Raw genomic sequence first — 69,843 nt, 5'->3', positions numbered from 1 at the left:
TGTGTCTCTGTGTTCTGTTTCTGTGTCTCTGTATGTCTCTGTGTTCTGTATGTCTCTTTTTGTGTCTCTGTTCTGTATGTCTCTGTTTTCTCTGTCTATGTGTTCTGTGTCTCTGTTTTCTGTATGTCTCTTTTTGTGTCTCTGTGTTCTGTGTCTCTGTGTTCTGTGTCTCTTTTTGTGTCTCTGTGTTCTCTCTGTCTCTATTTTCTGTGTGTCTCTGTGTTCCATGTGCATTTCTGTGTTTTGTATGCAATGTCTCCATGTTCCATGTACATTTCTGTATTCCGTATGTAGCTCTGTGTGTCTCTGTGTTCCGTATCCTTCCACTTGCAGCCATGACAGTCTTCACTCTTTTAGGATCGCCTTTCCCACAAGAATTCGGAGTGTGTCTGTGGGATTTTTTTCTGTCGTGTTTGCAGGGCTTTCAGAAAACAGCTTTGAACTTTTTCTTTGATCTGACCTCAGACATTCCTCGAGCGGTTCTCCAGCCCATGTGTGCGGCAGTTAAACTTCGACTGTGCTGCACTGCGCTGAGTGTGAGTGTGTGTGAGTGAGTGTGTGAGTGAGTGTGTGAGTGTGTGTGTGAGTGTGTGTGTAATTGTGTGTGAGTGTGTGTGTGTGAGTGTGTGTGTGTGTGTGTGTGTTATTCTGCACACTGGCGAGGTTGTAATAATGATTTTGTTTTTACTGGATCTGTGAGCCAGATGACAGAACCTTGGCAGGGTGTAGAAACTGTTGTCTAATTCAATCTGGCTGAGCAAACGTTGCACTGCTGAAGGTCGAGCAGGCTTTACTTTCACTTCTTATGGTAATTTTCTCATAGCAGGAACATGTTAGCACAACACCGTGTGTTTGAGGGAGGGACGGTGGGACGGGGTCACTTCACGCTGCCTCTGTGATATCCCCCGTTTTTGTGCAGTGCCTCGATCAGCCAGCAGAGGTCGTAACTGCAGCATCCCATATAAAGTGATTTCAAAGTTTTGGGATGTGTCCATATCCCTCATGTCGAGGTGAACAGACCCGTCTCTCTGTCTGTCTGTCTGTCGTTCTCTCATCTGTCCCGTCTCTCTGTGTTCTGTCTGTAGGAATCCGATCGTGGGACGTGGACCTGTCCTCCTGTAACCTGGACCAGCAGCTCAAACTCTTCCTCTCCAGACACTCCGCCTTCTCCGAGGAGCTCAAAGGTACCGTGGTGTGTGTGTATGTGTGTGTGTGTGTATGTGTGTGTGTGTGTCTGTGCGTCTCTGTGTGTGTGTGTGTGTCTGTGCGTCTCTGTGTGTGTGTGTGTGTGTGTGTGTGTGTGTGTGTTGTAGCAGAAACAAGCTGCTCATGAAAACGATGCTTAAAAAATCAAGTTTTTATAATCATTTGTATATAATCTGTGCTGCTTAATTGGGGGATAAAGGAGTGACGCCTGCACAGCAAAAGTAAAACCGCATGTGCTGCTCTGTTTTGTGTGTGTCTGTGTTTTGCGTGTATCATCTCTATGTTTCATGTGCATTTCTGTGTTCCATATGCTTTGTCTCTGTGTTCTGTTTACATTTCTGTGTTCCACCTGCTTTTTCTCTGTGTTCTATATGCGTCAACTCCGTCCTCCGTGTGCATTTCTTTTTTTTATAAGCATCATCTCTGTTTTCCTTGTGTATCTGTGTTCTTTATGCAACACATTTGTGTTCTGCATGCATTGTCTCTGTGTTCTGTGTGCATCATCTCTGTGTTCAATGTTTATCTGTTTTTTGATGCATTATCTCTGTGTTCTGTGTGCACCTCTGTGTTCTCTGTGCATCTCTGTGTTTTGTATGCAACATATATCTGTTCTGTGTACAGAATGCAAAGTCTCTGTCTTCTGTATGCAACAGCTCTATGTTCCATGTGCATCTCTGTGTTCCGTGTGCATCTTTGTGTTCTGCACGCAACATCTGTGTTCCATATGCAACATCTCTGTGTTCCGTGTGCATCTCTGTGTTCTGTATGCAACATCTCTGTGTTCCATATGGATCACCCCTGTGTTTTGTGTACATCTCTGTGCTCTGTATGCTTTGCACACGTTTGTGTTTGCGTCTCTGTACCATACTGCGTATTCCACTATGTGAATCCTCCACTACCCGTGTCGGTGCCTCGACCAGACAGCAGGGGGCGCTTTACCAGCAGCAAATAGTAGCATCCAAAGCTTTATATTTAATACTTAGTGACTCAGATGCACATGAGGTGTAAAACGAGCACATCGTGGAACTCCTTGATTTGCCTCGATTAGTAACGGTTATAATGCCAAACCAGTAGGAATGTGGGAGAGCTGCTGGTAACCTGAACCATGACTGTGCTGGTGGTGGAAACAAACAGCTCAGTAGTTTCTCTAGACCGAACACAGGAGGTGAGAACACAGGACATGAGAACACCGGGTGAACATGCTGCCTCATGCTCTGTGCCGTGAAGGATGTGGGTCACACGGACTGTTTGTGAAGGAAGAGGAAGTGGGAAGGGTTAATGGGAGAACTGGTTTGGAACGAGAGGGGAGAGGAAACGGAGAGATGAGCAGCCGATGATGCAGCTGTTCTTCTGCAGCCTTAAATCACCCACTAATGCAGGAATGCGACAAACACATGGCACACAGAGGCGCAAATCCTCCGCCATGCTGCTCCCACAACTCCACCTGCTCTTAAGTTAAAACTTAAATTAGCGAACTATACATTTATTAAAACGGAGGAAATATCCACTCTTTATTCATAAGTATGTGGACGCCCATTTAAATTTTTTAATTTAGGTGGTTCAGCCAAAGCATTTCTAACACGAGTATAAAATCTGTTATTAAAACTATGTTTCATGCTTCTAACCTTGTTGACAACAGTAAAAAGAACGACTGTGCCTTAATTCATAAGGACGCGCTTAATGAATTCGGTAGGATTGAACTTTAGTGGCCTGTGCGTAGACCTAACTTTAAGTCCAGCGAATGTTTGAGGTGAATTGGAATGCTGATTGTGAGCTGGGGCTATTCGTTTACCATCAGAGATGGCACAGATCCCCACTGTCACATTCCAAAATCTTGTTTCCGGTATCGTGTCCCAATGCGTTTGCTCTTATAGCATACAGAGGTACCGTGTAACTTCCCCTAAAATCTTTAAAACTCGACACCCTTCCCTTAAACTAGACATGTGTGTGACTGTCTCTTTGTTCAGCGTTCGGCTTGAGCGGTAAAGCCTCATCAGCGTGTGAATCTGAGCTGAATCTGCATCAGTGTGGAATAAGCGTCAGATCCAGGGTTACAGCTCCACATGTATCTGTGTTTATCTGGATTCTCCTCCCTGTTTCACTTTTAAACTTGTGTTACAGCTCCAGCTTCTGAGAAATGGTGAGAATCAGAATCAGCTTCTCCCAGAGTCTAAAACGCTTCTGGTTGAAAATAAAGCTTAACGTGGTTTAATGTAGTAAAAGAAGGAGACAGGAGCACTAAACTTCTCTTCATTATTACTGCTCATAAGTTCCTCCACTAATCACATTCCTCACTCGCTGTTTTACTACAATAAGTCACGCTAAGTTTTGTGCACCGCCGTCACACTTCATAGGAAATAACGGCACAGCAGCGCAGAAGCAGGTTTGTCACTTCTCATGTGAATGCGCCGGTGCTGAAGGGAATACGGTATTCCAACATCAAGCATCTCCACCATTAAGAAGCGTCAGGAAACAATAAAGAAGTAAAACTAAAGTGCAGCTTTTATTGTATTTTTATTGATGTGTAACTGTTAGTAATTGTATTTCAGTGTGTTTATATTATATTTGTGTTATTTTCAGTGTTTAAGTGTCAAAAACAACCTCATTATTTTACATGAGACTAAAATATCTGCAGCTCCATGGAACCATGGAGGCATTAACATGTTCCCCAAACATCCTTATGGGATAAAAAACCTTAAAACTCAACGTCTTTAAAACTCGATGCCATACCGCGGTATTCTTTATGTGATAATCTTTATTTGAAGCGTTAGCGTGATCTGTTTGCCCGGCGGCTCTGTTAGCCGACGCTGGGATGATTCGCCTCTGATGATGAACACAACGGTGTGTTATTCTGTTCTGTTTGAACATGGGGGGTGTACGCGGAGGGACGGGCGATTCCAGACTGAACCTTTTACTGCTGTTCACGTTCGGTTTTGTGTTTCCGTTTGATGTGGTGAAGGACTTTAATGTCGGTGTTTGATCAGACTGTGTTTACGTTACCGTTTATTGTCATGAGGGCTACGCAGCGTCTTTTCACCGCGTATTGTTCCTTATTTATTATCCTAAGGTTGGTCTTTGGATAGAGCAACATATGGGCATTGTTTTGTTAGAGGACCACCAAAGGACCACCCCTTAGAATATACACTACACGACCAAAAGTATTTGGACGCATGAGCTTGTCAGACGTCCTGTTTAAAAACAAATGGTATTAAAATAGAGTGACCTCTGTGTGACCTTTTCAGCTGGAACAACAGCCTCTCTACGGAGTAGTGTGTCTGTGTATGGGAATTTGTGCCCATTCAGTAGTACAAAAGATGACAGCATTTGAATGGCTGCGCTGATGTTCCAGAGCGGTTTAGCATGTCTTTACAGAGCTCGCTTTGTGCACAGGACAGGAACGAGCCCTCCCTAAACTGTTGCTGCAAAGTCAGAAGCATGTAATTTAATTTACATTTACATATTCAGCATTTAGGAGACACTTTTATCCTAAGCGACTTCCAGTGCTGTGACAGTATACAGTCTAAGCAATTGAGGGTTAAGGGCCTTGCTCAAGAGCCCAACAGTGGCAACCAGGCCTGTACCTTAACCACTAGGCTACAGCTTCCATTTATATGATTGATTTATTACACCTGTTAGCGAATGCTCTGGCTGAAACACATGAAGTCAGTGATTAGAAGGGGTGTGTGTGTGTACCACGTGTTTCGGGGAGGTGTAGTGTGACACTGGTCCTGGTAAGAGCTTCCTGTGCTGACAGCCGTGTATGTGCTGGTTAACTGTGTTTGAATCCCTTATATCCTGACGGAGGATCTGGTGAGTGATGGTGGAGCGGAGCTGTGAGGGATTTGATAAACAACCTCTCGTGTTTGGCTTTAATGCAAACCACATTCTTCTGTACTGAGTATGGAAGGTCAGTACGGGCCGGGCGTGTCATGGTACTCTGATGAGCGCTAGAGATTTGGCTCTACTGCGGTCGGTAATACTAGATTATTTAAAACATCAGTTCCTCTTCCTCTGCTGGAGACCCTGATGGCATCTGAGGAGGGTATATATGCCTGACCCAAGCTCCTTCTGACCCTTGCACGGTCCACTGACCCCCTCTTATTCGCCCGTACTTCGGTGGATCCCCACGCTCCTCCACTTCTGTACAGGCGCCTCGAGCTGCTAACCAAGGGTCCTTACACAGGGTTAAAGACCCCATTCACTTTTTAGTCCCGTCTTTTTCCACCCAGCAGACTAGTGGCTGATTTTGTCCGCTGCACCGTCTGCGCTGCCGATTGTGCCTGCTAGGGGGCGCCAGCCAGCGACACCCACGCCAATGTGACTTTTCTAAACGTACCGATTTGTTTTATACTTCATCAGATCTGCATTTTTTTTAAATGATGTGATTGGGTCGCCACCTTCGACAAATCAGTTGTGGCCAATTGGAGTTTATTTCTCTCTCTTGTCGCTGCTGCCACCCTCACCCCCTGATCAAGGTGCCAAGACTATCATGTGCACATCTAATCGCTTTACACAGAGACCCACGCACTGCTATCCGTGATTAGCCGCCCCCTGCGCAAGGCTGCACTTACACCAGAGACAACGAACCCTGTTTCAGCCGTTGTCCCTCCCCCCTGCAGACACACAGCCAGTCACGTGTCTGTGTAGGCACCCTGGCCGGCTGATAGCAGAGCTGAAAGTCAGATTTGAGTGCTCGAGATCTCGGTGCTGGTGTAACGATGATTGATTTTGGTCGCACCAGCAGCTCTGTGGATTTTATGAGTTTAAACCACTTAAACTTGTCAGCATGTGGTTGGCATTACCGTTTTACCCTTCAGTGCCACCGAAAACAAGGTAATCATGCACGGAGCTGTTTCTCATCACCGACTGTTTACTTCTTCTCTGATTGCGTTTTTAAAAAGTAGCTGTGGAAGTTCTGAAGAAAATGGCAGAACCATGTGAGGCTGCAGTCGTTCATCAGAGCTTTATTTAGATCTCGGGGTTGTTGTGCTCGTTCCTGAGGTAGCGCTGCAATATAAACAAAACAGGCTTTATTTATTAACTGCTCTTCAGAAGGATGAGACTCGCAGCAGTGGTAATGTTCAGCAGTCCTGGTCGTCTGGTATTTCTACCATGAACTGATTTATTTTTTCCTGTGCTGGAGTCTTGGACACAAGGCGGGTGTGGACACGCCCTGGACCGAGTGCCACTTTATACAGGGCAACATTCGAAAAGCCACCTTCATGTTTCAGAAGTGAAAAAACTTTAAGCACCTGAAAGTTCAAATCTCAGGCAGCTGCACAGACATGATTGGCTGTGTCTAAGGGATGGCTGGTCAGTCAGATTGATTATTCATTGCGGCTACAGTTGCAGCCTCTGCTGGCTGGACGAGGTGCTGCACAGAGACGGTGAATAATGGAGAGCAGTGCGTGATACTGATCCCTGTGTGAACCAGCCTCGTGTAGGTAAAAAGAAGCGGTCAGCTACTGCACATGTGTCCTCGGTCAGGGTCTAAGTCTGCAACAGTAGAGGAGATAGAGCTGGGGAACTGGGTATGACTCGATTCAGAAAAAAAAGTGAAAAAGGCAGAAATAGAATTACAATCTGGCTCCGACTTCATTTAATTAAGTAAAATTTACGTTTTATTTTTAACACCAGATTTTCCCCAACTCAGATATTCCCACCAACATCAGGGTTTTATTTTCTAGAACCACCTGCCAGTATTAATTTCAACAACTACACAATTATTTTATTAAATTCACTTTCAATTTGCACTTACTGAAACAATTAAATGCACTCTGGTGGTGCAGCAGTAAATCTGTCAGTCAGGCATCCACATACAGACATGATTGGCTGTGTCTGAGGTGAGGGGCAGGATGGACGGAGCCATCTGATGGATTAGCACCCTGTGATTCCTTGGATGCTGGACCCTTCGTGACCATGACCGTGATACAGGGGTGGTAAAACATGAATGAATGAATGAATGAAGTGGTCACTCTGGTAAGCTTTGACACCCATGAATATGGTGCAATCATAAAGCCAAGCAGCTGTTTGTTGGACCCTTGAGCATGGACCATTTGTTCACAGAGTCTTTGCTCTCAGTCCTCTTGGTTGCTGGTTTAGAACTTCAACCAATGGAGTTCCCAGGGTCCATTCTATCTAATGTTTGATCCTTCTGTTTTTTTAATCTAGGCCAGAAGACACTGCAACACACTGGAGATGTTCTGGAGACCCAGGTGGTGGTGAACCCATCCCACGCTTTAGTCTGCTCAGAGGTGAGGAGAAAAATCTGCTATAATTGAAGAGACTCGATCACTGTGGGTCATGTGACTGGAGGTGTCCCAGTACTTTTGTCCACATAGTATATTTATTGATCATATTTTGCTTTGAAAGGTCCGGCGACTTATTACTGATGCATCGCAGCACAAGCTGCTGATTCTGGCCGGACAGTGTGTGGAAGAATCTGGTGATTTGGTTTTACAGACCGGCTCCTTCTCTGTTAACGACTTCATCCAGATATTTGCAGATAAAGAAGTACGTAGGACCTGAATCCATTTATATAAACACATCTGTTGTTATTTTATCCTAAAAATCTTTTTTTTTTTTTTTATATTAAAGCAGATTGGTGAGATGCTAGATTCTCCAGACGCTACACAGAAAGCAAGCCTCACCCTGAGTTGTCCCACGTCTGGAAATTGGATCAATTCCCGGCTGGAAAATCATAACCTGTCAGACGTTATTGAAATTAAGACCAACCCTCCTTCGGTTTTGCCGGAGATGGAGGGTCTGCAGGAGTTTACGGAGTATCTCTCCGAGTCTCTCGAACCTCGCTCGCCGTTTGAAATCCTCGAGCCGCCGAGTACCGTCGGATTTTTAAAACTGTCCCGTCCTTGCTGCTACGTGTTTCCCGGCGGGAGAGGCGACTCCGCCTTTTTTGCCGTCAACGGTTTTAACGTCTTGGTCAACGGTGGCTCAGATCCGCGCTCCTGTTTCTGGAAACTGATCAGACACTTGGACCGAGTGGACTCAGTGTTGCTCACGCACATGGGTGTGGATAACCTGCCCGGGGTGAACAGTTTCCTCCGCAGGAAGGTTGCCGAGCAAGAGGAGAAGGAGTCGGCCGGCGCCCAGAGCAGTGAAGACTGGCAGAGGAACCTGATATCTCCAGAAGTTGGAGTTGTATTTCTTAATGCTCCGGAACGACTCAAAATGCTTCAGGGTGATCCCAAGGTCTTACGCGGTTGTGATCAGGTTGCACTTACACTACAGCATCTAGAAAGGTTAGCAATCTCTCCAGAACCCCTCAGTCGGCCGAACACGTCTGTTATTGAACCCGTAATCCTCTTTCAGAAGATGGGTGTTGGGCGTCTTGAGCTGTACGTTCTGAATCCTGTGAAAGGTAGTAAAGAGCTCGAGACGATGATGCAGGCGTGGCCGAGTGCCTCCGGAGCAAAAGGATCAGAGATCTCTTTACCCTCGCTTGTTTCAATCTGTGCCCTGCTGCTGTGGCATCCTGCTAGCCCTCAGGAGAAAATCATTCGTGTTCTTTTCCCTGGAGCTACACCGCAGGCTAGGATTTTTGAAGGACTGGAAAGACTGAAACATCTAGAGTTCCTCAAGCACCCGGTGGTAAGCCTGAAGGACCTCGAGTCGATGAAATCTGATAAGCCACCAAAGCGCACCGAAAGCAAGGAGAGTCTGAAGTCGAGCACCGCCTCGCTCCTCAGGGAGAAGCTGACCAAAGTCGATCCAAAGAAGCAAGACACTAAGGTCAAACCCAAATCTGTTAATGAAACCATCCAGAAAGAGTCCAAAGAAGTGGATGACAAAGCAAAGCCAAAAGATGACACGTTAAACACGCTAAAACAAAGACTTCCCAAGCTTGAAAAGCAAGTGGTTAAAAAGGAGCCTGTTAAGGAAGAAAAGAAGGAAGTTAAAAAGAAAGAGGACAGACCGCCAACTAGTCTCCCTAAGAAAGAGGAAAATGTTGATAAAAAGAAAGAAGCTTTGAGGAAAGATCTGAGCCTTAAGCCCAGAAAAGACGTCAAACCTGAAATCAAAAAGGATCCCAAAAAGGAGGTGAAACCAGAAGACAAGAAAGCGACAACTAAGCCTGTGGTTAAGGAGGTAAAGAAAGTTCCCGGAAGTGCGTCGGCACTCGCAGATGCCAGAAAGTCCATTGGGAAGAACGGGTCCTTAAAAAGGGACTCGACCTCAATCCCTAAAAGAGGAGTAAAGACAAAACCAGAGGACAGTCGATCAAAGATGTCCACACCAGAGGATATGACCGCAGACTTTGAGAAGTTAAAGTTGGAAAACGAGCAAGGATTGGATGAGCAGGGTAATAGTTTAGGTTCTGGTACTAATACCACGGTGCAAGCTGCCAAAAATCTAAGTACGCTGAGTGAATCAGAAAGTCCAGAGAGATTTCGTTCCTCAGAGAATCCGTCTGCCTTAACCTCCGCTCTGGGGTCTCCTTCACCTCTCGCCAAGATGTCGAAGAACGAAAAGAGTGTAAATTTTCATCTCACTCCGGTCGAGATGGTCTCCTCGACTAATGGTACAGGACACAAACCATTCCACGGCTCTCCTGGAGATAATTCCGCCGAAGACGGTTCTCCACGCTCCACAGAAGGTTCCTTCGAGCACGGACTTTCAGCAGAAGAGAGGGTCCACCCCAATGGAAATTTGGGAAAACCAAACACTACAGCACACATGTCTTTACCCTTGAGGATGTCGCATAATTGTGACCACAGCAGTAACGGGTGTGAAAAGCATCCCTCCGGCCTGCAGGGTGTTTTCCCTGATGTTCCCCTTCATGATGTCGATTTGTGTTTGGTGTCACCGTGTGAATTTGAGCATCACAAACATCCAGAAAAGCAGATGGGCGTACCGAGTCCGGATAACCACAATTCCTCTCCCGTGAGTGACCCCTCACAAGGCCAGGAAACGACGTCCACCTCTGTAAGTGACTCCCTTCCTACAGTCTCAGACTCTGACGTCCCACCAGCTACCAACGAGTGTCCTTCTATCAGCGAAGAACTGGATTCTGAGGATGAGTCCGCTGACCTCTTCCCGCCACACAATCCACACCCGAGTAGTCACGCCTTCCACAGGGACTCGTCACATTCCTACGAAGATCCTCCGCCAGCTCCGATAAAGGACTTGCCCCCGCTGCCGCCTCAGCCTGGCGCCTGCATGACCGACCCTGAAGCAGAAGCCCAAGGCAAATCTACAAAGAATGCGACAGCGAAAGGTAAGAAGGCAACGTCCGCCGGCGCACAAAAAACGGCCGCTGCGAACAGTTCAGCGCAGAGTAGCAAGACGAAGACAGGTACGAGTGGAACAAGTCGCCCCGCGTCGAGTCTGGAGACAAAGTCGACCTCGAGGAGTAGCATCAGTAGCGTCAGCAGCACGAGGCCAACGTCTGCAACAAGTACCAAGCCATCATCAGGTGTGTCCTCACTCTCTTACTCAAACAGTGTTGATCCGGTTCTAAAATGTTAATGATCTACAAAAATAATAAAGCCATCAGCTGTCTGACTGTCATTTCTTCCCTCTCTAGGTTCATTGGGTAGCAAATCGAACACTGCATCCGTTTATCTAGACCTGGCATACCTACCCTCGGGTTTTGCAGCAACTACAGTCGATGTGGAGTTTTTCCGACGTGTTCGTGCCTCCTCCTATATAATAAGTGGAGAAGAATCCTACAAAGAGTCGGTTATAAGGCCCATCCTTGCCTCTCTATTGGAAGGCAAGGTGGCCTGGCCGGACATACAGGTTAGTTATTACCCAACCTGCAAGTGGTTAGTGACAACTGACGAGGGGTCTTCCATGTCCCGCAACAAGATCCTTAGCAATGATGGCTCCAAGCAGTCTTTAAATTCTTGCCAACCCTGGGTCTAGTCTTCCTTCTGAATGAAGCCAACCCTGGGTCTAGTCTTCCTTCTGAATGAAGCCAACCCTGGGTCTAGTCTTCCTTCTGAATGAAGCCAACCCTGGGTCTAGTCTTCCTTCTGAATGAAGCCAACCTTGGGTCTAGTCATAAACTAACTTTAGCCTTTTGTTAGGCTAGCAAGTCATTTGACCAGTAACCTTTCTTTGGTGGTTTAGCCAGTCTCCTTAATCAAGTTTTTGACTCTAGATGGTTAAAATCTAGCCAGTCATTACAAGACTATTGTAATCGTTGGTCTCTGACTTTTTTATGCCAGTTTTATGGCTAGCTAAACAAGCTGAAATGTTACCATGGCTTTCCATAGACCCTAAGAAGCCACATTAACCTTCACTGTTTCAGATTAGTGACCACTTTGTAGTGAGAGGACGCATCTATTGACTGGGAACTGGCTTGTTTACGTCTTTTGGAAGTGATGCTTTAACCTTCTTTCTTCTTCAGGTCACAATGATTCCCACCTTTGATTCGGTGGCGATGCACGACTGGTACCAAGAGACTCACGAACGTCAGAAGGAGCTCGCCATAACGGTGTTGGGCAGCAACAGCACGGTGGCCATGCAGGACGAGACCTTCCCCGCCTGCAAAGTGGAGTTTTAAACGTCCTACACGTTCACCAAGAGCACTTACATCCGTCAGTACAACAGCGGCTAGGATAGGAAACGGTTCTTCCACCATTTTTAGCATAGTAGCTCAGCTATGCTTCGATTAGCCTACGGTTTTGAAAAGGTAGTCGTAAACTACAAACAAGCAAGCTGTAAATCTCGGTTGATGAAGACTCGCAGTAGCTAGATAGTCCTGTTATGGTAAGCAAACCGTGTTGCCTTGCGTTTCGTTTTTCGAAACAATATTTTATCTTTTCCTGCGTTCACTCAGTCGTCTGTACTTTATCGCTAAATATCAGCAGAGGAAGGGCGGGGCTGATTATAACTGGCGTTTCCCTCCCAAAATTACTACGTTGTGTCGTTTTGCATGGTTGCACAGTTTGGTTTTCTGCACACACAGAAGAACAGTCAATAATGGACGTTTAGATAAACACAGCCAGACTAGAAATAAACGTTTTACACTCAACACGATGTTTATTTTGTCACTTTTTCCGTCACCCTGATGATTGATTTCATTGTGAAAACACAGATATTTCTGGATAACATGATTGCATGTTGGATTGTCAGTATTTGAATCGTTTTCACTGGTTGAGGAGTATATTTCTGCACCACACAAGGTCCGATATTTGGGACCTACTTGCTTGCTGTGGCGAATGTCAAAAAATTCTGGATAAACGAGTCCTGGATGAACGTTTTCTGTTGGAGAATAATTTAATTCAATTATTTATATAGTGATTTTATTAATCACACATCAGCAGTTTAGCAAAGGCAGTCTGTACCTAGTAAAATGTTTTGGGGTGCTTGGTTGGAACAGCGGTCTAATGTGAGGTGCTGTTGACCTAGCCAGGCCCAGCAGACTGTCAGGTTTACTTTGAGGAAGGAGGGTTGGGGATTCAATGGGTTTCTCACAAGTGACTTCAACTGTGCCTGAGTCGAAGTGGGGATGGTGATAGTCTGCGGTTCTCCTCAGCCAGTTCAGGCTTGATACAAGCAGCAAAAGATTTGCAATGAATAGATTGTTGAGTGAAATATGGTGGAAATGCATGAAACACATAAATAAAGGATTTGGAAGGTGGAAGGAAACTCACATGGACTCCAGAATCACAATCACTAATGGTGTGGCTCTCCTCCAGGTCCCAGGGAATGCAGGTAATGTACTTGGTAAAAGAACCATAAGAACTGCAGGTTTGTATGCAGGACTCATGTTATAAGAAAAAAACCCAAAACGTCTGATCTTGTTAGACACTCACTAATTCTGATCAGGGACATGTTTGGTTTAATGCCATTTAAAAACACTGGGGCAAATACACTCCAGACGTGGCACCAGTCCATCACAGGGTACCACCCATTCACATATATTTTATGGAAGAAACAAGCACTGTTTGTTAAAGACTTGCAGAAGAATAAAACACGTTCAAAGATTTCAGCCTGGTGTAAGATTGTGTTTTTACTTGCACATTAAAATGTGATGATTGCATTTTAGTTCTCATATAATCAGCATCTAGATATCTTAAATCAGTAGTTTAAACTTTTAACTGACTTTCAAGCAGTGGATCTGGATTTATTGTGTTGTTTAGGAGTCTTACTATGGCCATCAATTTGTGAGGCATCGGAGCAATGGAGGAAGGTCGACCGGTCCGACATCCTGTTGTCTCCAAGATCGCTTGGATGGCCGGACACGTGTGCATTGTTTACATTACATTTTTAGCATATGCTCTTATCCAGAGCGACGTACAGAGGCGCTTCCATAGTGAACATTACCTTACTCTAGTTTAAGTAGACACCAGTCCAAAAACACAAATCTGCTAAAACCCTGTTAGAACTAGTGTTTTTTTTTGTTTTTTTTGTTTTTTATGCAAGAAATGAATTAATATTAGTGAGTGTTAGTAAGTAAGTACAAGTCAGCGTAAGTGCTTAGTAAAGAGGTGAGTTTTTAATCGTTTATTAAAGACAGCAAGAGACTCAGAAGTTTGGACAGACAGAGGAAGTTCGTTCCACCATTTGGGTGCCAGTAGAGAGAAGATCCTTGATGCTCGTCTTCCACGAGTCCTGGGTTTACCTGAGGAAGAGATGTGCAAGGTACAGAAGTTGAAGGACCTGCTAGTAACCTTGGTACCAAATAACACAGAAGTCTCTTAGATGTCTTGTGGAGTCCATGTGTGAGTGGTTGAGAGCGGTTTTGAATTAAATACACAATATAAATAACATGAATATACAATAAAAATTTAATTAAAAGTGCTTACGAGCTAGGTAAATCCTACCACCTCACTACCAGGAAAAAATTTCTTTTTCCATTGATGACCAAACCTATTGATGAAATTATTGCCAAAATCAAATTTTTAAGTTTTTAAAAATGAATTGGTATGTAAAACTTATGTTTTACTAAAAGCATTCATTCATTGTGCATTCCACTATTTGTATACATAATAAGAACATACAGAGGTGTTTGTTTGTTTATTAGGATTTTAACGTGATGTTTTACACTTTGGTCACATTCATGACAGGAACGGTAGTTACTCATTACACAAGATTCATCAGTTCACAAGTTTATATCGAACACAGTCATGGACAATTTAGTGTCTCCAGTTCACCTCACTTGCATGTCTTTGGACTGTGGGAGGAAACTGGAGCACCCGTAGGAAACCCACGCGGACACTGGGAGAACATGCAGAACATCCACACAGGAAGGACCCGGACCGCCCCACCTGGGGCTTGAACCCAAGACCTTCTTGCTGTGAGGCGACAGTGCTACCCACTTAGCCACCGCGCCACCCACATACAGAGGTGTAAAATAGTTATTGCCCCCTTTCCGATATAATTTACTACTGCTTATTTGTCACACCAAATGATTTCAACTCTGACAACTCACAATATGTACGTTTTGTCAAGCAGTGGCATTTATTTTATGGACAGACATTTAACACCTGTATCACCGTTGTGAAAAAATAGACCTCTGTTTAAGAGAGATTTGTTTAATAATCAGCAATCACCCATCGTGGCAAATACTGTATGTACTTACAGACAGGAGAGAGGACAATTGTGTATACAATACTGTAGATGAAACATTTAAATGATCAAATCTTTGTTTATGGTGACTAAAGGGCTTCTTCAGCAAGACTTACTAGAGTCTCCAGCTTGGATCAGTAGTGCTCTTATTTTAATGGTTTGGTTTGTGCTGTTGGTTGGATCACGTGTGGAAGAAAACAGATTTGCATTAAAACTGACAGTCTGCACTTTAATGTGTGGACATTTGTCTCCAGTGGGGTCTTCAGTAGAGAGAAAACATCTTCCAGCAGCTTCCATCCTGATCCAGAGCAGAATAAACTGATCAGTGGTCATAACTGGTTTTACTGTCGCTGCATTTCACGATGTTTGATTTTTAAGACACATAAATACACCTTATAAAGAACCTGATCGATGGTCTAATGGGCCAGTCAGCTGTTCATGTGACAGCAGTGCAGAGCATCAAATCTTCAGTTCATGTCAACCAACAAACTGGTAAATCCCCAGAACCCTGGTGCCCACACGACCTACTGCTACTGCACCACTCCAAAAGATTGAAGTGCATTTGATTCTTGGCTAATGCATGTAGCGTCCCCTGCTGGATAAATCTGAATGTTCAGACCAAAGTCTGATACCATTTTAATTTGGGCAGCCTGATAAACTTACAGTCAAGTACAGTCAAGCATGTAGACATGTGATTTCCATAGTCAAACTAACACTGTCGATATAATGTGGTATACAAGAGCCCAGTTACTTTCAGGATACTTGCTCCCCTACTGAATAAAGAAGAAGACTTAATTCAGGTTTTCACCCTGAAACACTGATCTGTTGCTGGTTTTGTGGTTTGCTGATTACCAGTCGAACACAGATCCAGTAAAATTGCTAATCAGTCAGGACCTTTCAGACAAACCGTCATCTTATGTTGCGCCATTTCCTTTAAATGCTGCATCAAAAACTATACTGTATGTTTCAGGATTTCTCATGCTTAATATATTACAGTAGATCCTTGGTTGTATTGGTGTAGCAGGTGCAGCAATGTTGAAAATTGATGCTGGGAGAAGAATAGAACTCCAACCAAAAAATCTAAAGCCACCAGAATCCTGTGATCAAAGAGAGTTTACTGATGAAACACACATTATGTTTCTAATTGATCACCTACAACCAACGCTAACCCCAACAATATTGCTGCACCTGCTACACCCATATGTTATTACCATGTTGGGGACATTGCAGAGCGGAGAATGATCCATCGCCCAGTCCCAGACATAAACCGGTCAGTGCATGGGTTTATCGGGGTCTGTTTTAATTGATAAATGGTGTAGGGGTGACAAAGTGTACAGAGCAACAGATGGGCTACAGTCAGTAATTGTATAATTGCAAAACACATCTTTGTTTAGTGTTTTAAAAATAGTGAATGTGCGTACCAGATACGTGTTCCTAATACATTTACATTTTTAGCATTTAGGAGACACCTTTATCCAAAGCGACTTAAAGTATTGTGACAGTATACAGTCTGAGCAATTGAGGGTTAAGGGCCTTGCTCAAGGGCCCAACGGCATCAATCTGGTAGTGGTAATGTTAGATGAAACATTAGTTTTATCTAAAGTGAGTTACAGTATACAATCTGAGCAATTGAGGTTAAGGGCCTTGCTCAAGGGCCCAACAGCAGCAACCTGGTAGTGGTGGGGCTTGAACCAGTGACCTTCTGATTACTAATCCAGTACCTTAACCACTAGGCTACAACTGCCCTCATATGAACATAATCATTTATATATTTGGCATTTAGCAGATGCTTTTATCCAAAGCGACTTACAGTATACAGTCTAAGCAGGTGAGGGTTAAGGGCCTTGCTCAAGGGCCCAACAGTGTCAACCTGGCAGCGGTGGGGTTTGAACCAGCAACCTTTTAATTACTGGACCAATACCATAACCACTAGGCTAGGCTAATAAATTGGCTAGGCTAATTAAGTGCTCAGTGAGTGTATTCACAGAAACAAACAAAGTAGTCGGGTGAAAGTTGAATTTTCTGTCTTTGTGTTGTTTTTATTTAAAATTAAATCGGAATGATGTTTGTTTTTCTTACTGTAACACCTTTTATTTGGAATTAGGCGAGACTAGGCGAGGCTAACCCACTGATTTGGGACACAGCCCTGCACCGCCCTCACTAACTTTCAGTTTCTATTCTGAGTAAAACATCAGTTTTGTTTCTGCATCAGTGTTCACTGGAGCTTCACTAAAGGTAATTTATCTGCTTTTAAAATCAATTATTTATTGTTATATGACCATATTACAATATATTTATATATAAAAAAATCAGCTTAATATTATATAAACTATGTAGAATTCACCAGCCAGCTTATTTATCACGTTTTCAGAAAAGTTGGGACAGTAAGCAGTACAACAAATAATCTGTTATTTCTCTTAAACATTATTTTAACTGATAAAAGCAGTTTTCACCGGTCAACTTTATTGTATTCTGTAAATAGAAACACATTTAGAGCTTGACGTCTGCAACACGTTTTAAAAAAAAGTTGGGACAGAGGTGTTACCCCATGTGTTCCACCAGCTTTCTTATTAATGAGACTTTTTAATGGTTTGGGAACTGAAGACACTAATTGCTGCAGTTCTGCAAGTGGAATTTCTGCCTTTTATGTTTATATTTATTAAATACAATCCAGTTAGTGAGTTAAATCATTACTTTATGTTTTGATTGAATTTTACAAAATGTCCCAAATATTTGTATTTATTTATTATTCATTAGGACTTTAACGTCATATTTTACACACTTTGGTTACCTTAATGACAGGAACTGTAGTTACTCATTACACAAGATTCATCAGTTCACAAGTCTGGACAATTTTGCATCTCCAGTTCACCTCTTTCACTTTCACGTCTTTGGACTGTGTGAGGAAACCAGAGCTCCCGGAGAAATGTTACAGACATATAGTCTACATGTACATTTACAATGGCCTCGTTTTACTATAAATGTCAAGTCAAGTCAAGTCAACTTTATTTATATAGCGCTTTTTACAATAGACATTGTCTCAAAGCAACTTTACAAAATCCAGGACCAACAGATACAAAAACCCCTGTTGAGCAAGCCGAGGGCGACTGTGGCAAGGAAAAACTCCCTGAAAATTACAGGAAGAAACCTTGAGAGGAACCAGACTCAGCAGGGCCCATCCTTCATGGGTGGCCTGGAGGATACTTTAAATAAATACACGATTTACACAAATCATACAAACACAGAATTAAATGATCTAAAAGTCATAACTGGTAATAAATAGATAAATAAACAATTAAATAATAATAGAGTTGTTATCCGCTCTAGTCTTCAATAAAGTCTGTAGTGATTTCTTGTCGTTGCAATTACTCCAGACCCGTCACATCTGACAGGAGCAGCATCGTTGTCCCGGCAGTCTCGACTTCAATCCTTAACCTCGGCGGGTGAACAGGTTTCCATCAGAATGCCCTCGGGGTAAAACAACAGAGAATGTAGTCAATAATGTACAATGCTGGTTGACTAACAGTTTTACAGAGAGTTTTAGACTCCGGCAGCCCTAATTATTACAGCATAACTAAAAGGGAGAGCGAGCAGGTAACTAGGTCATGAAGGCTTTCACAGGACATCAGCGCCCATCTCCCCACCGTCACCAAACCTGAGTGATCGGACAAGAGAGGCAGAACGACAGAGTTCCATTTAAAATGTTCCAGTTTTCAGATGTTAAACAGACAAAAGTATGTAGACGCCCATACTTACTGCTAAAGGTTACATGGAAATAACACAGCAATCATACAAGCTTCAAACATGGTGTAATGTATGAGATAACATACAAATGCCGGGGTAATAAAGTTAAGTTATCTCATGCCTGATCCTGTTTTTTGGTCCTGTTTTCTCTGGTGTTTTACAGATAAATGCATCAGTTACCAGTGTGAAGTGGTTTAAGGAAATGAATGATGGATTTAAACCTCTTGTTTGCGTTTATTAGCTGTACTATTTCTTGCTGTGCAGGTCCTTATATTTCTAGACGAGTAAGAGTTCATCATGGCAAACAACTCACCATTCACAATTACAGCGTTTGGATCCGTAAAAGGTACTAACTATATTTCCAGACGTCTTCCATTAAAAATGTGTAAACAATATGAAGTACAGAATACGACAGTTGAGATCCCCACAGCAGCAGAAGTGTTTTGTCAAGAATGGAAAAATATTCCACATTCACAACTACAGCAGTTGTTGTCTTCAGTTTTCACATTACAGAACGTTTTTTTAAAAAAGGTCCAACTTTTTCGGGGCACACCCAGATCCTCCACCATATTTCAAAGTGGACTTTAGGTTCTGTTCTGTACCAATTGGCACCAAAACAATTCCCAAAACTTTGTTCCACCCTCATCTTAGCATGAACAACGTTTTTCTCAAATCTAAATTACAGATTATTATCTAAATATAGTGTGTTTGTCTAGTAGTTCAGATAGTTTGTAGATTTGGAATCTTGGGGACCCCAAAATGCTTTCCATCCTCTGAAAATCCCTAATTTATTAATCCACTGTTATATATATATATATTTTGCATCAATTTTGTTGTGTCTAATTATTCATGTGAAAATACTATTATAATCTTACCAAGCCTGTAATCACAATATACCCCCCCCAATATTCAGGTATGCTCAAAATCATCCCCCAGTATACAGTAAAAATATAAATTAACACATTCCACGTACTAGCTTTGCATAATATTAGAATCCTGATATAAGTCTTTAAGTCTTTAAATCAGCTCTGATTTGCTGATTAATTGAAATGTTAACGTCACAACATTGTTTTGTGCTGGAACTGTAATTGTGGAAATAAATAACATTTCACTTAAAGTGTCAGTGATTGTATAAAGTAGAAACAAACATTTTTGGTGAAAACGGGCTGATTTGCCAGTGCTAATCAATCAACCAGCACTAGTTAGCCTTACGTTCACACAGCCAATGACAACAGTCATGGGCGTGTGCAGCTAACGTTAATGTCTTTATGTTATATTTATTAGAAAACCAATTAAAGTGTCAATCATTGTAGCTCTGCATGTGTAATAATGTAGAATAACACCCCACCCCACCTCACCCATGTTCAGTTCATGGCTGCAGCCTTTCTTTGCTCACGTTTCTTCATGTTTTTAAATGTATTAGCAGCGGATGCTTTTGGAACTAAGAAAGAATCCAATGAGCCGCTCCAGACCTCCATTCCTCGTTTCACTTTGGGATCAGGATTTACAGTCCCAGCCGACAAAAGTCCTGAGTCAGAACGCGGCAGCCCAGAAGTGGTATCTCAAGGTAAAAAGGAAAATAAAGGTATGTGTCTCAAGTTATATAGAAAAGTTTTGGCACCCCAGGACACACGTCATGTTAAAGTAACCATAACCTGTACATTAAAGTATTGGGACACTGGACCATGAGCTTGTCTGGCATCCCATTTCAAAAAACAAACTGTATTATAACAGAGAGACGTCTGTGTGATCGTTTCAGCTAGAACTTTTCAGCTCACAAGACTTTGAAGTGTGTCTGTGTATTAGAATTTGTGACCGCATAGTTAAAAGATGATGTGTTTTTATGGCTGGGCACTGATGTCGATGTTCTGGTTCATTCCGAAGCTGTTGATTGGTCAGATTTTATTTGATATCGAATTGTTGTTTTTTAAACACTTTTAGATACGAGCCAGTAAATTACGCTGCACTACCATGGTGTTTGCTTTATTTTTGGTTAGAGTTGGTTAATTAATGGCGACCAAACGCACACAGGCGATGACGCTTCCGGTGTGAACACTACTATGAGCGGTCAGAGATTCGGGCGACAAGAGGTGAAAAATCGCTGCCGGCCTAAACATCCTATGGAATCAATGGATCACGTTCTGAGAAACATCTCTAGCACGTTTACTATTGTATTGTATATACGTTAGCTGTGCATTACATTTGAAATTTATAAATGCTAGTTTAAATATTGTTTGCTGCAGAGATTGTGTTCACTTCTTTTTACTCCAAAACCAACAAATCATGCCCAAAATGTTGCATTTAACTCTAACTCATGAATCTGGTTCATTATAGTTCATTTTCACCATGCATGTGTGTATAACCGGTGATACAGTGGCGCTCACATGATCACTTTATGTGTTTGGCAGTTCTGTGGGGTCTGAAACTGCTGGGTAGCCCGTGGAGGGCGGGGACCTGGACTCCAGCGTAAGTTTTCCAGCAGCTCGGTTACTCGTGTGTATACAGTTGGTTCACATATCTGTACATGATGTACAACATGGTGTGAATTCTGCCCACAGTGCCAAAGAGGAACTGATGGAGAGGATTAAATCGTACAAACCGGCCTGTGACGGCGTAACCGAGGCCAGAGTGCTGCTGCTGGGTCCGGTCGGGGCCGGAAAGTCCAGCTTCATCAGTTCGGTGCAGTCGGCCTTTTCTGGACGCGTCCTGAACCGAGCCATGGTGGGCTCGTCCACTTCCTCAAGCTTTACAAAGAAGGTAAAGAGCAACATTGAGGAAATAAAATGTAAAGTTTCATTATTTTTTTTTTGTAAATATTGTTGTTTGCAGCATGTAGTAGAAAAAAGGTCATTAGTATTTGTAGCAGCAGCATGTGGCTATAATTAATCTACCCTCATAGAAAATAGTAAATTATGAGTAAATAAATCATTTTTATACATTTCTTTATGATAAATGTTTTTTTTATTATGAAAGTCTTTCAAGTTTTAAAATATCCAGATAAACAACACACCATTTACTGTAATAATAATAATTTTATGAAGTAATCGTAAAATGGAACTGGACAGCCGGATCACCACGCGCCCCCTCTGACACGTGTCCGATCCGCTGCAACTTCTCATCACCTGCTGGTGTTGCGTGCCCACACAGACCCATATCTTGTACGGAGAGCCACACTAAGCTTCATGTGACCCCCCCCCTCACTCGCGCAGGCGCCTAAACCAGTCCTCAGTGAGACACGGCCGACTGTGTTTGTGTGGATGCCTAGCCGTTAGCGTTAAATTTTAAGTTTTAGACTTAGAGCTTTCCTGTTAATGCTAAAAGAAAAAAATACAAATGGTTTCTGAAATTAAACAAAAAAAAAAAAATACCTGGGTGTAAATACAGAAGTTACAGATCAGTCAATGAAGAAATTTCATCCAAACTTGAAATTTGTGAGGCGAATTTTTTTTTACACCCCCATGTGTGTGTATGATAAGATTATTAATAATCTGCATGATATGTTATATAAATACTTTATTAATGTCTCTTTTGCTGCAGCTGCAGTCGTTCACTATCAGGTCGAGCGCTGAGGGATCAGACTGCACCTCTCTGGTTCTGTGTGACACCATGGGTATCGGACAGGGCAACGCTACAGGACTGAGCATTTATGACGCCCTGTGTGTTATTAAAGGACACGTCCCGGAGGGTCATCAGGTAAATTTTTACACCAGGTATAGAACATTTCACAGGAGCTAAGAAAAGTTGTTGATGTAAATGAGTCTGCAAAATGTTTTAAAGCCAAGCCAGATCTAAGACTTTAGGACTACATCAAACCATAGCGAGAGCCATGCTTTGTTGTGCCAGGATCTGCACGACTTGCCATTTACCTCCAAGGCGCCAAAATAATAAAATCAGAATCTAAAAACTGCTTTCTGCAATGCGACTGCTTTAAAGAATACCCTTAGACGTAGCTTTTTCCCACAGTTCTGTGCAGAGGAGCCGGTCAGATCTGAAACTGTGGGCTTCATAAGGAAACCAAGCCTGAAGGACAAGATTCACTGCGTGGTGTTTGTGGTGGATGCAAACAAGATCCACTCGTACCCTCACACACTGAGCTCTACGTTCCAGCAGCTCCGAGAGCACATCAGCAAACTGGGTGAGTTTGGGCCTTGTGCCTATCAAGAGCTGGGAGAGGCTCCAGCACCCCCCTGTGACCCTGATTAGGATAAGTGGGTTTAGAAAGTGAGTGAGTGAGTGTATTCTGGTCATGGTCACTGTACAGACCCCAGAAACAAAAACACTTACACCTAGGGGTGATTTAGAACACCAAGTCAGCCAACTGGAATGTTTTAAATTCAATTCAGCTTTATTGTCATTATACAATACAGGGTGTACAGTTTACCAAAACACTGTCAGGCTACACCTCCGGTGCAGACATAAAAGACAATAGACACACAAAAAGGTGATAGCAGACCAAAGACAAAGGTGCATAGACAAGGTCTAAGGTAGTGTAACAGCTTAGGTGTTTGGTGTGCATTGACTGAGGTGTGTCACAGTTACAGGTACACGAGTTCACAGCTTAAGTTCAAGTCAGTAACGGATGCAGCTCAGATATTCCAGTTAATGTGCAGTGTGCAGTGAGGAAGTACAGTCCCATGAGCTGGTGGAGCTTAGATTGTGATGTACATAGAAACTGGAGTACCTGGGTTCAGGGTATGTAGGACCGAATTAGAAATGGACCATGGGAACTGACTTTTACCTGTACTACTGGTGATTTCAGGTGTGCATCAGGTGGCTTTGCTGACTCACGTGGACGAAGTGTGTTCTGAGACGAGCCGAGACGTCAGCAACGTGTACAGGAGCCCCAACATTCTGCAACTGGTACAATAACAATCATAACGTTCAGTCAGCTACAGAATTATTGGCACCACCGGGAAAATGGGTCAAAAAATCAAATCATATAAACGTTTATGTTTAGATACTGCAGCTCAGTGTTATTCAGAATATGACAGATATTTAAGTACATTAATTCTAACATAAGTAGAGATCTGTGACTTCTAAACCTTGGCCCTAAAACTCATGACAGTTATGCCCACGTGGGTCTGTAGACAGATATTATTGTAGGATATTATTGTAGCTGGCACAGTGGGTGGAACTTGTCATAAAGTAAGCGATAACAAATGTCTCCCATTTAAAGGGATGATATGATTGGTCACGTTCACATTCATTCAGAGAATATGCTAAATAACTACACAGATATTTTTTTACCCATCTATACGGTTGCCACTACCAACTTTGACTACCAAATTTGATGATTTTTCTACTGTACCTGGACGTTTTGTGATGATGTGTGTAGATGACAAAGGCCGGGACGCTGCTGGGCATGGCGACTTCCTACATCGTACCGGTGAGGAACTACTCGTCTCAGTTGGAGCTGAACGAGAACATGGACATCTTACTGCTCGGTGCCGTCGATCACATCCTCCAGTACGTCAACCTGCACTTCCAGGACAGCGCTGCTGAAAATAAAGCCGCCTAAAGTGGTTCAGAAGTAAACAAGGGTGACAATTTCAAGAAAAACCAAGAAGAGCTGCGCGGATTTGCGATGATTCTCAAGCTGTAATACCAGCACCATTAGTGGCATATAAAACACCCCCAGAGGGTTTGCCAAACAAGAGTGGGAAATGTGCTGCATGCATGAAAAAGAATACATTAAATATATAAGATGTCACTTATAAAATCTTTATAAAAATATATAGACTAAGAGGTAGAGTTTGTTGGTTTTGCTCTAATCAGGTGATACTTGGTCCATCATTCAGTGATACTTGAAGTTCATCATTCAGCACCGTAACGTTCTCTTAGTGTGTGCAAACACACATACAACCAAAAACATGAAACATGAGCCAGTGACCAAAGCGCCTGTAATTTGTTCCCCAATTATGAAAATTCGTTTTTGCTCTTTATAAAATGACTGTCACTTGCCAGCTTGATCCATAGTCATGGTCAACTGACGTCAATTGATAAAATTTATTGTTATTATTATTATTAATATTATTATTATGCAAAACAACTTGACCAGAAGCATCTGTCCTTGTTATGTTTCTCCACTTCTTGGTTCAGGTTTTACTTTAATTTGTTAATGTCTTATTAAAAATTAGCATTAATTTTTTATATGAATCTTTATTAATTTTGAGGTGTTCTCTACAGTGTGTTTTTTTCTATACCATGTGCTAACCTTTAACATCAGCATGGTCTAATTATGCATTTGTAAACTGCATTAGCCCACTACTGCTGGGATCAAGGTTTTGAATCCTTAGCAGTGCAATCAACCGGCTGGCAGGCCGGTGTTTACATACAGAGCCAGAATTGTTTACAGTTAAATAAGGACAAAACAGAGTTTGTGGTGTTTGGCAGCAAAGAAAAGAGGTCTAGTGTCAGTGAGCGCCTCAGTTCCCGGGCTCTAAAAACCAAAGACCAAGTCCGAAATCTTGGCGTTCTAATAGACTCAGATCTTACATTCACCAGCCATATTAAAACCATCACCAAAACAGCCTTCTACCATCTTCGAAATATAGCCAAAATCAAGGGTCTAGTGTGCCAACAAGACCTAGAGAAGCTGATCCATGCTTTTATCTCCAGTAGGGTGGACTATTGTAATGGTCTCTTAACTGGACTTCCCAAAAAGACCATTAAACAGTTACAGCTCATTCAGAACGCTGCTGCTAGAGTTTTAACTAAGACGAAGAGAACTGAGCACATCACTCCAGTTCTAAAATCTCTACACTGGCTTCCGGTTAGTTACAGAATAGAATTTAAAGTGCTGCTACTGGTCTATAAATCACTGAATGGGTTCGGCCCGGAATACATCTCAGATATGTTTAGAGAATATAAACCTAGTAGATCTCTTAGATCCATGGACTCAGGTCAGCTAGTTGAGCTCAGAGTCCAAACTAAACATGGTGAAGCAGCATTTAGCTGTTGGGCTGCATATAACTGGAACAGACTGCAGGAGATATTATATGTTCCGCAAATGTAGAAATGTTTAAATCCAGGTTAAAAACTTTTCTTTTTTCTTGTGCCTATGATTGAGCTCGAAATTTTTGCTATTACCATATTTCTTTTAGTTTTTCATGCTTTTAATAATTATTTTTATATATTTGTAGGGTATATTTTACAATATTTTCTTTTAATTTTTCATGTTCTTAATTTTTATCTCTCTTGTTTGAATTTCATGTTGTCTTAATTGTAACTAAATGTTTGCAAGAAGTCTTTCTGAGGTTCTAGATCTCAGGAATGTTTTAATGCTTTTAATTTTTCCTTATGTAAAGCACTTTGAATTGCCACTGTGTATGAAAGGTGCTATACAAATAAACTTGCCTTGCCTACAGAGGCCCTGCAATGGATTGGTGTCCTGCCCAGGGTGTCATTGGTGTCATTGAACCAGGTGATTTTGAAGAAATCAGATTCAAGAAGAAAACAAAATTCTAGTAGTACTAGTCCAACTTTCTAGGTATTAACATAACATGGCTTACTGTTTCATCTTTGGCTACTTGCAGATTTATAAATGAGTTCTGTTTTTACCAGCATCATTTCATCTTTCATCTTTCTTAATTTAAAAGCATTTAGGGTCCTAAATCTATTTCTCTGCACTACTGAAGTTAAAAGTTTATCTACTATTTTAATGATTTTGATATAACTGCGACTGTTTCTATGACTAAATGATTGTAACTTTTTTTTTAAAGTTTATTAAAAACAAATCTGCTGGCGGGCTTTTTCTGGAGATAATGTATTTACATATTTTAGTATATTATAAATAAACAAAACATGGAATTTAACCAGGGGTGTCCATACGTCTCAATATGTACTGGTCTAAACATCAACAGCACCTGTATTTTTTATACAGACTGAAACTTTTCAACCAAATATTTGTTGTAAAGTTGAAAACACTTGCCAGTTTTGTACAATTTGTAAATCTGACTTGCCCAATAAGATAGCAGGGTGGCAGAGCTGGTAGAATGGGTGCCTCACATAAAAATGGTACCTTAAAATCTAGGTTTTATTTCTTGATCACACACCCAGGGTCAATTTAGGATGACAGTCCATCGATTGGCATGGTTTGTAAGGTGTGTTATTCATTTACACAAATTGCTTCCTTTGAGTAAGCGAATCCTGAAAGGAATCTGTACAGACATAAGGAGAACATGTTAGACTCCACAGAAATAGTGAGTGGTGAAGAGTATTAATCCTGGGACCCTGTGTTTACCTGCTGCAGCTTGTGGATCGAGTGTTTTATATTGACATGAATGTGTGTACAGTTCTGGAAGGATTGTTGCCCCGCATCGTGTTTTATCGTGTTATTTATTAACAGTGTTTCAGGGACGGGCTCCGAACCCACAGCGATCATGATTATGAAGCTATATATATATATATATATAAAGATAAATTAGTAAGAATTTTGTTAAAACGATGATGCGTTGGCCGGGAATCGAACCCGGGTCAACTGCTTGGAAGGCAGCTATGCTAACCACTATACCACCAACGCTTGAGTGTAATGGTTTCAGACTGGGTCTTTATCCATATTTACGTAACTTTAAACTTAAAAAGCTTTAAAATAAAGGTCGCTGGTCCCAAAAAAAATCCGCACAATTCGTTATAGCTATAAATCAAACAATAAATAAGAATCTGTAATGTATCGATTGTTAAACATATGTTGACTTAAATCGCCCTGTTAGCAAATCGCACAATGTATCAAAACTGACGTCTTTTTATCATTTAAACAATAATTTTATGCCCTTTTGGGCGTATATAATGTCAATAAATGCTTCTAAGTTAGGAAGAATCATTTAAACAGTAAAACAGTTGCAAAAAACCTTAAAATCAGGCCTTTATGCTAATGTGTAATTACTGCACAACTGCTAGTCCATTCATCAAGTGTATGTGTGTGTGTGTGTGTATGTATGTATACCATGAATAAGAATTCAGATCGCTTACTTTTTTACACACTTTTTGTTGTGGGTTTGATTTTAAACAAATATAATTGTCATTTTACTCATCAGTCTACAAACCCCATTTCTGGAGAAGTTGTAGTTGTGGTACACGTTGTAAAATGCAATCAACAACAATCTGTGATGTGTTCATTCTCCTGAACTTTTATTTAAATGACAAAAGTTTAAAGAAAAGATTCCCAATCTTTTTACTAATCACTATTTCACTATTCATTGTATTTTGTAATTGTTAATACTATAATTTGCAGAATTCGATGCCTGCAACACTTTCAGAAGTTGGGACAAAGGCAAGATAGGAGTGAAAAGAGAATAAACATTCAAGATACACCATTTTAAAACACTTGTGGAGAAATTTAATATAAAGATGTAGGAATATGATTACATAGAGTTAGAATAAAAGCGTATCTGGTCACTGTTACCAATATAATCTGTTCATAATCTTTGTTATGTTCTTGCTATGATTGTGTTTAGTATAATCACTGAGAGAGAAATTTGCTTGCAAACTGGCCTTCAACCTTCTTGTGAATATCCGATTGTATTTCAGCTCTGAGTGATCAGAATCACGTTCCAGAGGCTCAAAGGCAAAGGTTCGGTTATTATGAGTGTATATAAAAAAGGGAACCACCAAAGGCCCAGTTCAGGGGTGTTTCTACACCACTTGTTGTACTGGGGCACTGACAGAATTAAGAGTGGCACCTCTGTACTTCTCTGCTTCTCAATCAGTTGTAGGCGCACAACTGTGCATCTGGTAAAGAGCCTGTCAAACACTGAATATATAACGGCCCATAAAGTGGGCGTCAGTACTCTGTCATAGATAAAAATGAAAACAAATTCAACACCAAAGAGCTATAATTAACTTGTCTGTTGTGTGGCTGACACACTGATATATGTCCATTAACCTAGTCTATCTTTCACTGAAATATTTAGCTGTTCAGGTGTTTGGAGAGATGTTGGCATGGTGTGGTGTGCCCTCCAGTAAAAGGCACAGCAACCTTTTGGTCTTCAGATCTTCAGGTCTCTCCACAGATATCTGGGTGTTAACTGGGGCACTATTTTTCTATATTTTTCTACCCTAAACTCACTGCTAGTAGTACCATGTATGAACTGTATGTTACAAGTACACTTTGATTTGATTTTAAGGACATTCAGAGACTCGCCCTGTGTTGACACTCCAGTATTGTTTTGACACTATGCTCTAGGTCACTGTCGTGTTAAGGAGAGCTTAAGAGCTGTATACAAGTACATTGTGTAATGAAATTACGTTCCTTTAAGACCAGGGTGCAACACAGAACACAAGTGCAAGACAATATAATACACACAGTGCAGATAAAACAACAGACCAATAAATACAGAAGACATTTCTAATCTAAAGGAATTTAGAGGGACGAGACTAGATGTAGCCAGTACATGGTACTGAGTAAATAATAAGTAAAAAAACAGAATCTGATATACAGTTAACAGTGTAGGTTTTTATAGTAGCAGAGATATAAAGGTGTATTGTCATGGAGGAGTGTGTTTTCCTCAAAGGTGTTTCTGTATTATGGCAGCAGTTACCTGTCCCCACCTGGTGGTACCTGTTTCCCTGATGTTACCTGTCCCTTGATGTTACCTCCTGTCCCCTGGTGTTACCTGTCCCCTGTTGTTACCTCCTGTCCCCAGCTGATGTTACCTTCTGTCCCATGGTGTTACCTGTCCCCTGATGTTACCTCCTGTCCCCACCTGGTGGTACCTGTTTCCCTGATGTTACCTGTCCCTTGATGTTACCTCCTGTCCCCAGCTGGTGTTACCTGTCCCCTGGTGTTACCTCCTGACCCCTGATGTTACCTGTCCCTTGGTGTTACCTCCTGTCCCCTGATGTTACCTGTCCCCTGATGTTACCTCCTGTCCCATGGTGTTACCTGTCCCCTGATGTTACCTCCTGTCCCCACCAGGTGGTACCTGTTTCCCTGATGTTACCTGTCCCTTGATGTTACCTCCTGTCCCCTGGTGTTACCTGTCCCCTGATGTTACCTCCTGTCCCCAGCTGGTGTTACCTGTCCCCTGATGTTACCTGTCCCTTGGTGTTACCTCCTGTCCCCTGATGTTACCTGTCCCCTGGTGTTACCTCCTGTCCCCAGCTGGTGTTACCTTTTGTACCCTGGTGTTACCTCCTGACCCCTGATGTTACCTGTCCCCTGGTGTTACCTCCTGTCCCCTGATGTTACCTGTCTGTTTTGGTCCGTCCGTCCCTGCATGAATGTGGAACGCCCCCCTGAAATCGAATGATGCCGACGTCATTACGTACACCTCCGTATGGTGTGACGTGACGTCACGGCGCACTCGCTTGTGTGTGTTTGATTTAGCTGCTAAAGATGGCGGCGGCTCTGTGTGTGTGGAGCTGAATGGACGGTACGGAGTGTAGAACTGTAGATAAGCTTCACCTCCCGCGTCTCTCCTCGCTTTTCTATCAGACTGTTTCTCCTCGGAATAAATGTATTTATCTAAACCCGCGGCTGAGAGGAGGAGAGCAGTAGGATGGTGATATCATGACACAGAGTAAGAAGAAGAAGCGGGTGAATCGCAGTCTGCTGCTGGCCAAGAAAATCATCATCAAGGATGGAGGAACTGTACGTTACATTATACATCTGTTATATATCATTCATTTACATTATAAAACAATCATGTATACTGTTATAATGTAATATAGGTTATTAATACATCACTTATTTATTTATTCATCTATCTGTTTACACACCGCTGTGTTTATTTAGTTACCCATCATGATCACATTACTGACATTACAGACAATATTACTAATATTAATAACATTACACACACTATTACTACTATTAATAACATTACACACACTATTACTACTATTAATAACATTACACACACTATTATTACTATTAATAACATTACATACAATATTACTAATATTAATAACATTACATACAATATTACTAATATTAATAACATTACACACACTATTACTACTATTAATAACATTACACACACTATTACTACTATTAATAACATTACATACAATATTACTAATATTAATAACATTACACACATTATTACTACTATTAATAACATTACATACAATATTACTAATATTAATAACATTACATACAATATTACTAATATTAATAACATTACACACACTATTACTACTATTAATAACATTACACACACTATTACTACTATTAATAACATTACATACAATATTACTAATATTAATAACATTACACACATTATTACTACTATTAATAACATTACATACAATATTACTAATATTAATAACATTACATACAATATTACTAATATTAATAACATTACAGACACTATTACTAATATTAATAACATTACACACACTATTACTACTATTAATAACATTACACACACTATTACTACTATTAATAACATTACATACAATATTACTAATATTAATAACATTACACACATTATTACTACTATTAATAACATTACATACAATATTACTACTATTAATAACATTACATACAATATTACTAATATTAATAACATTACACACACTATTACTACTATTAATAACATTACACACATTATTACTACTATTAATAACATTACATACAATATTACTAATATTAATAACATTACATACAATATTACTAATATTAATAACATTACAGACACTATTACTAATATTAATAACATTACATACAATATTACTAATATTAATAACATTACAGACACTATTACTAATAATAATAATATTACAGACACTATTAGTAAGATTAATAACATTACATACATCATTAATAACATTAATAACATTACATACATCATTAATGACATTACATACATCATTAATAACATTACAGACACTATTACTAATAATAATAATATAAAGACACTTACTAATATTAATATCATTACATACATCATTAATAACATTACTAACATTACATACATCATTAATAACATTACAGACACAATTACTAACATTACTGACATTACAGACATCATTAATAACATTACTAACATTACATTCATCATTAATAACATTACAGACACTATTACTAACATTACATACATCATTAATAACATTACAGACACTATTACTAACATTACATACATCATTAATAACATTACAGACACTATTACTAACATTACAGACACTATTACTAACATTACAGACACTTACTAATATTATTAACATTACAGACATCATTAATAACATTACAGACACTATTACTAACATTACAGACACTATTACTAACATTACAGACACTTACTAACATTACTAACATTACATACATCATTAATAACATTACTAACATTACATTCATCATTAATAACATTACAGACACTATTACTAACATTACATACATCATTAATAACATTACAGACACTATTACTAACATTACAGACACTATTACTAACATTACAGACACTTACTAATATTATTAACATTACAGACATCATTAATAACATTACAGACATCATTAATAACATTACAGACACTATTACTAACATGTATCACATTACAGACATCATTAATACCATTACAGACACTTACTAATATTATTAACATTACAGACATCATTAATAACATTACAGACATCATTAATAACATTACAGACACTATTACTAACATGTATCACATTACATACATCATTAATAACATTACAGACACTATTACTAACATTACATTCATCATTAATAACATTACAGACACTATTACTAACATTACATACATCATTAATAACATTACAGACACTATTACTAACATTACAGACACTATTACTAACATTACAGACACTTACTAATATTATTAACATTACAGACATCATTAATAACATTACAGACATCATTAATAACATTACAGACACTATTACTAACATGTATCACATTACAGACATCATTAATACCATTACAGACACTCTTACTAATATCAGTAACATTACAGACACTAGTTATTACATTAATATTAGAGACACTAGTAAACAATACTGACATTACAAAAAATAATAGTAATATTGCAAACACTGGTAAACAGTACTGTCAGTATAACCTATTAATTTAGGTTTCAGACACTGGTAAACAACACTGACATTACAGACAATATTGCAAACACTAGTAAACAGTTTAGTTAATATAACCTATACAAATAATATTACAGACACTGGTAAACAACACTGACATTATGGACAATAGCAATAATATTACAGACGCTGGTAAACAACACTGATAATATAACCTACACAAATAGTTTACAGACACTGGTAAATAACACTGACACTACAGACAATACTAATAATATTATTGCAACTAGTAAACATATTACACACAATAGTAATAATATTACAGACACTGATGAACAATGTGGACAATATAACCTACACAAATAGTTTACTGGTAAATATTAGGCCAGACATCGCAGGTGTAATTATATAGCACTTCCTACACAAATAAGGTAAAAATGATAAAAGACTCTGTAGGGCAGTGACGTGTTCCTCTCCTAAATCTCTCGGTGCCTTTAATACCACAGCTGTGCATTTGCATGTACTTCATTATGCGGCTTCATTGTTCTCTGGCTGATAGCTGTCAGACAGTTCCAGTTTAATCGTGAGTTTATTCTCCGCCTGTTATAAAAGAATAATTCAGTACGTTCAGGTCAGAGCTGGAGTGAAATCACTGAGCGATGGGATAAACCTTTACAGTCCAGTCAGAAGCCGGCCTGCAGTAATTCGTCCTGTACCCTGACATGTTTATGACTTGTTTATGTCTCTCCACAGCCACAGGGTTTCGGAGCTCCCAGTGTTTACCACGCCGTCATAGTCATATTTCTGGAGTTCTTCGCCTGGGGTTTGTTGACGGCACCTACGCTAGTGGTGAGCTGCTTTATCTCTTGTGTCAAAATCAGGATCTCTGTAGTGTACGTGATAATTATCGGATTTTGTCCTGTAATTATTTCGTTTCGTGATTACATGGCGCTCGGGTTGTAATTACGCTAGCCCGCTACTGATCCAGGGTTGAAATCCTGTCGTGGTATCCTGTCTGGGGTGGTTCCGCATTGTGCCCAGTGACCCACCGTGACCCTGACCAGAATAAAGCAGTAAAATCTGAAATGATTTATGGACAATAAGTGATAATGCAATAAAGTCATATTGGCCCTCGGGTGATCTATTTTGCAACCCACTATCTCTGAGATTCGGTTTCAGGTTTGAATATCAGCAGTGCTATCAGCCAGCCAGGTGGTGGGATGGAGCAGCGCCTTGTCTGTGGACCCACCACGACCCTGACCAGGATAAAGCGATTGGTGGTCATGAGATGAACGTCTGGCCCAGGATTAAAGTTCATGAAATGTATTTGACACAGCGGTAGCTCAGCAATAAAGTTCTCTGGTTCAAGCCCCACCGCTACCAGGTTGCCACTGTTGGGCCCCTAAGCACGGCCCTTAATCCTCAACTGCTTTGACTGTATATGGTCACAATTGTGATTCACTTTGGATAAAGACGTCTTCTAAATGCCTGGTGTGATGAGTCACGTTCTATTTTGCATCAGTGGGCGGCCGGAGAAGACGTCAGGCCAGGGATGAAGCGTGAGGACCGTGGGTCCTGGCGTTCATGTAGATGTTACCTATAGAGTTCACGTGTCCCCTGATGGCCTGTTTGAGCAGGATCATGAACCCTCCCGCTCTTTAAAATGTTCAGGAATCATTTGAGGACATAATAGAGCGTCTGGACAAACAAGACCTTCCTATGGAGGCCCCAGCTCGCTGTTTGCAAGACTAAAAGGATTTGCTGCTAACGTCTTGAATTTTTCCCACAGTGGAGAGTGGACGGCGCCTCCACCTCTGAAAATCGTGCTTGCTTTGCTCCAGTATTTAATATGATTTAATATGAATTCTGTCTCGTTTTTGCAGGTTCTCCATGAAACCTTCCCGAAGCACACGTTTCTGATGAACGGCCTCATCCAGGGAGTCAAGGTACGATACGATACGCCGCTATATAAAGTGGAACCTCAGTTCTCGAACCTAATCCTTTCCGGAAGGCTGGTTTAAGAGAAAACCAAATCAAAGTAAATTTGGATAAATCCGTTCCAGAACCCCAAAAATCACACATTATAAATCATTTAAAGCTATAAAATAACACAGTACTTACATGCATAAAATCCTACAAAAACACTCTGCTACCAGTCAGCTGTGTGCCCCCTAGGGGGCACAATTGGCAGGGCAGACAGTGCAGCAGACAAAACTGACCACTAGTCTGCTGGGTGGGAAAAGATGGGACTCTAGTTAGTAGCCCGGGGCGCCTGTATAGAATTGGAGGAACGTGGAGATCAGCACGTGACTCTCTGTGAGTGAGACCGACCTCACATGCCGATTCACCGAAGTACAGGCGAATAAGAAGGGGACGGTGGAGCGCACACGTCAGAGGGAGGACGCGTCAGGAGAATATACGGTGCTGCTCGGTGATTTTGCCGTTCGTAACTGCGTAGCAATATGAGATGAGCGACCAATCGAAACTGTTTGTTCAAGAACCAAGAATCCGCTCGACAACCAAGACTTTTTCTCTCCAAAAAATATGGTCAAGAACCGAATTGTTTGATATGGGAGACGTTTGAGAACCGAGGATCCACTGTAAACGTTGCATGTAATTACGCTGTGCTACAGAAACATGACTGCGGTAATGAATAACCTCCTCTCGTTCGTTTCAGGGTCTGCTGTCGTTTCTGAGCGCTCCTCTGATCGGTGCTTTATCTGACGTGTGGGGTCGGAAGTCTTTTCTTCTGCTCACCGTCTTCTTCACGTGCGCTCCCATCCCGCTGATGAAAATCAGCCCATGGTACGTCAGTCCTTCAAGTACTGTTCCTACTGCAAAATATTGTTATTTTTTCATGTATTCTCTTCAGAATTGGTGGAGGAACTTCAGTAACCTGCACATAGGCATGGCCTTAACCCTGCTAAACACCTCAGCAGTGCTGTTTTGGCTAAATGGGCACAAATATCAGGTGAAATCCTGTGAAATAAGAGCAGAAGCTTTAAAACCTACTAAAAGTAAGATGTAGCTCCATATTAATGCCTGTGGGTTTCAAACGGGATGTCTAACAAGCTGGTAGTTAGGTGTCCACATATTTTTGAACATTTGGTGTAAATAGCAGCAAAACCACATTTTAACTTTTCACTTGCCTGCTTTAGATCTACACTCAAACACTTGGCCAAAAGTATGTGGACACCTGACCATGAGCTTGCTGGACGTCCCATTTTAAAAGCACTATGTGATCTTTCAGCTAGAACAACAGCCGCTTTTCTGAGAAGGCTTCTCTCGAGTCTTTGAAGTGTGTCTGTGGGAATTTGTGCTCGTTTAGTCAGAAAATGACCGTGTTTGTATGGCTGGTCAAAAAAGTCTCAGTTGTGGTTCCAGTTCCTTGTAAAGCTGTTCAGTTTTGGAGATCTCGTATTGTATCGGCAGAGGGTTGAGACGCCGTCTGAACATCCCTTCCTCAGACACAACAAATTGTGTGAACTCACTAGTTCCAACCCTCTGTAGGGGTGTTCTAGCGTGTTAGATCGCTGTGCCACCCGAGCGGCACTTCTTACATGATGTTTACAGCTCAATTTAATAGTTTAATTGTTTAGTTTAGATCAGTGTGTGCTTGTGTGTGTGTGTGTGTATTTTATACTACTGGTTGTGTTTCAGGTGGTACTTCGCTGTTATCTCGGTATCCGGGGTGTTCGCCGTGACCTTCTCGGTGGTTTTCGCGTACGTGGCGGATATCACACAGGAGCATGAGCGCAGCATGGCGTACGGGCTGGTAAGTGATGTTATTGAACCCTAAAATCCAGCCTGACCTTTTGTTCCTGTCCTCTAAGCGTGTTCTGGTCAGTAACGGTCTGTCTTTCCCCTGTTGCCGTTCGTTAGGTTTCAGCCACGTTTGCGGCGAGCCTGGTGACCAGCCCGGCGATCGGCGCCTACCTCAGCCAGACATACGGAGACAGTCTGGTGGTGGTTTTGGCGTCGGCTATCGCCATGCTGGATATCTGCTTCATCCTGGTGGCCGTGCCTGAATCGCTGCCTGAGAAAATGAGACCGGCGTCGTGGGGGGCGCCCATCTCGTGGGAACAGGCCGACCCCTTCGCCGTGAGTGGAGCTCCGTCGCTTTTAATGACGCACTATCATTATCTGTGGTTTTTTTTGGGATGGGTCGGGGGACGACGACTGGTGCCCCGTTTAATCCCATTACACTGTATAAATAAAAATCACACTGTATGGCCAAAAGTAATGGGACAGCCCTTTTAATTACAAAACAGTTGCTATGGATGTAGTAAATCAATCATATTATGGAAAGGATTTGCTTCCAACAGTTTAGGGAAGGCCTTTTCCTGTCCCAGCATGACCGCCCCTGTGCACTCTATAAATCCCACCAATAGCAGCCTGTCAGTGGGGTTTGAAACAGCGAGTTTCTGGTTACTGGTCCAGTACCCTAACCACTAAGCGACCACAGTTCCCACCAATGTGAAACTAGACTTCTCTCTTGACTTCAATCTCAGCTGTGCTATCAGCCAGCCGGGTGTCTGTAAGGGGAGGGACACACAAACACAACTGGAGGTGTTTGAGGGAGGGAAGGTGCCTGAGTTAGGGAAGTCACATGAAGCTTGGCGTGGCTCTCGGTACGCGATGCGGCTCTCCGTGGGGGGACACAGATCGGACACGTGTCGCAGGGGGCGTGTGGTGATCTGCCCTCTCTTGATCAGAATGTGCTTGGTAACACCGAAGTAGCACCAGAAAAAGGATCCGTTAGGCTGTTTAATCCGGCCCGCTGTCCTCCTAAAGACCGCCTTTCTTCTGCAATACCCTGCATTTCAGTATGATTCCACTAGATGGCGCACTCCAAACGCTAGCGACCCTTTCGAAAGCCGAGTCTGTCGTCTCCACATCCCCCCTCCGTCTTCTAAACCCAGTGTGGCCCCTGAGCCCCCTGATTTATTCCCTTAACACTTGTTGTTTGTTGTTCTCGCTGCAGTCTTTGCGGAAGGTGGGTCAGGACTCGACGGTGCTGCTCATTTGCATAACAGTGTTCTTGTCGTATCTCCCCGAAGCGGGTCAGTACTCCAGCTTCTTCCTCTACCTACGACAGGTATGTCTGACCCCTCAAACCACTCTGATTTTTTTTCCCCCTTTGATCACAAAAATAAATCAATCAATAATTAAATCTGTTTGCTGATTTCCAGATCATGAGCTTTTCATCTGAAAGTGTTGCTGCTTTCATTGCTGTACTAGGTTTGCTCTCCATAGTCGCACAGGTTGGTTAAAATTTTATTCAAAACATTTGATATTTGTATGTATTTTATGTATTTGTTCATCTGAGACGTTTCCGTTTCCCTCTCTCTCTCTCACGTCTTAGACTGTAGTGTTAAGTTTACTAATGCGTTCCATCGGGAACAAGAACACAATCCTGCTGGGTTTGGGCTTCCAGATTCTGCAGCTGGCCTGGTACGGGTTCGGATCGGAGCCGTGGTGAGTCTGATGAGTCTGACGGCGTTCAGGTCATGTGACTGTACGGATGTGATGTGATGAATTTCGGTGTGTGATTTTATTTGTGTTGTTTACCCCTGTTCTGTAGGATGATGTGGGCGGCGGGCGCCGTAGCTGCCATGTCTAGCATCACCTTCCCCGCCGTGAGTGCGCTGGTGTCCCGCACAGCAGATCCTGACCAGCAAGGTGGGTCGTCCCTCTCTCTCACATTTTGACATTTTGACTGAGCGGTTGCTAACTGAATTGCCGTAGGATTGGTAAGACGACTACACGAATGAAAATTGTGTGTGTTAAATGTGTGTGCAGGCGTGGGACAGGGTATGATAACCGGTATCCGTGGTCTGTGTAACGGACTCGGCCCGGCGCTGTACGGCTTCATCTTCTACATCTTTCACGTGGAACTGGATGAGGTTCCTGATGGAGGAGATGCTGTAGATCATCACGCTCAGCTCCACCAGCAGGTCCGTGTGTCTTCATGCGTTCAGATGTTTGGTCACCGAGCAGTTGAGGGTTAAGTGCTTTGCTCAGGGGCCCAACATTGCTCAGGGGCCTTATAATATAGTAATAATAGAATTTGATTTATAATAACCTTTCATGGTACTCAAGGATACCTTACAGATAAGGTACAGCGTTCCTGTATTTAGGGGTCTGGGGGTCTGGAATACCTAAATTGGCACAGTTTTTACTTCGGATGCCCTTCCTGACGCAACCCTCCTGGCACTGAGTGGCTCAAACCTGACCTGGTGGGTGTTTGTTGCCTTAAAGTTATATAGAACCCGGTTCCAGTCAAAGTTCCAGCGGTGTAAAGTAAATTAGTGGGTGATTATTGTGATTGGACAAAATGCTAGTCTATTCAGATTTGAGTAACCTACAGAATCTGACCCCAAAATGCTACTATCTTTTGAAAATACCCAATTTTTGCTTCTCTGTCCATCCTCCTCACTGTGTCTGTGGTACATATTGGCTTATAATACAGCACAGTATATCACTGTACACTATAGTGCAATACTACAGCGCTTTAGGAGCCTCCGGACAAGGACTACTAGACTGAGGAACAGCTTTTTCCCCAGAGCTGTCTCCATATTGAACTCTGTCCCCCGTTAACCCCCCCCCCCACACACACACACACACACACACTACAAACATGATCATTTTTATCCTTTTTCCGCTATGTATTTCACTGGTACATACCTCATCTGTACATAAATCTCATAAATACTGTATACATCTGTTTATTATGTTTTTACGTACTCATTCCTTGATCGTGTCCATAGCACCTTAATCACTTTAACCTGCATAGCACCTTAATATTAATCTGCACCTTAATATGTATATTGTTTTCAGCTACATATCTTGTTTATAGTATAGTTTATAGATCCTGTTGATACCACTGCTATTTACCCACAGTAAATAATGTATATCATAAATACTGTTTATTCTGCACTTTCTGCTTATTGCACTTCTGGTTAGATGCTAAACTGCATTTCGTTGCCTTGTACTTGTACATGTGTAATGACAATAAAGTTTAATCTAATCTGTAGTATAGTACAGCACAGTACAAACTGCTACTATCTCCTGAAAATATCCTATTTTTGCATCTCTTACCATCCTCCTCACTGTGTGTGTGTTACACCTCTGCTTATAATGCAGTACGGTATAGTGCAGTATAGTACAAAATGTCATATCTTGTCATATACAGTACAGTATAGTACTGTACGCTATAGTATATGGTATAGTGCAGTATAGTACAAAATGCTACTGTCTCCTGAAAATACCCCATTTTTGCATCTCCTAACATCCTCCTCACTGTGTATGTGTTACATCTCTGCTTATAATACAGTACAATATGGTATAATACTACAGTATAGTGCAGCATAGTACAAAATGCGACTATCTTTTGAAAATACCCTATTTTTGCTTCTCTAACCATCCTCCTCACTGTGTTTGTATATCTCTGCTTATAATACAGTACAGTATAGCACTGCACAGTCTAGTATAATACGACAGTATAGTACAGTGTAGTACAAAATGTCACTATCTTTTGAAATGACCCAATTTTTGCTTCTCTTAACATCCTCCTCACTGTGTCTGTGGTACATCTTGGCTTATAATACAGTACAGTACAGTATAGCACTGTACACTATAGTGTAATACTACAGTATAGTGCAGTATAGTACAAAATGCTACTATCTACTGAAAATACCCTACTTTTGCTTCTCTTACCATCCTCCTCACTGTGTCCGTCACCTCTGCCTGTTTTCTTGCCCTGTGCAGCACTCTGTACTGATTCTCTCTCTCTTTTTTGTCCTCTTTCTCCTCCAGAGTTCAATCATTCCAGGTCCCCCGTTCCTGTTCGGGGCGTGCTCGGTGCTGCTGGCGCTGCTCGTGGCGCTCTTCATACCCGAACACACGCAGCTGGGCAGCCGGACGGGCAGCTGGAAGAAGCACGCCTCGCCTCACGGGCATTCGCACGGCGCGCAGCCCCCCGAGGCCAAAGAGCCGCTGCTGCAGGACTCCAACGTGTGACGGGAGGATATCCGGCCGGGGGGTTCGGCTACTCTTTCTAGCGCTGTGTGAAAGCTTTGAGAAGCCTGTCGAGCTCTTCATCTGCACCAGTTTTACCTGCGTGTTGTACAGCCTTCTCTGCTAGGAAAGAGTCGGAACGCGGCCGCTCCCTCCGAATCCTGGACTCGTGTAAATACTGAAAGATATTTAATGGCGGCTCTGTTGCGTGACACTGTCGCAGTGGCTATTTATTAATTTTATGGCTTTCTTTTTCTTCTTGCTGTGTTTTTTTATATATATATTGCATTTTTAAGTTGCATTCCTATCATTTTTGCTCATTGGTTTCGTGACCTACACAGCGTGGCTCACTCAGGGACATGAAGCTCGGAGCTCGGACGGACAGGAGTGTTTCTGGACGCAGCACGTGAACCCATTCCCTCGAACCCGGTTTTATTTGCAGAGAGAGGAACAGTTTAGCCGAATCAAACCTGCACAATCTTCCTATCGGCCTCAAACTAGCAAATAACGGACGCCTGTCAAGCCAAAATTGTTTGATGTAAATTGTAGTTTTGATGCGTGTGATCACATGATCACATCGCTTTGATTAGAATGTGTAAAGACGGCTGCACAAGTTTTATTGGATGGATTAAAGGTTAATGTCTGTGCATAAATGCTCACTCACGTCCATGATTCAGAATAAAATTAAATGGTTTTTAAGTTAGGCTAAACTATTCTTTTACTGCAGCGTGTACAAATAATCACGGGTTCATTTTGTAAGCTGGATTCATCAGATCGCCGACCTGTCGCCGAGGTCGCTTCTCTCCAGACGGACGGACTGTGTATTATTCCAACCACTTCAGAGTTAGCGGTGCCTTCGATGGATTTTTCGGGCCGTTCCCAGTTCTGTGACACCCAATGCTGCGTGTTTTTCCTGATGTGCCGCGTGGAATTAAACATGTTCGGGGATTAGTGAAACGCGCAGAGGTTTGGGGGTTCAGTAACGGGACCAGGGCCTCGTATAAACTGCATTACGATATGTTACGTTTACTTGTAGGATGAGCAGATGAATTTGTCAGTGGCCTTGTATACATTAAAATTTTTCTGAAAGAAATAAGCAGAGGTTTGTTCTTTGAAATGCCGTTTTGACCAAATAAATGAAACGATTTGTTTGATTTATTTATGTTTTACATATGATGTTCTCCTGACTTTGATATCACTCGCTCGTGTACAGTGTTCATGTTCCGCTGCCTTCTGTAGTTCATTTTAACGTACAGTAATACTGTCAGCAGCAGCTGGGTGTGTAAATATGACGTTACCTAATCTAAACATTTCAATAAAAGTATTTTTGACATTCCTCTCCTGTCTATTTGGTGCATTTTTCTACTTTTCCTCCTAATCTAGTCGTATCCAGTTACCCAGTTGTTTCTCTTCTAGTGCTGCACACGCCTACGCTGACCATCGAGGGCTGCACCTAACACGTATGCAGTAGCGAACCACTTCTTTCCACCTGCACAAGGCTGGTTCACACAGGGATCAGCATCACGTACACTGATCATCCATAACATTAAAACCACCTCCTTGTTTACCACCTCCACTTACCATATAGAAGCACTTTGTAGGTCTACAATTACTGACTTTGTTAGCCCCTTTCATGCTATTCTTCACAGAGCAGGTATTATTTAGGTGGTGGATCATTCACAGCACTGCAGTGACACTGACATGGTGGTGGTGAGTTAGTGTGCGTTCAGACACAGCAGCGCTGCTGGAGTTTTTAAACACCTCACCGTCACTGCTGGACTCAGAATTGTCCTCCAGCCAACAGCGCCCCGTGTGCAGCGTCCTGTGACCACTTATGAAGGTCTAGAAGATGAGCGACTCAAACAGCAGCAATAGATGAGCGATCGTCTCTGACTGACTTTACATCTACAAGGTGGACCAACTAGGTAGGAGTGTCTAATAGAGTGGACAGTGAGTGGACACGGTGGCTGATCGGCGTATGGAGAGTCATGCACTGCTCTGTGCAGTGCCTCGACCAGCCAGAAGAGGCCACTATTGCAGCAGTGATGAGGAATCCCTTTGACCCAGCCGCCCTCAGACACACAATCAAGGTGCCACTCTTGGCACAACTACTGGGAGTAAATGTCACCAAGACAGACGCAAATTGAAATGATGTTTTGATTTTGGAGCACTATGTACCACTTTAATTCCAGATGTGTGTGCCAAACTGAAGGGAACGTTTGCCTTTAACTTCAGCATCATGGAAACCGTGTTTCTCACGGTGCAAAACCACTCAACTTCAAACCAAGCAGTGTTTAAAATCAGGTTTAATAAATAATTTAAAGAGAAAAAAAACACACATATACGAGCACAACATAGAAACTGGACACAGACATTAAAGTATGTAGAAGCTCCTAGAACACGGAGCGCCGTCATCCTGGGAAATACGCCGAAGGAGCCGCGGGTTTCGCACCACCAATGTTCAAAGTCGAACCTTTAGGGATTTCTGCAAACGGACAGGAAACGTTAGGCACGCACCACTGATCAGTCCAGTATGATAAGATGAGACGAACACACATCTCTAAGTAGCATAATGACTAACAGGTTGTGTTCCAAACACCCACAGTATCGCACTTAATAGTAGATACTGATACGGTCATTAGAGCAATACCAGTGGTTTGTTTGTTTGTTTGTTTGTTTGTTTATTAGGATTTTAACGTCATGTTTTACACTTTGGTTACACTCATGACAGGAACGGTAGTTACTCATTACACAAGATTCATCAGTTCACAAGTTTAATATCAAACACAGTCATGGACAATTTTGTATCTCCAATTCATGTCACTTGCACGTCTTTGGACTGTGGGAGGAAACCCACGCAGACACGGGGAGAACATGCAAACTCCACACAGCAATACCAGTGGTATAGTTACACACAATGTAGCACCTCAGGTGCAGTTTTGGGACATGAGTTAAAAACGCTGTGTCCGAGCAGCTTCGTTTACCTTTGTTGAGGTGCATGCTGGGTAGCAGGCCACGCAGAGGGATGCTCTCTTCTCGTCGTTCAAAATATTTCGAGTCCAGGCCAAGTGGCTCAGTGCTGTCAGAAAAACGATATCAGTGATTAATGACTTTATAATAAATAATCTTATTTAATGCAGCCTCTTTTACTTGCTATTAACATTAATATCAGATATCAATGTGACCCAGAATCACTGAGCTAAATGCTGGATTCCACAGACTGGATTCCAATTCATCCCTGTGCGTCGGCCATTCCCCTCTACCACAAAGGCATAGCCAATCCTGTTTGTATGAAGGCGCCTGACCAGCCGATAGCACCGCTCGAGATTCAAACCCAGGGTCCTAGAGTGTTTTGTTCCTGCTTTTCATTCAATTTAGTCATTTCCAAATCCCTATTACAATTTTTCTGGCACTTGCACCACCCGTACAACGGCTAAGATGTATGGAACGTTCCTCCACTACTGGCATGCCGACAACCTGTCCCTATTCAGACCACTGTCTGTGGGTACTCGTCACGTCTACCGAGTGCATTTCGACTCCCAGAGGATCCAAAATACCAGCTTTTCCACCCTGGATAATGCACCATGTAGCCAATAAGAAGTGTAATAATTCTAAAGCTCTAAAGATATGATTAACTGTTTGTTTAAATGCTAACCAGGCTTTGTACTGAAGGTTGGAACATTAATATTTAAAGCAGTGACCCAGACCTTCATTACGGTTTGAAACATTTCACTCTACGTGCACCGCTTGATATTTTAAATGTACGATTAAAAATAAAAAGCAGTTCTTGATAGCGGACAGACGGAGCGGTCGCAGAACTCACTTCTCCTTGTTGGAGGATTGCTGTGGTGCTGTGGAGTTTCCATTCCCCACCTCGACTGGACACATGTTGGGTTTGGCACTCATGGGGTTAAACTGGACCTGTCAATCAAACAAAAAAAACTGTAATGAGCAAAATACTGTGACGGATTGGCGCCCTTGTCCAGGGTGTTCCTGCCTTGTGCCCAGTATTTCCCGGTCAAAACGGACCTGTTAAGTTTTCTTACATCAGTTATTGTTACTCAGCTACTCAGTTGATCTGTTTATTAGGTATATTTGTATCTGTATCTCTGGCTACAGCTAGCTATTAACCAATTATGTTAAGCCCCCCCCCGTGACAGACAGGCAGCAGCTACAAACAGCTATACTATTTGGTCATAAGTGTTTGGACACCTGACCATAAGATTGCTGGACATTTTTCTTGTGAAAAGGTGGTCATGTTTAAGGCTCTACCTAATTCACTGCCGTGAAAATCGCGTCTAGGAGCATGAAGTATGCAATTTGCTGTGAAAATTCTAAATGTAAGGTTTGTCTTTATCGATTTAACATCTTCATTCAAGCAGTGTATGAAATATGAGGCGCAATACGAGGCATCCTAGGATTCATACGGCAATAAAGTCAGTGTAAGAGACTCTTCTGTGGTGTCGTGTGCTGACAATGTTTGTTTGATGTGTGTTTGTGTATTAAGAGCACTTTGTCTCTTTGTGGATTCCATAGTCAATGTAAAAGCATGTTTCTCTACACACGTGATCGTCTCTGTGCTGCACCTCAAAAGAACAAACCAGTAACGTTTTCTGCCCCCCATAGTTTGTCTACGCTCAGTTTAAACTCAGCAACTCTAAAGATGCTTGATTAAAGCAGCTAAAACACGACTCGGGTAACTGAGTGAACGTGATGGGGTCGTCTTTGAGACCGTAGTTGAATGTTCTGGGTCTATATTCAACTATTAAGGTAGACTACGCTGTGTATTGTAGCTTCCATCATTCCATCATTCAAGTGCTGTGAAATGTGTCACTTTGCAATTTCCATCACAACAGGTTTGACATACTGGGCGCTAGGCAAGAACACACACACGTTTACTACCTACAGGCGTTTTCCATCACCCGGTACACCTTTAGCACGAGTCGGGAGACTGCAGCACTTAAATGAAACCCACACACACAGATCATGTAAAAAATCCTCACACAGTATAGCTAATAACCATGGCCTACAATAAATCAGGAAGGAGGAAGAGCCTGCCTTTGTTCCAGGGTTCTGATTCTGTAAAGCGAAGACGGAGCGAGGTCCGGCGCTCACACACGACAGAGGGTACGAGTGCTTGGAGTTTAGGGTGGAAGTGACGGGGTACGGCTGGCCCAGCGACGAGAACGTCTTACTATCAAGCTAGAAGAGGAGAGAGGGCGTCAGGTACGTCTTACACTGACCGAGGAGAGATAGCGAGCGAGCGCTAGCTACGGACGAGACCGTTACCAGAGTGTGAGCGGACGGTCCGAGTCGCAGTCCTGCAGCCGAGGGGGTCTCGAACGCACCCATAGATTCGGGTTTCCTGCACAGCTGGTTCTCATTCAGCTGCTTGTTTAGCCACGTTATCACTGCAGGGTACAGAAAGGGCAACGTGTTACTTCCAGTGTCAAAATCTCTCAGCTGTGCTATCGACCGGCCGGGAAACCCAAACACGGGCACGACTGGCTGATCTGGCACAGTTGTTATGTTGGATGTCCCTCCTGACCCAACCCTCCTTATTTTATCCGGGTTTGGGACCGACACCTCCCAGTGGCTCGGCTGTTCAACCAATCAATTCTGTCTAGACGCCCGACCGGCCGATAGCACCGCAGAATTTCCGTACAGAGCATGAATGGATTAAAAGCATCAGGCTGTGGTGCATTCACCATTTTCATTTGTTTTGAGCAGCTCCTTGCTTTCCTCCAGTTTCTTCACCGTGTCGTCCAGCTGCTCCTTCAGCTTCGATACCTACGAGACAGGAACATGTTGAAGCTGAAAGCATGTTGGTGTAGATACAGTGTGGTTGGGTGGAAAATATCCACCATCTTATGGACCCCCTCACACTCACATGCACCGGTGCAACCAATCAGGCACCGCCACGCACATTTAGGGCTCGTGAGTGTAATTCTGATCATTAGAACAGCCCCACCCTGTACACGGATCATGTTGTTTTAACCCCCGTGTCGTGTGTAGAAGCGTGCTGATGTGTTTGATGTGTCGAACCTCGTCCTCTCTGAGTCGGAGCCTGTGCTGCGTGTCCTGTAGTTCCCTCTGTTCTCTCTGCAGCCGCTCGGTCGTTTCCTGCAGGACTTTCTCCTGAGATACCGTCACCGTGTTCTTCACCTTAATCTTCCCCACCAGAGCCTTCAGATCCCCCTGCAGCTTCTTAATGATGCCGTTCGCCTGGGGCGAAAAGTAATAACACGTTTCAAAAGTGAAAATCACACCAATATAGTAAGTATTATTCATTATTATTATATTATTCTTTTTTATATTTAGCTGATGTGGTAAAACACACTAGCCCAAAATTGCTCGGGCTTTGTTAATACAGGACAAACCTTTATAAGCTCTTCAGATAAAGACTTCACTGTTGCCTCCAGCTTTCCGATCTGCATCTGCTTAGTTTCTGCAGTTCCTTCAACCGAGTTCTAATCAGAAGAGAAGAGAAGAAGGAGAAGAGAAGAATAAACAATAAAATAATACAACCTGTAATGTTTTTAGATAGAGTAAATGGTTTCAAATTGTTTTGGAGTGAACACAGGCATCCTCAAATAAAACCAGATTTTTTTTTTACAATTTCACCAAGACCAAATGTATTATGCTATATCTAAAGAAAATAATGATATTCTACATATAAATATAAAAAAACTTCATTATATTCCATACAAATAGTCACATTAGGCCAGAGACTACAAGGTGGATCATAAAGCACTTCCTAGTGGACCCTGAAGCTATAAAAGGAAATGGAGAAATGGAGAAAGACATTCCAAAATGATCTAAAAGCCCATGTTTTCTAACTAACCCATCAGGTGCTCAGGTGGTAGGTATAATGCACCAGCCCACCACCGCTAAGGTCTTAAGTTTGACTCTTAAAGGTGTTATCAACCAGCCAGGCGCCCACACACAGGCACCACATGCATGAAATTACTGCCGCTGTACAACTGTGGCCTCTGCTGGCTGGCTAAGGCACTACCACTAGTGATGGATGATCTGGAGAGCTTAGCATGTCTCTCTAAAACTACTATGTGCGTCCCGGAAGGGGAACTTGATAGTTTAAGCCCTCCAAAGCAAGGGGTGGCAGTGCTGGCAGCATGAGGAAATTGGGAGGGAATTTGGGGATGACTAGATTTGGTACAAATGGGACGAAAGTAAATAAATTAAAATACCATGGTCAGGTGTTCACATACTTTTGGTCATATAGAATAGTAAAGAAAAGGGTTGAGAATCCCTACTCTAAAGAGCCTTTTATTTTTATTATTGGTAGTAACAGTATAATGTAACAGTATACATGTTAAACAATGCTGAGCAAAAGAACCCTGACATGGAATAATAAATCCATAAATCCATATAACGATATAACACAGATATACATAAATTTATATAACGATATAACACAGATATACATAAATCCATATAATGAAAAATACCTTCTGCTGCTGCGTGGCCTCGAGCACCTCCTTGGTTCGGAGGACGAGCTGATCCTTGTCTTTGATCTCCTGCTCCAGAACGGCCACGCGAGTCTGCAGCTGATTGATCAGCCTCTCTTTCTCGTGACACTCTGTATCGAGGGTTCCGTTTTCCCTCCGCAGGGACGTCACCTGCTGCTTTGCTCTCTGGGACTCCTGCAAAACACCCAGAAGCCAAAATGAGAGTTGGACCAAGTAAAACAGACTCAATTACATAAGGGCCACAGCTGAATCGGTGCCGTTTCCATCCCCAGGACGTTATATGTATAAATGTTTATGAAAAATGTACTTTAAAATGCATTTTTTCTTACGCAAAGTGTCCTGCACATTAATTTAACTGCAAATTTAGGATTTATAATTTAAAACATTAACAAAAACTCCCTAAAAGTATTTATTATAGTATTTTTATGTCCCCTCTCTCTAACACGACACTTTAGAATGAAATATAAGGAGTAAAATCTGTCAGAAATTCTTTTTTCCTGCATCGTTTGGTGACTCCAGACCCCATCTACGTTTTTAATATTTATTTTCCATAAAAAAATGTAGAATAATGTGGTTAAAATCCATGTTTTAGTCACTCAGTCCTGTAACTCTCACATATTCATCCTTCTGATAAATAAAAATGTGGAAATATATGAAAATATAAGTCACATTTTGAACAGAAATGAACATTATCGGTATCTACTGAAGGTCACGGGAAGAGCATTAGTAGGTTCTCCTATTTTCCCCCTGTATGTTTGATAATATTGTAACTCTGAGAGGATTCATCTTAACATTCATTCCTGCTCCTATTTTTTCTTAGTTGTTATTTGTTTATTTTAAAAAGAACATTTATTGTGACAAATCACTAAACTGTGCCCAGTGTTCTTGTGCTTTTAGCATGTTCTCCACGCTGCTATATTTCATCCATTTACTAAATCTAAACACGATTTTCGACAGGGCGTCGTTCTCACCTCCTCGAGGCCCTGCAGCTTGGCCTTCAGGTCGCGGATGGTGGAGTCGCTCTTGTACTTCTTCTCCGTCAGCTCTCGGTTGGAGTTCTCCAGTTCGGAGAGGCGAGCGTGGAGCTGCTGCGTGCTCCTCTGATGGGTCGACTCCAGCTCCCGCCTCAGCTGCTCGTTCTGCTGCTGCAGCCTGGTCTGGATCTGAAAGCATTCAGGTAAACGTTGTTTGAAGTGCATTACGTGGAAGCTCGGGTGATTGGTCGATGCGTTTACCTCCAGAGCTTTGTCCCGCTCCGCTGACAGATCTTGCGTGTAACTGCTGGACAGAGACGTGGTCTGTGACGTCCACTCGGTGCGCAGTTTGTCCAGCTCACGGCTCTTTTCAGACAACGTCTAGAGCAAACGTGTGAAAATGAATTACTGCACGGTTCTTAAAGTCAAGCATAATCACATATCCGCTAAATATTAACGTAACGTTAGATTAGATCAATATTCCAAACTCACAAGGAATTTTAACAGACTGAAAATTAATTTATTTCACTTTTGTAAATGGGATTTGGGGGGTAATCTGATGTGACCCTGTATGATTCTATAAATATATCAGCAGCTGATTACTACCAAGGAACCCAAAGAAGTAGAGAAGACCTCGCCGGAGAGCCCATGCTATTGGTAAGTGCACTTGTAAACGTGCTCTCAGTGCTGGTCCCATGTCCAGAGGTCTGATATGCGGACTAAAATAATCCACTGTGCCGACCCCCAAAAAATAAAAATCTGTGTACTTCTGTTCCTAAACACTCTATTATTTTAATCTAACTGATCAAATTCTATGCTGATTTGTGCACAGACCAGCTGATAACAATAATTTTAAGCTAATATTAATTGAATGACTGTACCTGCTGCGCATAGTTTAGCTGCCTGGACAGATCGTCCTCAGTCTTCTTTAACCTCTGCTGGAGCTGCTCCTTCTCCTCCTGTACACCGCAAAGCAAAAATCAATCAATTCATTCAAAACTCATTATTAATAACATATGTCAACAATACTTTTACTTCATTCTGTTTTTCCCACATTATAAAATGTGTCCCAACCAAGTCATACTGTAATTTACAGACCCCTGCCCTAACTGAGGACAGCAGGGCCTCACAGAGAGCAGTATAGGGTACGGAGAGTCACACTATTATCTGTAAATCAGCATCTCTGGTGCAGGCGCCTCGATCAGCCAGCAGGGGCCGCAACTGCAGCAGCAATTAGGAACCCCTTCAACCATACCCAGCCCTCAAACCCTAACCCTAGTGCAGCCGGTCAGTAGCACAGCTGAGATGTCTAACACATTAGACAAAATAAATAAATTAATAACCACTACAAGCTTTTAGAAAAATAAAAGTAAAGCATTTTTATTTATTCTGCCAGTGGCAGTTCATTTCTACAGCACACCAGTATGTTTAAACACTGCCAAAATTCGGCCTTTGTTGCCGATACCACATCAAGTACCTCACTGCGAGCGCTGGATGATCCAGCGGCACGAAAAAGACAATCAGAAAATTCTTAAACTGCATAAAAAGCAAAATAAAGAAAGAAATAAAAACAGGATCGACATTGCCACTCATTATTAAAAGCTCAGCTTGCCTCTTTAAATGATTCCACAGTGGTAAAGTACACTAGCCCACTACTGCCGAGATCTGAGGATCCAGGGTTCGAATCTCAGCAGTGCTATCAGCCAGTCAGGTGTCTGCATGGACGTGACTGGACAAAACAGCCTAGCTATTGCACTTATCAATGCTGGCCCCAGGGCCGGATAAAAAAAAAAAAAAAAAAAGGGTCTCATCAGGTATAAAACTGTGCTGGTATGTGTTCCAGATCCGCACATAATAGTATTTATTAAGACAATAATCTTCTGTACCTTCACCATGGCCAAACAGGAGGCCAAATATTTCTTCACTTCTACATCTGAGCCAGGAAGCAGTTTGAGGGACAAGTGTGTGAGGTGCTTAAAGGCATTGGTCTCCACAACGTTCAGATTAGCAGGACCATGATTCAGCGCTGAGGAGGGTGAGGAGAGCTGCAGCAGGAACCTAAACTCACAAAACAAACATAACAGAGAGAATATTTAGCAAGCGTATAAAGTCAGACAGACCAGACCGTCTCTCAGGACGTTTCTCCTCACCTGGGGTTCTCTTTGCTCTGCTCGGAGATGCACTGCTCTAACAAGTCGATGAATTTCTGAGGAAAGGCCGTGAAGTCGATCAGAAGCCCCTGCTGCACTTTTAAACTGTGAGAGAAACAGAACGGAGTTTGTGCTGAGAAGTTAAAACGTTCTATACGCATTCAAAGACGGAAACAAAGGAAAACAGGCACACAGGATGGACTATATACCTTTGGAAATCCTCCTCGGATATGACAAGGTTGTAGAGAAAGTAGAGATCAGCATCATCGGTCAGCCTCACAACCAAATCCTACAGAATATAAACATGACACAATAAACAAGGGTACAATGTAATAACACACCCCAGAAACGTGGCCCACCCACAGACACAGCCAACCATAACTGGATGTAGACACCCGGCCAGTCGACAGCCGGGGATTCGGACCCTGGATCCCAGAAGTAGTGAACTGGCATAATTTCACAGCTGAGCCACCCGAGCATCTACGTCAACGTCTTAATTAATAACATTATCTGTAAATCAGACCCCCCCAAAAATATATCATCTGTATGTACTTACCTTTCTGTGGATGGGGTTCGAGATCAGCTGGTGTTCAATACTGACTCTGATAACTGTCCGTCTAAAAAAAGATAAACACCAGTAACAATTAAAATTATTATCATTAACTGTTAATTATTGATTATTAACTTGCTGTTAATTATTATTAAAAGCAAGTCTCGGCCAGGCCGTCAGCCAGTTTGGACATTTAACATTTAAATGGGCATGTGCGAGGAAAGAGAAGATGAGACGAGCAGTAACCGCTGTAGCACTGATGCTGTAGAAGGGACTAAAACTGTCTGGTCAAGCTGCCAGTACACTGTTGAGTCACATCATTATGACCACTTCCTACTTTCCACAGCTGGAGCATGTAGCTCATGAAGGACGTTATGTTTGGTGAGCTGGCTTGGTGGGTATATAAGGTGTAAACGGCACTCTCGCCCGATTTGGGTATGAATCCATCCTTGCAGATCACGTACACCCATACATGCTGATTACCTTCCAGCGAGAAGATGCAACACGTCACACGGCTAGAAGTGTCCCACATTGTTTGGAAGAGCATGACCGAGAGTTCCAAGTACTACCCTGACCCCTATTCTTACTATTCTTCCTGCTTCACTTGTTTACCATCCAGCTTTCACATCCATGATCATGATCCAGACGAAGAATCCCTTCATTTCTTCTACCAGGGCAGAAACAGTTAATGTTTATTTACTAATGTCCACTTGTACTGAGGTACAGAAATGTTCATTAAGAACCTGGAGTCCATCCTTCAGCAAGAGGTCATGATACCTTGGGGCTTATCCGTATGGGTGACGCACAGCACCATGAGTCTTAGGGATGTGGGTTCGATCCTGGCCTCCTGTCCACATGACAATTAATTAAGTTAATCATAAAAATTCATAACTTTTTAATTGTTTGTGGTTGGATGATTATGTAATAAATGTGATTACATACACATTAAAAACAAAATAAATATTTTAATGAATTTTAATGAATTATTTAGATATACTGTACATATGACATTTCTGGGTTTTAAACACAAAACAATCAAACAGAAACCATACAAATAATTCACACAGACTATAAATATCTAGAATGACTTTTTCATTCTGTTTAATTAATGAATTATTGATTAATTAATCTAGATCATTTAATCCTGGATTAAATCTGTGATCTTGGCAACCTGCAACAGCTGCAACCCGATTCAGTCCTTGTTTGTATTAGCATTAGCATTAGCATTAGCACAAGAGTAAAAATAGAGATGTGTTTACCTTTCATCGCAGTCTTTACACTTCACGCACACCTGTAGAGTCTTATTAAACAGTAGGTCCGTCATCTCCAGTTCCCATTAAGCATAAATAACAGATAATAAAGTGTTTCTGGTCCTGGTTTAAGGATCAGAGCTCGAAGATGAAAACGGCAGATTCGAGTTTGGCGCTTTTGCTCCCGCTAATGGCCGCCCGAGGTGGAGAACGTGGCGGTGTTTCAATCTGTCAATGTGCACTCACTAGGGAGCCTAGATAGCGATCAAAACGCGCACATACACACACACACATTTCGAAAAACATTATGTGTAAATGTAAAGTGAACATCTGCACTAAAAGCGAAAAGTCAGATTAAATAATAAAATAAAACAAGCGCACTCAGCGTAATGTGCTAGTTTTGTAGTGTGGATAAATTAGGGCGCCTGTGCAGGACGTAAGGATGACAATTGGCACACAGCCGGAGAAACTGCTCTCGAATCCAATCCAATCCAATCCAATTTCCAAGCAACATTTAGAAAAGCGCTTTCTTTATTCACATAAATACACTCCTGCTTTGTGTATTCCTTTATAAAATTTAATTTTTTTTAGTAGATTTTAATCGCAGTAAGAGGTGGAAGTGTTTAAACAGGGTGAATTGTGATTGGTTGCAGTGCAGAAGGTGAAAGGTGAAGCTCACAGAGGCGCCTCAGACAGAACAGTCAACATGGCGGTGAGTAGCATCTCAGTCTTTCATTCTGCTTTATATGTAAATAATTTAAACGTGTTTACTGTATTTTTTAATAAAATAAGACAAAAAGTAACACAATAAAATGAATTCTACTGATCAAAGTTAGCAACGCTGCAAATCATAGTGTTTGTTAGATCAGTAGAGCACCATGCGTCCTGTGTTATTGTGAGCTCATTAAATCCACTCCAGTTAGTATCAGATTTTGTTGATTTATGAAATACAGGAGATGAAAAATCAGAAACAGCGAATAATTTAGTTATTTTTAGGGTGTTAATAAGAAGCAGAATTAGTTCCCTCCCTCTAGAACAGCTTTAATCCTTTTCTGAATGGTTTTTGTGGTGGATGTGGATTTAGGAGGAGATCTACTACACAGTCTGCACTCAGTAACTCTATTGCTCATCCAACTTGTTGTCAAGTCAAGTCAACTTTATTTATATAGCACTTTTTACAATATACATTGTCTCAAAACAACTTTACAGAATCCAGGACCAACAGACCAAAACCCCTGTTGAGCAAGCCGAGGGCGACTGTGGCAGGAAAAACTCCCTTAAAATTACAGGAAGAAACCTTGAGAGGAACCAGACTCAGCAGGGCCCATCCTTCTTGGGTGGCCTGCAGGATACTTTAAATAAATAGTATTTACACAAATCATACAAACACAGAATTAAAATGAACTAAAAGTTATACCTAGCAATAATAAATAAATCAATAATAATAGAGTTATTATTAGTTGCAGTAGCAGCATTGTTGACACGCCAGTCTCGACTTCATTCCTTAACCTCAGGCGGGTAAACGGGCTTCCATCAGAAGGACCTCGGGGTAAAACAACAGAAACTGTAGTTAAACATGTAAAATGCGAGTTGAGAAAAATATCAGTTATACAGAGAGTTTTAGACTCAGGCACCCCTAATTATTACAGCATAACTAAAAGGGAGAGCGAGATTACCTTCCCAATAGAGAAAGCTACTGTGGCTCAAATTGCAGACGATTTGAATGAATCCTGGTGATCAGATCACTTGTGTCACATCACACACTGCATTAAACCCTTCGGTGTACCGGGTTGCATATTCGCAGGCCAGTCCAAACGCCCATCCAACTCCTGCACTGCTGAGATTTGAACCCATAAGGGATCATCTTTTGGACTACTCGTCCAGTTATGTAACTTCTGCTGTGCTTCTGTTGTAGGATAAAGAGAAGAAGAAGAAGGAGAGTATATTTGACCTGTCGAAGTACATCGACAAGACCATCAGAGTCAAATTCCAAGGTGGACGAGAAGGTACCTGAAGTTAGATGCCAGCATCTTCTTTTGTCTATTAGTGACTGATCAGATTTAGCCTTCATAAAAGGTTTCATGTTGGTGAATATAAACAATGCTAAAGAACTGTTGAAGTTGTGCATGTTCTCCTCACTTCTGCATGAGTTTTGTTTCATTTCAGCTCCTACAAACATGCAGAGGATGAATCGTTTGCTCAGGACAGTTGTGGCCTAGTGGTTAAGGTACTAGACTAGTAAGCCAGAGGTTGCTGGTTCAAGCCTCACCCCTGCCAGGCTGACACTTTTGGGCCCCTGAGCAAGGCCCTTAACCCTCAATTGGTTAGACAATATACTGTCACAGTACTGTAAGTCGCTTTGGATAAAAGCGTCTCCTAAATAAATGTTAATTCCCCCCACTGAGGTGAGAGTCTGTGTTGCCACGTGATCGATGCACCCTTGCTGTCAAGGGTGTGTAATATCTGATCCAGTTAGCGAACCAGTTTATCCCAGAAGTATCCCTACAGGGACACTGTTATGGAAGCATATCATTGTCTTCCCACCTGTTAGTATTTAGGAGTGGCGACTACATACTTTTGGCTGAATTGTGACTTTTTTCCCCTAACACACTGTTTGTTTACAGCAAGTGGCGTCCTGAAAGGGTTCGACCCTCTGCTGAACCTGGTGTTGGACGGTACGATCGAGTACATGCGTGGTAAGTACCCAAAACAAAAAGTTCTAAACTTTTGAACCATGGTGATGAACCGCTGCCCACCCGGCCTGTCCCAGTCAAACTAAATCTAAAGAAGTAAGACGGCACTAAGACTGTTACCTACTGGACCTTTCTTTTCTCCCTATTATAAATCCGCTGCCACTTACTAGATCACCATAAATATTGAATAAGCGCTGACGTTCTGTGTCTTTCCTCCCACAGATCCCGACGATCAGTACAAGCTGACCGAGGACACCCGGCAGCTCGGCCTGGTGGTGTGCCGCGGCACGGCGGTGGTCCTGATCTGTCCGCAGGACGGCATGGAGGCCATTCCCAACCCCTTCATACAGCAGCAGGACGGCTAACACGCCTCCGAGATCCGGTCATCTGTGTTCTAGAGTGAAGTTTGATTTAGGAATGATCCGGAGCTTTGAGTTATGTTCTGAATCGTGGACGTGGGGGGTCCATGTTGTTCCCTGTTGTTATCGTTTCTTTGTTTTAGGTTTGCCTCCCGGATCTGGACTCTGCCCAGCTTATTTTTATATAGTACTTGTTTTAATACCAAGATTAAATCGAACCTGGACGTTTGTTGAATCAATGTTGTGGCCCTGTGTTCACGTCAGTTTGTCAGATTTGGATCAGCGTTGGAAAATCACGCCACCCTCGCACCGTTTGTACGGGTCTCGGATCTGCAGCCGTGAGAATCCCGGGTCCTTAAAAAAAAAAGCTCCAGTTAATAAAATATTTTTTGTTTCCACTTTGGTTCTGTTTGTGTGTGTTGGATTTTCTGAAACTTAATTTTTGTGGTCCAAAAGCTCACTTCCAGGTTTCCTTTTTAGTTAATTTTTTCTGAATTTTCCTCCCGAACTAGTCATACCCAATTAATCGAGAAGACCTGTAATTAACACGCACCCCTCTGTAGGAAACGAGGTGGGTGATATAGTAAGAATATAAATAATATAAGATGTACATGGCAGAATGTGCAAATTGTGCATCTGGCAATGTGGCATGGACTAAAACTAAAGTCAAAAATAATAATAATATTATAAGTATATAAATTCATAGATAGATATACAGACAGATGGAGATATAGAGATAGACAGATAGATAGATAGAGATAGATAGACAGATAGAGATAGATAGACGGACAGATAGATAGAGATAGATAGAGATAGGTAGACATAGAGATAGATAGACAGATGGAGATAGATAGACAGACAGAGATAGATAGAGATAGATAGACAAACAGACAGATAGAGATAGACGGAGATAGACAGACAGATAGAGATAGACGGAGATAGATAGACAGATAGAGAGATAGACAAACAGATAGATAGACAGATAGAGATAGATAGACAAACAGATAGATAGATAGATAGACAGACAGATAGAGATAGATAGATAGATAAATAGCAGTAATATAGTTTATTATAACATGGTAGAACATTTTGGCCGTAATTCCAAAAGGTATGTTTGGTGCAAAAACAACACTGCATCATCAAATAAACTACAACATCATACCTACAGTGAAGCATGGTGGTGGCAGCATCATGCGTTGGGTCTGTTATTCTTTGACTGGAACTGGGGCTTTAGCTGAGGTTCTGAGTATTAGTAAATTTTGGCACAAAACCTTCAGAATGAATTTCACCTTTCAGCACGGCAGTGACCCGAAGCATACCTCCATGTCCACAAAAGAACGGCTTCACCAGGAGCAGCCCAGCCTACATCCAGTTGAAAATCTGTAGGGTGACCTGAAGATGCCATGGCCAGTTTGGCAGATTTGGGGCGCTTCTGCAGGAAAGGACTATGACTCAAAAAGACTGAACACTGTCATCAAATCAAAAAATGCTTCAACAAAGAATTAAAGTGTGTGAATATTTATGCAACCACATCATTGTAAGGTTTTTATTTTTATTTTCCACCCTAAAAGATTTGAGTTTGTTTTTTTTAAATGAATTGTACAGATTTTAGGAAACATTGAAGGTGAAAAAGTTCTAAATTGATTTGTTTTGGTCTGGCATTGTAACAGGGGTGTGTAAACTTTTTATATCCACTGTGTGTAGATCCTAACTGATCCTACACACACACACACACACACAGTCACTGTGTACAGTAATCTCTGTGTTTCATGTTTTTGGGAGGGTCTCCCTGCTCCTCCCGTCAAGCTAACATTCACCTGATCTGCTCTGAGTCTCTTCTGTTATTCTAGCCAAGACAAAAAGCGCCACTTCTGGGACTTTAGATCAGCTGAGGGGTGGAGGACAGGATCACAGTGCTGGGGAGGACAGGATTACAGTGCTGGGGGGGGAGAGGGAGGTGTGATATCTGAGCCCATCTACACACCTGTGGAGGGGCCCGAATTTAAAAGAGTTGTGTCCTCCACTTTCTGGGTAAGATTCATATCAGCTGAACTGGGACTGGGAGCCAATGGTGAGTGTGTCTACATTTACGGTCACGTCTCGATCAACTGCTGTAAAGCTGAATAAATATTAACTCTAAAAAAGTGCAGATCAGATTTTAGGTTTATTTTACACGCTGCTTTTTAGTTTATTGATGCTTATTGTGGGTAACAGGACTGGACGTCATGCTGGACATGTTTATTTATTCTTTCTTAAATATATTTATATAGTTTGGCAGATAATGACCCATAATTAACAGGTGTTTATCTTCTTTCATTATATACATTGTATATTTCTTTACAGTAAATTATTTACAGTTTGTGATGTTTCTTTACAGTAAATTATATTATTTATAGTTTTGTGGGGGGTTTTTTACAGTAAATTACAGTAAATTATTTACAGTCTGTCGTGTTTCTTTTACAGTAAATTATTTACAGTTTGTAGTGTTTCTTTAAAGTAAATTATTTGCAGTTTGTGGTGTTTCTTTATAATAAATTATTTACAGTTTGTGGTGTTGTCTTACAGTAAATGACAGTAAATTATTTACAGTTTATGGTGTTTCTTTATAATAAATTATTTACAGTTTGTGTTTTTTTTACAGTAAATTACAGTAAATTATTTACAGTTTGAATAGTTTCTTTACAGTAAATTATTTACAGTTTGTGGTTTTTCTTTTACAGTAAATTATTTACAGTTTGTGGTGTTTCTTTTAGTAAATTTAGAACAGCACCACTAACCACCAAAATTCTTTCTAGCAACAGCAGGGGGCGACAAAAGGGGCGTCTTTAATTTTACGCTTTACATCCTAACACAAATTGAATAGGTGGGTATGAAGGTTTTATTCACTTAGGTTTGTATTTCTGGGCAACCAAGTGGCACAAGGAAGGAGGAAGCGCAGGTCAGGCGAATATTATGTAAATAAAAATGTATTATTAAACTATAATATAAATAAAATAGTAAAAATAAAATAAATTAGCTGCTCGCTTGTAAAATCTTATTTTTAGAATGTCTGAGGCCCTGACGGTTCCCCTCTGGTCCAGGATGTGTACGGTTCTGCTGTTGTACCCTAACAGACCTATTTATTTGCAGATTTCACATCCGTATCCCTCCACACAGCGATGAAGCAGCATGCTGAGTCCTCGTCTCTGTGCCGGTGGCTCACGCTGGTGGCCGTACTGGTCTTACTGGTTATCGGTGTCTCTGTGGGAATCTTAATAGGTGAGCGAAGCCGTGCATGAACCCGGTTACCGGGAAGCTCTTTATGATCAGGATGTGAGTTACCAAAATGTGTTTCTGTTGATCATGTGAAGCTTACACGGTGCAGGAGGAGCATAAATATATGGACACGGTGGAGTTAAAGGGACTCCAGTACAAATCTGAGCTCCAGGATCTGACGTCTGCGTTTTCTTTAATACTCACAGCCACGCTGGAAACGAAGGTTGGAAGATACTTTTGTCCATATAGTGTTATATAGGACATCCAGCAAGTCCAAATACTTTTGGTAACACAGTGTTAGACACGACTCTGACTTCATTTCCACTCTCCACAGATCGGCTCTATTTTCGTCTCTTCGCCCGTCTCAGAGCATTTCGTCTCCTGCCAGGTCGTCGCGTACGGGTAAGCTCGCTCACCACCGGTACGATCCAGACCGGGATCCTCGGGCGTCTGCAAACCCACCTACCGCCTCCCTGTGTTCCAGGAGCGCCGGCGGGGACGTGATGGTGACGTTCCGTTTGCTCTTCAGAGTGGCCCGACTGCAGGAGTTCAGCGACGGTTTCATCCAGGAGCAGCTGCGCTCCGGCCTGCAGGCTCTGCTCTGGGAAAAATCACTCCTGGTTCCGGAGTTTGGAGAGATCCAGAGCATCGTCCTCCTGGGTAAATATCGACACCGCTGGGATCGCGAGCTGTCCGGTTCGAATCTCTGCTGTGCTATCAGTCCGCCGGGCGCCCACACAGACACACCATTGGATTGGCTGTGTGTCTGTAGGGGGAGGGACGATGGCTGAAACAGGGTTCCTATGATCTCTGCTGGCCGGTCAAGGCCCCTCTCAGCATGCGATACTCTGCTTGGTCAGACCCCGCCCCCTGGCAGGTGAAAAGAAGGGGCACATAACAGCTTTTGTGTAGCTTGTACTATCATGTGCTTGGTCAGACCCCGCCCCCTGGCAGGTGAAAAGAAGGGGCACATAACAGCTTTTGTGTAGCTTGTACTATCATGTGCTTGGTCAGACCCCGCCCCCTGGCAGGTGAAAAGAAGGGGCACATAACAGCTTTTGTGTAGCTTGTACTATCATGTGGACAAAAGATAGAAGATTACAAACAATAATAAATAATTAAATAAATAATAATTAAATAAATAATAAATAAATAAATAATAAATAAATATATAATAAATAAATAATAAATAAATAATGAAGCATTAATAAATAATTTAATAAATAATTGAATAATAAATACAAAATAAAATAAAAAAATAAATCATGAATAAATAATGTAATACTTAATTAAATAATAAATAAATAAATAATACACAAATGCATAGTAAATAAATAAATAAATAAATAAAAATTATTTAATAAATAATTAAATAATAAATAATTCATATATAATTAAATAAATAATTAAATAAATAATAAATAATTAATAAATAAATAATAAATAATTAATAAATAAATAATAAATAATTAATAAATACAAACACTTTTTCGATCCGGCCAAAATGATCCATTTGTTAAAAAAATTAATGTACACTCTGTGGACAAAAGTATTGGGACCCTTTTAATTATTAAATTCATGTGTTTCAGCCGCAACAGTGCAGCAACAGTTTAGGGAAGGCCCTTAACTTTTCCAGCATGAGCGAGCTTTATAAAGACATGAAGAAAAGCTTCAGTGTCCTGCACAGAGCCTGACCTCAAACACACTCAACAGCTCTGGGATGAACCGTAACTGATCAAGCAGCGTCCAGCCATACAAATGAATGGGCACAAATTCCCACAGACATGCTTCAACATCTTGTGAGAAGCTTCTCAGAAGAGCTGCTGTTGTTCTAGCCATAAAAATCACTCAAATGTGACGTCCGACATGCTCACGGTCAGGTGTCCAAATACTTTTGGCCATATAGTGTAGTGTGTAATTTGGAAATGAGAGGAGGGTGATCCGACTACTCCTCAGTCTGCACGCTGACCCTCCTGTTGTTTATGGATTAACATGATGAATCTGCTCTTTGTTCTCAGGTGCTCGTGGACGCTCGTTTTACCTCATCGATGCCGACGTCAGTAAGAATGGATTTAATCCCACTCACGTTCATGTTCTCCTAAAGGTGCAGTCTGTGACTTTCAAGGGCCTTGCTCAGGGGCCAAATAATGGCAACTTGGCAATGGTGGGACTAGAACCGGCAACATTCTGATTACTAGTCCAGTACCTTAACCGCTGAGCTACCACTGCCCATGAAGTTCTTGCAGGGTGGGGTTACCGTGTGGTGCGGTCTCTGGTACTGGTGACACTGTCGCCTCACGACAAGAAGGTTCTGGGTTCGATTCCCAGGTGGAGCAGTCCGGGTTCTCCCATGTCTGTGTGGGTTTCCTCCAGGCGCTCCGGTTTCCTCCCACAGTCCAAAGACGTGCAGTCAGGTTAATTAGAAACATTAAAAATTACCCTGAGTGTGTGTGTGTGTGTGCCCTGTGATGGACTGGTGACCTGTCCAGGGTGTTTCCTGCCTTTCGCCCAATAAACAGAACCCACTGCAACCCTGACCGGGATAAAGCAGTGGTAAAACAAACAATGAATGAATGACCCTCTGGGTATAAGGTGAGAGTTTGAAGGAGCGCAGCGGTCCATCACGCTCTACCGCTCCCGGGTTTGAATCTCAGCGGTGCTATCGGCCGGCCGGCCGGACGTCCACACAGACATGATTGGCTACGTCTGGCATTGGCGTGGCCGCAGATCTAAACAAATTTGATTAGAATGATTTTGGCTCAGTCTAATGGGTGCAGCCCTTTATTTATTTATATTATTTATTCCTGGTCAGGGTTGCGGTGGGTCCGGTTTCTAGCATTAAAACACCCCGGACAGGATGTCAATCCATCGCTGGGCATGGGACACCCAAATCCCCCCAACCACCTCTCAGACACAGGCAATCATGTTAAGGTACTGAACTAGTAATCATAAGGTTGCTGGTTCAAACTCCACCATCACCGGGTTGCCACTGTTGGGCCCCTGAGCGAGGCCCTTAACCCTAAATTGCTCAAATCGTATCCAGCCATAATTGTAAGTCACTTTGGATAAAAGAGTCCGCTGAAGGCTGTATGTAGATGCCCTAGCATCACTGGGGATTCGAACCCTGTAGTCGTTAATTGTTTTGATTGGACAGAATGCTACAATGACAAACTGCACCTTTAATGTCGCTAACAGTGTAGCCGTGTTGCTAACGGATACCGCTTCTCTTTCATGTCCGCTAATGAAAGATCATTAATCGTGTGTATTTATCGGCAGGTCCGTGTCCCGAAAACACCTACACCTGTGCCAGCGGGGAGTGTGTGACCAAACCCAACCCGGAATGTGACTCCGTACCCGACTGTACTGACGCATCAGATGAAGCCTACTGCTGTAAGCCTACTGCTTCTCTTTAAAAATGTAATCAACTGATTTATCCTGGTCAGGGTCACGGTGGGCCCAGTTACCCCAGAATCTCTGGTCTTGATGCAGTAACACACCCCCATGTTTCAGGGACACCAATCCATCTCAAGGTCTCGACCATCTCCCTCTCAGACACAGCCATTAATGTCTGCATGCAGACACCCGACTGGGCGATAGCACCGCTGGGGATTCCAACCCTGGATTTACAGCTGTGCCATCTGAGTTTACACTCATTTTGATGCTTTAGGGGCTTCTAAAATATGTCATATGTAGTTTTGACCACTGGGGGCGCCAGCGAACCCGATCATTTATTCATCTTTACTTACCACTTCACTCTGTTATGTTTACTTTTACATTTGTATTTACATTTACTGCATTTAGCAGAAGCTTTTACCCTAAGAAATTGAGGGTTAAGGGCCTTGCTCAAGGGCCCAACAGCAGCTACCTCGCAGTGTTGGGGTTTAAACCAGTAACCTTCTGATTACTAGTTCGGTACCTTAACCACTGAGCTACCACTGCCCATGGTAGTGTTACGTCCGGCACCTCACCTGGTTTTCTGAAAATGCTTCTCACACTACTTTATAGTTTGTCTGTGGGAATTTGTGCCCATCCAGTCAAAAGATGACAGCATTTGAACGACTGGATGCTGATGTTGGTGTTCCAGTTCATCCCAGAGCTGTTGAGTGGGGTTGAGGTCAGGGCTCTGTATTCATGTCTTTATAGAGCTTGGGCCTTCCCTAAACTGTTGCTGCAAAGTTGGAAGCATGTCGTTTTCTTATTAATATTTTCTAATAGGGCGGGGCATATTTAGATTTTTTAACTTCCACCCTGTCCCCTCTTCCTACACCCCTGTTCCTTCCACCCATCCATTCAATAATCCATCCATCCAGAAATCTGAGATTATTTTTATTTTATTGTTAATTATTAAATTTTAAATCAGTATAAGTATAAATCTATTATAATTAATCTGATGTGAATATATAAATCACCTCCCTGGTTAATCCCGCTCTCCTCTGTCCGTGCAGCGTGTGGCCGGAGGTTGCTGATGGGCAGTCGGGTTGTTGGGGGCGGGAGCGCCCGTCACGGTGATCTGCCCTGGCAGGCGAGTCTGAGACTGAACGGGCGGCACACCTGTGGAGCTTCAGTCATCAGCAGCCGCTGGCTGGTCAGCGCAGCTCACTGCTTCGAGAGGTGAGGAACCGGGGATCAGTATTGCATACGGAGAGTCACGCACTGCTCTCCATTATTCAGCGTCTCTGTGCAGCGCCTCAGCCAGCCAGCAGAGGTCGTTACTGCAGCAGTAGGCGCGTCACGACTCACGACTGTGTTTCTGTTTCCTGCAGTAATAAAAACCCGCGGGACTGGACGGCGCTGGTCGGGGCGAGTCTGGTGAGCGGTGCACAGAAGGGAGCCGTCGTGGTCCAGATCAAATCCCTGATCGTGTCTCCGCGCTTCAACCACGTGACCACCGACAGTGATGTGACGGTGCTGGAGCTGAAGACGCCGCTCCGCTTCGGTCCCTTCGTCCAGCCCGTCTGCGTCCCGTCCGCTTCCCACGTCTTCAGTCCCGGACAGAACTGCATCGTCTCCGGCTGGGGAGCCACCAGACAGGACAGCAGTGAGTGCTGATGGGTAACAAACTGTCTGATCAGGGAGGTCTAGCGCCCCCTACAGGGCATTTTGTGGTTACTGTTATATTGTAAAGAGAACAATAGGAAGATAAAAGCTTTTTTGTTTTCCCTTTATGCTTTATGCTTGATCTTTATTTAAAAGAAGCTACTGGTGTTCCTCAGGGCTATGTATTAGGTCCATTTTTGTTTTCCTTTTTGCTCTTTTGCTTGACTTTATCTAAAAGAAGCCACTGGTGTTCCTCAGGGCACTGTACTAGGTCCTTTTTTGTTTTCCCTTTATGCTCTTTTGCTTGTTTTTTTTTTCTTAAAAAAAGCCACTGGTGTTCCTCAGGGCTCTGTACTAGGTCCTTTTATAATTTTCTTTTTTTGCGCTTTTGCTTGATGTTCATCTAAAAAAAAAGCCACTGGTGTTCCTCAGGTCTCTGTACTAGGTCCTTTTTTGTTTTCCCTTTATGCTCTTTTGCTTGATCTTTATCTTAAAAAAAGCCACTGGTGTTCCTCAGGGCTCTGTACTTGGTCCATTATTGTTTTCCCTTTTTGCTCGTTTGCTTGATCTTTATCTTAAAGAAGCCTCTGGTGACGTGTGTGTGTGAGCAGATGAGGTCCCTCCCATTCTCCAGAAAGCTGTGGTAAGGATCATCGACTCAAAGGTGTGTAACGGTTCGGCGGTGTACCGAGGTTCCATCACCAACTACATGATGTGCGCCGGATCCCTGCAGGGCGGAGTTGACTCTTGCCAGGTCTGAGCTCGTCAGAAATACTCGTAGCGGTAAAACACACACCCCTCCAACACATGTGCAGTAGCGACTGCTTCTTTTCACCTGCAACTGGCGGGTTTTTTTATGGAGCAAACAGGGTTAAGGGCCTTGCTCGAGGGCCCAACAGTGGCTGCAAAGCAGGGGCTGGATTTGAATGGACAATCTTCCAATTGATAGTTCAAAGCTCCACCCACTAGGCTACCATTAGTACTCCCCCGTCTATGCAACATTGTCGATCCACCAGAAGAGGTCCTAACTGAAGCAGTTATGAGGAACCCCTACGCCCCTCCCTCCCTCTGACCAGCCGATCGCTGCCTGTGTAGGCGCCCGGCCTGCGGTTCACAGAGCTGACATTTGAACTCACGCCCACCTGAACCTTTCATTCACCTATTATTAATGTTTAAATGTTGTTTAAGTTGTCGTTTAACCTAAAGATCTGACTGTAAATGCACTTATTATTTTATACTTATTATTTTATCATCCCTCCCTGCAGGGGGACTCTGGGGGGCCTCTGGTGTGTGAGGGAAGTCCTGGTCGCTTCTTCCTGGCTGGTATCGTGAGTTGGGGAGTCGGCTGTGCCCAAATCAACAAGCCGGGCGTGTACTCTTGTGTCACCGTGCTGCGAGACTGGATCATGAGCCACACCGAGCCCGGCGGGTTTCACAGCGGCACCGGCATTCGTACTGTTACTGCAGAACGACGGGCCGAGGCCACCGTGCCACCATCTTCATCACCTCCATCATCTCCATCACCATCTTCATCACCTCCATCACCTCCTGTCCTGCCTGGTAAACTCTGCAGCAAAGTTACAATCATCTACACGACATAGTCAAAAATGTGTGGACAGCATCTGCCCTTCTGGGAGATTCGTCTGTGGGAACTTGTGCCCAGTCTAAAAGCGTTCGTCTAAAAACTCCTTCTGGCTTCTTTATCTAAAATAAGGCACTGGTGTTCCTCAGGGGTCTGTTCTATGTCCATTTTTGTTTTCCCTTTATGTTCTGTCACTCATCCTTTCTTATCTAAAAGAATGTGGTGTTCCTCAGGGCTCTGTACTAGGTTCATTTTTGTTTTCAGTTGTAAACAGCATCTGCTCTTCTGGGAAGTACGTCTGTGGGAACTTGTGCCCAGTCTAAAGAGCGTTTGTGAGGTCAGGCACTGATGTGGCATTAAGAAGGTCTCTGTGCAGGCGAGTGAAGCTCCTTCAGACTGGTGCACATGAGGTCAATAATTAGGAAGGGTGTCCACATAATTCTGGTCACTATATGGCCAAAAGTATTCGAACGCCTGACCGTGAAGCTTGTCGGACGCCCTGTTTAAAACAAACGTTATTAAAATAGAGTGACTGCTGTGTGATCATTTCAGCTGGAACAACAAAATAAAAAATCAAGACATTTAATCTGGTGTTCCTCAGGGCTCTGTACTAAGTCCTTTTTTGTTTTCCCTTTATGTTCTTTTGCTTGGCCTTTATCTAACGGATGCCACTAGTGTTCCTCAGGGCTCTGTACTAAGTCTATTTTTGTTTTCCCTCTATGTTCCCTACATTTTTTTTGCCTTGACCTTTATCTAACAGAAGCCACTGGTGTTCCCCAGGGCTCTGTACTAGGTCCATTTTAGTTTTCCTTTATGCTCTTTTGCTTGAGCTTTTACTTAAAAGCAGCCACTGGTGTTCCTCAAGGCTGGATTTTAGCTTAATCTCTTCTGAGAAGGCTTCTCACAAGACTTTTAAGTATGTCTGTGGGAATTTGTGCCCGTTCAGTCAAAAGAGCCGATGATTTCCTTTATATTATTAATTTATTACACCTGTTAGTGATTGTTGTGGCTGAAACACGTTCATCTGTTAAACTACTGAACTGATTTTTTATTTCAGGCCCCCTGAACTGCAGTGGGAACTTTGACTGTGGAGCAGGAATTTGTGTCAGTAAAATAAATCCGGAGTGTGATCGGATCCCCGACTGCTTCAATCAAGCTGATGAGAAAAACTGCGGTCAGTCAAATTTTTTGGAAGTAATAGAATTACCTTGTGCTACAATCAACCACTTCTCTTCACCTGCTAGAGACGGCAGAATCACGTACAGGGAGCCTACGATCCATTGTGCAGGCGCCTCGACCAGCCAGCAAAGGCCGTCAGTGCATCTGCTCAGTCAGACGTGTGTCCGTGTAATCGTGTTCCCGGCTGGTCGATAGCACAGTTGTGATTGGTTGAGGAGTAGGTGCACCCTATGGTGCAAACACTCTTTGCAGTTCTCATGGCAGCTTTGATTGTTTTATATTCCCTCCTGCAGACTGTGGGCAGCGCCCGGTGTTCAGTCAGCAGAAGATCGTGGGAGGCGTGAGCGCCTACAGGGGCGAGTGGCCGTGGGTGGCGAGCCTGCAGTTCCAGCGTTTACACCACTGTGGCGCCACGCTGATACACTGCAAGTGGCTCCTCACAGCGGCTCACTGCTTCAGCAAGTACGGCATTTTTCTTTTATGGACTGCTGACGTTACCGACACCCGAAAACGAATCTGTTGCTTTACGTTTATCTAAAAGAAGGTGGTGTTCCTCAGGGCTTTGTAGTAGGTCCATTTTTGTTTTCCTTTATGTTCTTTTGCTTGACCTTTATCTAAAAGAAGGTGTTGTTCCTCAGGGCTCTTCAATACATCCATTTTTGTTTTGTTTTATGTTCTGTCGCTTGATCTTCATCTAAAAGAAAGTGGTGTTCCTCAAGGCTCTGCACTAGGTCCCTTTTTGTTTTCCTTTAATGTTCTTTTGCTTGATTTTTATCTAAAAAAGCCACTAATATTCCTCAGGGCTCTGAACTAGGTTCATTTTTATTTTTCCTTTATGTTCTTTTGCTTGTTTTTTACATAAAAAAGCAGGAATAATTTCATTTCTGTTAAAAGGAACCCAAACCCCGGTGGATGGACGGTGAGCTTAGGTTCGGTGGTCCGGTCCGGGGTCGGAGCGCTGGTCATCCCAGTGCAGAGAGTCCTCCGACATCCTGCTTTCAACAGCACCAGTATGAACTTCGACGTGGCTCTGGTGGAGCTTTCCATTCCGGCACCAAGTTCCTACACCATCCAGACGGCGTGTTTGCCCTCCCCTGTGCACCAGTTCGGCCCCGGCACCGAGTGTTTCATCACAGGATGGGGTTCCATGAGGGAGGACGGTGAGAAAGAACCTTTAATACAGTCAAAGCTGCTGAGCATAACGTCCTACAAACTCCAGCGTCAAATTTTTTCACATAGTGCACAGACCAAAAACCAACCGTCCCAACTTTTTTGGAGTTACAGGAATGAATGTGTTTCTATTCACAAAATTCCTATTCCAGTAAAGTTGATCAGATAAAACATTGGACATCTTTTCTTTGTACTCTTACAGATTCTACTTTCACTGTTTCGTATGTCCCAACTCTTTTGGAAATGGGATAATCGAACTGAAAGCTGAAATTTGTATTTCTTTCCTGCTTCATCACACAGGAAAGCTAACCAGCCAGCTCCAGAAAGCTCAGGTTGGCATCATCGAGCAGTCGGACTGTCAGAAATCCTACGGCAGGAGACTGACCGCCAACATGATGTGTGCCGGATCCATGGGGGGCGGCATCGACACCTGTCTGGTGAGCATCAGTTCTGATCATGAGCTTTCATCAGCATCAGCATATTTAGTCGTCGCCTCAGCAGATCTGGTCCGGATATCAGACCTGGCAGTTTTCACAATCCAGGGTTCGAATCTGTTGGGCATCCGCATGGATACGCTTGGCTAATCTCAGAGAGTTGAAGAGGTGCACTTGACATTTTTAAAAAAAGTGCACCTCTCCAACCCTCGGACATTAGGCAACAGTGTCCGTGCAGATGCCTGGCGGGCCGATAGCACCTCTGAGATTCGAACCCTGGATCCCCAGATCACAGAAGTAATGAGGTGGAGAGGTGCACTCTCAGTGCAGGTCCCACGCCCGGATAGAAATAGGTTTGTGTCATCAAGAGTCCCATCTTTTTTGGAACTGGGGTTCGTATTTCTTTAAGGGTTTTTTCCAGTCACGTTACCCTTTTAAATATGGCACATGAACTGATCCTTATCGTTTAATGCCGCCACTCGAGCTCTTAATGGGATTTTGGCGTCGGATGCGGTGTAACCGGAGCGCCGTCTCCGCTCCCGTTTAAATGTCGGACACGTAAGCGCCCCGCCCGACTGAACACGTGACTGTTCTCTCTCCGCAGGGGGATTCGGGAGGACCGCTGGCGTGCCGGGACCCCGGGGGCCGATGGTTCGTCGCCGGCGTGACCAGCTGGGGGCGCGGCTGTGCCCGGGACAGATTCCCCGGGGTTTACACACGCGTGACCGCGGCCAGGGAATGGATATCGACCCACCTTCCGTTCTGACCAACCGACTCGAAAACACGTCTATTTATTTAGTGTATTTATTAACGTTTATCTTGTGATATACATCACTGGTGTACTGGAGCTGTTGAGGACGGAAGGGCGTCCTCTTGGTGTCCCAACTTTAAAGATCAATAATAATAAAATGTACAAACGTTATTATTATTATTTTTTTTAATTTGAATTTGTGATTCAGAAGCGAATTTAATCAGGTCACAACACACACACTATATGGACAAAAGTATTGGGACGCCCCTCTAATTATTAATTATATTAATTAATTCATAAGAGGAACGCCTTAATTTGTCATATATACATCTACACACAGCGTGTTCGGAAGCCGGGGTCAGAGCTCAGGGTCAGTCATTGCACGGCGCCCCTGGAACAAACAGGGTTAAGGGCCTTGCTCAAGGGCCCAACAGTTGCTGCATAGCAGAGCTTGGATTCGCACCAAAC

General features: G+C 42.5%; 6 protein-coding genes and 1 non-coding gene across 10 annotated transcripts in view; 5 read left to right on the top strand and 2 right to left on the bottom strand.

Annotated features, from left to right (window-relative positions):
- map1sa (microtubule-associated protein 1Sa) overlaps window positions 1-13,165 on the top strand; it is a 24,422-nt gene extending 11,257 nt beyond the window's left edge. Inside the window, exons 2-7 of the mRNA XM_063012875.1 lie at window positions 1,086-1,184; window positions 7,378-7,460; window positions 7,579-7,719; window positions 7,804-10,639; window positions 10,751-10,965; window positions 11,579-13,165. Coding sequence (XP_062868945.1) covers window positions 1,086-1,184; window positions 7,378-7,460; window positions 7,579-7,719; window positions 7,804-10,639; window positions 10,751-10,965; window positions 11,579-11,734 — 3,530 coding nt within the window. The 3' untranslated portion in view covers window positions 11,735-13,165. The remainder of the gene's footprint in view (window positions 1-1,085; window positions 1,185-7,377; window positions 7,461-7,578; window positions 7,720-7,803; window positions 10,640-10,750; window positions 10,966-11,578) is intronic.
- A 5,424-nt stretch (window positions 13,166-18,589) lies between these two features.
- On the top strand, window positions 18,590-26,286 carry ifi44g (interferon induced protein 44g). Its single transcript, XM_063012885.1, has 8 exons — window positions 18,590-18,835; window positions 19,913-20,074; window positions 20,898-20,955; window positions 21,048-21,246; window positions 22,027-22,182; window positions 22,453-22,624; window positions 23,249-23,349; window positions 23,825-26,286. The coding sequence occupies exons 1-8, from the start codon at window positions 18,787-18,789 to the stop codon at window positions 24,005-24,007; spliced, it is 1,080 nt and encodes a 359-aa protein (XP_062868955.1). The 5' UTR covers window positions 18,590-18,786; the 3' UTR covers window positions 24,008-26,286.
- A 652-nt stretch (window positions 26,287-26,938) lies between these two features.
- On the bottom strand, window positions 26,939-27,010 carry trnag-ucc (transfer RNA glycine (anticodon UCC)). The gene has a single exon. It is a non-coding gene; the product is annotated as a tRNA-Gly (tRNA).
- Window positions 27,011-29,839: 2,829 nt separating this feature from the next.
- On the top strand, window positions 29,840-41,837 carry mfsd14a1 (major facilitator superfamily domain containing 14A 1). 2 transcript variants are annotated; one of them, XM_063012880.1, is made up of 12 exons: window positions 29,840-30,079; window positions 33,236-33,331; window positions 34,366-34,428; window positions 35,160-35,287; window positions 36,143-36,257; window positions 36,365-36,583; window positions 37,467-37,580; window positions 37,675-37,746; window positions 37,848-37,960; window positions 38,067-38,164; window positions 38,285-38,439; window positions 40,301-41,837. In XM_063012880.1, the coding sequence occupies exons 1-12, from the start codon at window positions 29,999-30,001 to the stop codon at window positions 40,502-40,504; spliced, it is 1,458 nt and encodes a 485-aa protein (XP_062868950.1). In that variant the 5' UTR covers window positions 29,840-29,998; the 3' UTR covers window positions 40,505-41,837. The 2 variants fall into 2 exon arrangements, with proteins under 2 accessions (XP_062868950.1, XP_062868951.1); XM_063012881.1 differs by lacking the exon at window positions 33,236-33,331.
- A 952-nt stretch (window positions 41,838-42,789) lies between these two features.
- Window positions 42,790-53,104, bottom strand: sass6 (SAS-6 centriolar assembly protein). 3 transcript variants are annotated; one of them, XM_063012877.1, is made up of 17 exons: window positions 52,925-53,104; window positions 51,672-51,732; window positions 51,325-51,404; window positions 51,116-51,220; window positions 50,852-51,023; window positions 49,847-49,924; window positions 49,227-49,346; window positions 48,963-49,154; window positions 47,971-48,165; window positions 46,882-46,971; window positions 46,547-46,726; window positions 46,210-46,291; window positions 45,791-45,912; window positions 45,560-45,703; window positions 44,325-44,422; window positions 43,486-43,580; window positions 42,790-42,986 (listed from the first exon to the last, which is right to left on the bottom strand). In XM_063012877.1, the coding sequence occupies exons 1-17, from the start codon at window positions 52,987-52,989 to the stop codon at window positions 42,913-42,915; spliced, it is 1,953 nt and encodes a 650-aa protein (XP_062868947.1). In that variant the 5' UTR covers window positions 52,990-53,104; the 3' UTR covers window positions 42,790-42,912. The 3 variants fall into 3 exon arrangements, with proteins under 3 accessions (XP_062868947.1, XP_062868948.1, XP_062868949.1); XM_063012878.1 differs by having other exon boundaries at window positions 47,971-48,156; XM_063012879.1 differs by lacking the exons at window positions 42,790-42,986; window positions 43,486-43,580 and having other exon boundaries at window positions 44,331-44,422; window positions 45,532-45,703.
- A 390-nt stretch (window positions 53,105-53,494) lies between these two features.
- lsm7 (LSM7 homolog, U6 small nuclear RNA and mRNA degradation associated) lies at window positions 53,495-56,365 on the top strand. The gene is made up of 4 exons (XM_063012888.1): window positions 53,495-53,627; window positions 54,831-54,921; window positions 55,540-55,611; window positions 55,831-56,365. Exons 1-4 carry the CDS (start codon window positions 53,622-53,624, stop codon window positions 55,971-55,973), a joined length of 312 nt encoding a protein of 103 aa, XP_062868958.1. The 5' UTR covers window positions 53,495-53,621; the 3' UTR covers window positions 55,974-56,365.
- A 2,760-nt stretch (window positions 56,366-59,125) lies between these two features.
- On the top strand, window positions 59,126-69,546 carry tmprss9 (transmembrane serine protease 9). The gene is made up of 15 exons (XM_063013369.1): window positions 59,126-59,225; window positions 59,318-59,445; window positions 59,557-59,624; window positions 59,707-59,882; window positions 61,241-61,282; window positions 62,499-62,612; window positions 63,668-63,833; window positions 63,986-64,260; window positions 64,871-65,013; window positions 65,525-65,819; window positions 66,899-67,015; window positions 67,314-67,482; window positions 67,915-68,180; window positions 68,491-68,627; window positions 69,229-69,546. The coding sequence occupies exons 1-15, from the start codon at window positions 59,126-59,128 to the stop codon at window positions 69,388-69,390; spliced, it is 2,358 nt and encodes a 785-aa protein (XP_062869439.1). The 3' UTR covers window positions 69,391-69,546.
- Window positions 69,547-69,843: the final 297 nt, after the last annotated feature.

The sequence above is a fragment of the Trichomycterus rosablanca genome, chromosome 17, assembly GCF_030014385.1.
Source record: "Trichomycterus rosablanca isolate fTriRos1 chromosome 17, fTriRos1.hap1, whole genome shotgun sequence".
NCBI lineage: Eukaryota > Metazoa > Chordata > Actinopteri > Siluriformes > Trichomycteridae > Trichomycterus > Trichomycterus rosablanca.
This window is presented reverse-complemented; position numbering and strand designations above follow the sequence as displayed.

Excerpts from the sequence above, each read along its gene's own strand:
- ifi44g (XM_063012885.1), top strand. The coding sequence starts at position 18,787 with ATGGCAAACAACTCACCATTCACAATTACAGCGTTTGGATCCGTAAAA. Across the intron at positions 20,075-20,897 it reads AGGTAAAAAGGAAAATAAAG|TTCTGTGGGGTCTGAAACTG; the intron begins GTATGTGTCTCA and ends TGTGTTTGGCAG. Across the intron at positions 21,247-22,026 it reads CCTCAAGCTTTACAAAGAAG|CTGCAGTCGTTCACTATCAG; the intron begins GTAAAGAGCAAC and ends CTTTTGCTGCAG.
- mfsd14a1 (XM_063012880.1), top strand. The coding sequence starts at position 29,999 with ATGACACAGAGTAAGAAGAAGAAGCGGGTGAATCGCAGTCTGCTGCTG. Across the intron at positions 30,080-33,235 it reads TCATCAAGGATGGAGGAACT|CCACAGGGTTTCGGAGCTCC; the intron begins GTACGTTACATT and ends GTCTCTCCACAG. Across the intron at positions 35,288-36,142 it reads CTGATGAAAATCAGCCCATG|GTGGTACTTCGCTGTTATCT; the intron begins GTACGTCAGTCC and ends GTTGTGTTTCAG.
- sass6 (XM_063012877.1), bottom strand. The coding sequence starts at position 52,989 with ATGACGGACCTACTGTTTAATAAGACTCTACAGGTGTGCGTGAAGTGT. Across the intron at positions 51,024-51,115 it reads CAGAGCAAAGAGAACCCCAG|GTTCCTGCTGCAGCTCTCCT; the intron begins GTGAGGAGAAAC and ends TTGTGAGTTTAG. Across the intron at positions 48,166-48,962 it reads AGCTGCAGGGCCTCGAGGAG|GAGTCCCAGAGAGCAAAGCA; the intron begins GTGAGAACGACG and ends GGTGTTTTGCAG.
- tmprss9 (XM_063013369.1), top strand. The coding sequence starts at position 59,126 with ATGAAGCAGCATGCTGAGTCCTCGTCTCTGTGCCGGTGGCTCACGCTG. Across the intron at positions 59,226-59,317 it reads CTCTGTGGGAATCTTAATAG|CTTACACGGTGCAGGAGGAG; the intron begins GTGAGCGAAGCC and ends GATCATGTGAAG. Across the intron at positions 68,628-69,228 it reads GCGGCATCGACACCTGTCTG|GGGGATTCGGGAGGACCGCT; the intron begins GTGAGCATCAGT and ends CTCTCTCCGCAG.
- lsm7 (XM_063012888.1), top strand. Across the intron at positions 54,922-55,539 it reads ATTCCAAGGTGGACGAGAAG|CAAGTGGCGTCCTGAAAGGG; the intron begins GTACCTGAAGTT and ends GTTTGTTTACAG. Across the intron at positions 55,612-55,830 it reads TACGATCGAGTACATGCGTG|ATCCCGACGATCAGTACAAG; the intron begins GTAAGTACCCAA and ends TTCCTCCCACAG.